This window comes from Telopea speciosissima, chromosome 6 (genome assembly GCF_018873765.1).
Source record: "Telopea speciosissima isolate NSW1024214 ecotype Mountain lineage chromosome 6, Tspe_v1, whole genome shotgun sequence".
Classification (NCBI taxonomy): Eukaryota; Viridiplantae; Streptophyta; class Magnoliopsida; order Proteales; family Proteaceae; genus Telopea; species Telopea speciosissima.
Window position 1 is genome coordinate 31,364,033 of NC_057921.1, and position 71,347 is coordinate 31,435,379.

A 71,347-nucleotide genomic window follows, 5' to 3' on the forward strand; every position below is an offset into this window, starting at 1 on the left:
TTCACGTTGAAAAAATTTTATTTGATTTCAATCTTGCTCTTTAATGAACACATGATATAATTTCACGTTGAAAAAATAAACCACCATCCTTCTCCTAATGGTTTCTCACCACCATCACCCCACCCCCAACATTACCACCACCACTACTGCCATTACCCGTCTATCCTGCCACCACCATCCTTCCCAAAGAAATATATAGAAAATCTATTCTCAAAAATTAAACTACCAAATAGATTTTTTATTTTTTAAATATTTCATAGTGATACAAACAAAAAATGAACAAATTCTATTTGCTGAAATCAATATAAAATTAAAATAAAAATCATACCAAATGGTCCAAATCTGACCTCGATACACGCAAGAAAACATTTTGAAAGGTATCACTCCCAGTCTCCACTCTCCAAGGAAGACATTGAGACACAGATACTCTCTACTTTCATGAAGAAAAAAAGAGGAGGAAAAAGTTAAAATGGTTGAAACAGACAAATATATTTTGACAATGGACTGACCCCCGTCCCAGCCTAAAAATCGGCCGACAACTTAAAATACATCAAATCATCCAATCAACTGTTTGACCAAATATGACAACCAAACATCCTAATCAGAGAAACAGTAACACACCCAAAAAAAAAAAAAAAAAAAAAAAAAAACTTACCCTTCCCTCCAAATTAAGAGGAGGGGAAAAATACCCAGAAGGAAAATTACACTATGTTAATGTTAATACACAGACGACCTCTGAAAGAAACGTAGAGAGATCCTAACAACAGAACCACTAAAAATATATGATCACGTGGTTAAGAAATGCCAGAGCTTCTTCCCTATGGAAACCTCACCAGGATGTTGTTCGGACTCCTCATTTTCATCCTCACCATCTTCTTCCCCATACTCCTCTTCATCCTCCCCTACCCCAGCAGCAGCAGCAGCAGCAGCAGCTTCACTTCCATATCCATCTTCATCAGCATACTCCTCCACAGCAGCTCCTTCTGGTGTGCCATTTACTTCCTCGCTCAGCTCCACATTTCCATCAGACTTCGCCGCACCATTGTTGTCATCATTTTCTTCTGCTCTTTCAAACTGTTTACAAAAACCAGAGAACATCATATCTTTAACACATCTTCACAAACACGAAAATAAATCCATGGAAGGACCTATCCACAAAATCTGAAAAGAAGCCAATAAACTACCATACACATAATCAACCCCAAAACACACACTTTGAGAGACAGAGAGAGAATACCCTAACAATCCTTTCTGATGAGAACTCATGAACTTCCACAACACTTTTTACAGACACCAACTCCAAATGTGCATGTTTTCCATTTTCACCAGCAACTCCCTCTGCAGTGGCAATATTAGCTTCCGGTTTAGAAGCTTCTCCAGTAAACTTGCCATCACCAGCTGCTGCTTGCTGTTCCTTTGTCGGAGCAGGCAACGCCTGCACTGCTGCTGCAGCTCTGACAACAGTAAACCAAATTTATGAATGAGAAGAAAATCCTGGTGAAAACCAAAAGTCAAAATTGCATAGTATCTTCTTAAATATAATCAGGGTAAATGGCATCCAAGGTACCTAACGTTTGTTGAAATTGCAATAAAGGTGCCTAACGTTTCACATATTGTGTTTGGGATACCTAAACCAAGATGACATTAACCAAATTAATAGTTTTTTTTAATTTCTAATTTTACCCTCAATATATCCTATCTATTCTTCTTCCGTAAACCAATAAACGATTCATCTTCCATCTCCGTTCTGCAACTCCTCATCCATCATTCTTTGAACCCCATCTCCCACCCCAACGATTCTTCCCCCAACCTCCCATCTCCCATCTCTACTACTCTTCTTCCCCACCGCCCCCATCTCACACCTCTACTATTTTTCTTCCCCGACCCCCATCTCTCCTATACCGCCCCCACTTCTACTAATCTTCTTCCCCACCGCCCATATTTTGTTAACTTAGCTATCCTTGATTCTGTTTGGATGCATATATTAGTCATTTAATTTATCTCTTACTTTCCTAATGGAGAGTGAACCATTCTTCATGCGAAACAGACATACTACAGCATCAACCCATACCACATAATCATTTGAGTTTGCTCAGATTTGGATAGAAAAAAGAGAAAGAAGTGTGGAGAAAGAGATTCTGTTCAAAACAAGCATAAACAATAATAAACATCCTCTCTTGTATGCAACAATGCCATGTGTTGCTTTTTGACACAGGAAGGATGAAACTTAAATTGTTGTCATGTGGTGGTTCAATAGCTATAAAAATTATATATGAGCTGCCATGTTGTTCTTAGAAACATTTTTAATCCTAAAAATTAGTCAATCAGAAATGTCGGATATGTTTCTATTTTTTGAGATGATGTTCTCATGTACCACAAGATCATACAATCTATGGTACTCATGTCTCTTCAACAGTGGAAAGAGCAGGCATGTTGAGAAGACTTGTATCATGTTCTTTCAAACGGAAATGTTAAAGCGTAACAGAAACTAATGGGAAAACTTACCACCTCAAATAAATGGCTCATAATAGTAAGGGGAGAAGGGAGTGGGGTAGTACAGGAGAGATGGGGGAGGGGCAGTACAAGGGAGTGATGTTGTAAGTAAGAAAAATAGTAGAAGTGGGGGTGGGGGTGGTACAGGAGAGATGGGGTTGGGACGGAACAAGGGAGTTTTTTTTTTTTTTCACTAAGAAATCATTTCTATTAAACTGAGAAAAATAGTAGAAGTGGGAGTGATGGGATGAGGTGGGGAATCAAAATAGTAGAAGTGGAGATGGAGCGACTCCCAGAATCTCAAACAGAGATGAGTGGTGAGGATACCCACTGCAAGTGTCTTTTCCCTTCTCCATCAACACCTCAATCACCTCACGGTGATGGCCAAGAACAGCTTCGTGTTCCCATCTCTGTTCCATAGTTATCAAGGCGGGAAGGCGTCCATGGTGTTTTAGAGGGTAAAAAATCAAGGCAACACAGCAATGGCGGCAAGGCGCCCGCCATGGTGCCAAGGCGTCCAAGGCGACCAAGGAGCCTGGATGCCTTGGCATCGTTATGGCGTCGCCTTGATAACTACGCTCTGTTCTTTAACTTCGCCGTTCATTTGATTTAGTCTGCTTCTCTGTTTCATCTAATTTCTTGCTCCAATCCAATACATAATCACATCAGCATTATTATGCAGTGTCGCAATGTGGAGTGCAGTGGTGTCTTCTCTGTAGTTCTTGCTTCTGTTGGTTGGTTTTCGAGGATTACCCTCACCACTTAGACGTTGTTGGAGTTGGCGGCAATTTGGAGGAGAAACAACAGCCGAAGTCGTCACAGCTGAGATGCTTGAGAAGGAAGCAGGGTGGGGCGTGATGGTGGTGGGTCGGGTTGCAGCAGGGGTTAGGGGCACGTGGGATTGGATTGTTGCAGGGGTGGGGCCGGTGGGGTTGTAGGAGGAGGAAGAGAAGAAGAAGAAGAAGAATTAAAAAAGAGGGACGGTATGTAGGACTGTAGGTCCCGCAAGGTTTTTACATTTTATATTAAAATATAAAAAAATATTTATAAAGGTAAAATTGGAAGTAGAAAAAAAAATTGAGTAACTGATTAATTATAAACTGATTTAGGTATTCCAAACAAAATATATGAAACATTGGGTATCAAATTTTCAATTTGTCAAAACGTTAGGTACCCTAGGTGCCATTTACCCAAAAAAATATAAAAGGTTTACAGTCAACTCTACAGGTGTCTATGAAATGGAAACCCTGGTAAATGAGCAGATGTTCCACTTTCCGAGATCAAGTTCACACCATCTATGGAGGTCGTTTACATGTTACTACTAAGGTAGAAGATGAGGTCTTACCTTTTAGGTCGCCTCAGGTTGTATCGTTTTTCAGCAGGACGTTGCATATCCGACACAACAGTTTGCCGCCTTTTCCTGCCCCTTCCAGCTGTGACACTGTCAGAACGCACCTCGCTGTCATCGGCATCCTGCTCACTCAATGTGGTTCTGGAGGCCTGGGCATGGTTTCGCTTCCTTCCGATACTTGTAACTTCTTTATCTGCAGGACCAGAATCTCCACGGATTTCGTCATTGATACATGATGAGTCTACAGCATTCCCATTTTGTTGCTCATTTTTGTTTTCTTGTGAGTTTTCCCCAAGAATGAACTTTGCATCCTCAACAACTGCTTTCACAGAGCGAGTTCTATGAACTCCAGGTTTGCGTCTCCTGCCAGGTTTGCGTTGACCACCCTTGAACTCTGAATGCTGGGAATCTTCTGCAATTTCTTGTGCCTCACTGTCCATATAACTCGGCTCATTAAAAGACAGACAGGGGGCAGTTTCCTCCTCTCTGATTCTATGCTCTGATTGGATTCTCTCACTTGGTACTGCAAATGATGGTTCTGGCTCATCTTCAACACTAAATAATCCTTTTGATGTTCCTTCTGCAATAACTTCTACAGCACCTAGAGGGTATTTCTCTGCCGAAGTAGGAGCAGCAGTTGGTTCCGTCTTTTTAACTGGGGACAACTTGAATATCTTCGAGGTGCATTGCCGAAGCCAAGACATCCGCCCACCAGAAGAAGGGGAACCTGAACCTGTTGCACCAGGAGTTGATTCAACATTTCTCCTCTCAGAAGCAACCAGATTGCCCCGCAAACTCTCTTTCAAATAATCTTCAGCCAATCTTGGTAGGGGAAGGACCTCTACATTCTCCACTTCAGGAAGGGATTGGAAATCAGACAGCAAATATTCAGTGGTAATATCTTCACAATTCTTGCAGCTCTTGTGTTTCTCCACAAATGCTAAGAAATGATCTCTCTCCTTGGCAAGCTGCTCCCTTTGTTCCTTTAGCTTCCCACTGAGGAGAACAAGGGCATCAATGTCTTTCCCAATTTCAACTTGGTGACCTTCGAGGTGCTTTTTACTTGCAGCAATTTCCTGCAGCTCCTTCTCAATCCTTTGCCTCTCCAGCTTCATTTCTTCCATTTCTCTTTGAGCTACTTCCCTCAAAAAATTAATATTAGTCAATTCTTTCTCTCTCTTATCTTCAAATTCCCTCTCTCTTTCCTTCAGGTCTTTCTCCATTTCTTCCTGCCTACTCTGTAAAACAGCTTCAAGCTCTCTTTTCCGCAGCTCATAATCACGAAGCAGTTGATCATGTTCACTTCGGCCCCTCTCTGAAATTTGTGATTCTTCATGCTTCTTGCTAGCTTCGAATGATTCTCTTTCCAGTGCAAGAGCTTCCTTCTCTCTCTGAATATAATCCTGCATAGCTAGCTTTTCATTGCCCAACCTTTCCTCTTCAGAATGTTTTAGTCTTTCAAACTTCTCCTTCTCCTCAGTGACCTCTTTTAGCCCTTTTGTAACTTCAGCCCTCTTCTCATCCAATACTTCCCACTCTCTCTCAAAATTCTCCCTTTCCTGCTTCAGATCATCGACTTCCTTCATTAGGAGTTCCTTCTGAAGTCTGGCCTTCTCTATCTCCTGTTTAAGTTCTGACTGCAGGCGAAAATGTTCCTCTCTCTCTTCTTCAGTTAATTTGAATTTTTCCCTCTCTTCTTGTAACTTCAGTTGTTGCTCCTCAACCTCAGCCTTTAACTTCTCAAGGTTGTCCTTGAGAGCCTGCAAGTTCTCTATGTCTGCAAGCATTTGCTTCTTCTCCTTCTCTAAGCTCTTCTGTTCAGCTTTGAAAGACTTTTCCTTCTCCTTCAAGGCTTTCCATTTTGATTCAAGGTCTTTTTCTTTCTCTTTATTTTTCTCCAACTTCTTTTCCAACTGCTGCTCCCTTTTTCCAATTTTTTCAGCGGTGTGATTAAGTTCAACTTCCCTCTGCTCCACTTCAACAACCTTGTTTTTCAACTCCTCGTCCAGGGATTTCCTCTTTTCATCCAATTCCAATTCAAACTCCTGCTTTTTGACATCCAATACGGCATTATGCTCATCAATGAGCTTCTGGATCTCCATCTGTAGGAATCCAATAGAAAACTTCAGACACCATAAATAGGATACCAGAATTTTAAGGAAAAAAGAAATGAGACTCTAATTAAAGACTCAGAACATGGTAAAGTCCGTTGAACACAAAATCATTTACAGCTAATAGTTCCAACAAATAATGAAGGACTCACTCTTTCTCTGGCATTGAGTTTTTCTTCAAGTGCTATTAGTTCCTTCTCTTTTGCTTCTAGATTCCTCTTCAAAGCATCAGCTTCCTGTGCACAAGTTAACAAAATGAAATGAATAAAACACAAAACCATTTACAGCAAAAAAAAAAAAAAAGGCAACTACTACGAAAATATGAGAAACTTGCCTCCTCTTTAACAGCAAGATTTGAGATTCTAACATTTATATCTTCCTCTTTCTTTTGCAAAGACAAGTTAGTTATCTCGATCTTTTTCTCTGCCTCTTCGAGCTCCTCCTGCTTTTGCTTTAAAGCTCTGTTATTCTCATTTGCCCTCTCCTCTCTCTGGTTCACGATCCTCCTACCCTCACAAAGCCTCTCTTCACCCTCCTGTAGTTTTCTTTCCCACTCCCGCAGATCTTCCCTTTGTTTAGAGAAAGCAGCCTCATGTGCTTCTCGCCTGAGAAAATGGAACAAGGTTTGCAAGTTAAAAATCAGAAACAACAAATGCAGTAAATAAGAAATTACAATGATTATAAATTAAAAAAAATAAAAAGTACAGCAAAAGAAACAAAATGAAAAAGACTGGTAGGCTGGAGTTTACTCTGCATTCAATGATAGGCGTTCCCTTCTAAGCACACTTTCACGAGCCTCCAGTTCTTGCAACTTCCTCTCCATCTCGGAACTCTTTCGACTTGCCTCAGCTAGCTTGGCATCTGCAGCATGAAGCTTTGCTTCCACCTCCAAAGATTTCTCTTCAATGTTAGCAACTAAAGAGTTGGCCTCAGCCAGCTTTGTATTGGATGTAAACTTGATTTCTGCATATTCAGCACGCATATCGCGCAAGGCCTTCTCAAGCTGCAGCAGTCAAAAACCTCAGCAAATCAGGAAAACACATGACAGGGGAAGGCTGTTGAATAGATACTACAATTACTCAACAGCAATGACAACTTTTCAAGAAACAGAGAATATACTTGCATGTTTAAAGGATAGAAATTTATTATGGAGCCACAGAAGGGGGACAGACTGTTCTGGACCAGCAGCATGGATTCTTTTTCCTTCTCATGAGATTATACATGTAAGACATCGAATACAAATCTCACCATCATATGTTGGGCCATCCACAAGAATGCACTCCCATCCAAATGAAAGCCCACAGTTCAACAGTTAGGATCATCTAACAGACGAATCTCTCTTTTTTTTTTAAACCAATCCAGGAAACAGGAAACAGCAAACAATCAGGTCATCATTTTTTTAACCAATCCAAGCAACAACATACAATATAGAAGACCAGACTTATGAGTTTGGACTACAACTTTCCCCCCTTCCCAACCCCCTCAAAAAAATATAAAATAAGAGAGAATATTTATAATAGATCTCTTTTTGAAAAAACTTTTGGCAGGAGGCATACTGGAAAACGATTAATATTTAAATTTCATAAAACATCGATTTATAAGGTCTAAGACTTTGGAAATTTTAACATTGTGAAGTATTCGCTTGCAGTTCATCCATATCTAGACATGTCTCCAATGGCAGCAAAAAAAAATACAAACATTGTACAAAGTCCTTTTTTTTCCTTTTTAGGTTTTTGATAGATCACATTTTACAAAGTTATTGGCAAAGGGAAGTTGAAGATATCATTACCAATATCTAATCAAATGAAGAACAGTATGTCTAGGTAACTGTATAAAAACAAGTAAAATCTTCTATTACCTCATATGATCAAACAACATGAGAGAGTAATTAAGAAGGCTGTACAAGATCCACTATACTATCCATCTAAGATAAAAATTTCAACACCTAGTGGAAACCAAGACATGAAGGAAAAGCAGAACAACGGCTAGATATCATACATCAGCCACACACTGCTTCTCAACACCCAAGGCCTTCCTTAAATTTTCCTCTCGCTTCTCTACTTCAGATATTGCCATCAAGTGAGCTGCTTGTTCCCTTTTGAGGCTCTCCTGTGCTTCTGCTAATGCTTGCCTGATTTCTTCATACTTTGACGTCCATTCCTTCTTTTCGATCAGAAGCAGCCCCATATTATACTGGTATTCGAAAAGCTGCAAACAAAATCAGTCGGTCAGATAAAAAGAAAACATAAGATTCAGGCTAAGAAACGAAATTTGAATAAATGACTGAATACTATTTGGGAATAAAATTATAGAAACAACAATCCAAGTGAGAGCCGGGTTGATGCAGATTTATCACCAAATTGGGCTTCTTTCCCTAGAAATAAGTCTAGGGTTGGGTTATGGACATGTTGGGCCTTTGATCCCATCGGTTTTCTATGTAATAGGCCACTTTAATGGGCCTAAAATATGGATAATTAGGTTGCATACGGGATTTGATGTTTTAGTCCTATAGTCAGTTCTATTTTCATGCTTTTAGTGTTTCAAATTGAACCGGTCCAAAGCTGGTTTGAACCAGTGGTTCAATTTAAGTGATTTTGGTAGTTTTTTTTAATTGTTTAGTTGGGCTTGGTTAGGACTCTATTTTGAGTTTATTTTAGTTTCCTAGTCAATTTAAGTTACCTAATAGGTTAAGTATTGGGTTACGCCTTCTATGTAATAGACCACTTTAATGGGCCTAAAATATGAATAATTAGGTTGCATATGGGATTTGATGTTTTAGTCCTATACTTAGTTTTATTTTCATGTTTTTAGTGTTTTAAATTGAACCGGTCCAAAGCTGGTTTGAACCAGTGGTTCAATTTAAGTGATTTTGGTAGTTTTTCTGTTAATTGTTTAGTTGGGCTGGGGTAGGACTCTATTTGGAGTCTATTTCAGTTTCCTAGTCAATTTAAGTTACCTAATAGTTTAAGGATTGGGTTAGGCCTTTACTTTTTAGTGTAGGAGTCTAATTTTGAGTCTTTTATATAAGGTCGTAAGGACGCAACGTATTGAACACGAATTTTGACATTAATGAAAATCTTTTTCCTACTCTTCTTCTCCAATGAAGATTTTTGTCTTGTGTTTGATCAAGGCTGGTGGGATTGGTATTTGATCCAATCGACACCTTGCGGTGTGAAGCCCGGGTGGTTCGTTCAAGCTCTCCTTCAAGTTCTTTGAAGATCACCTTCAAGTTCTACTTAAAGATTCAATTTTTATTCAAGATTCAAGATCTACAGTCAAACAAGCTGCTGCCAGAGAGTTTCTGTAACAACAGTAAGTTAGAAGTGATCCTCATCCCCTCCATTATTCTTCTAATCCTCAACAGCCACAGCTCTAGTTTTCCCCCCTTCTGTTTTTAATTTTCCCATAACTTAAAACCTGCAACTATTCTTCTTCCCTTCTAGAAGGTCACATGCAAGGTGATTTTCGCGAGAATTCTGCCCAGTCAAATCTAACCGTTAGAACCTCCTAACATTTTGATCGAATCTTCCTCAAACCCAAAGAGAGACTTGATCCAAATTTCATTACCATCCAGCCAGCCAATTGTCTGAAATTACACTTTTACCCTTCTCCTATCTCTACTAGAAAACCTCCATAACTCCAGATTTAACCATCTGATTTAGCTGCAACTTTCAGCATATGTTCCCTTCCATCCCACCCACACTCAACCTAAATATTAAGCCCATTCAACCACTTGATTTCCTGTTATTATAAACTCTAGATTCCATCATCTTCCACCTTTCAAAACCCTAAACCTAACTTGCTGCCAATTCATCCCAGCATGCATTCCTCCATCAGAACTTAACATAACCTTCACTAATAGACTCCCCTACACCTGCCTAACATAACCAACCCCTCAAACCCTAACCCTAACCCTAATTTTGACCTAAAACCATATTCTGCCCCAATAAGACTGCCTGTTCATAGCAGATCCTGTTGCTTGGCTCCTAGCTGGTATCCTTGCCACCTAGGAATACATTACCAGGGAGAGGGGAGACAAACTTATGAACTGGGACGGAGTTGGGAGTTGGGTTTGGATGAATGTATCATTCAGCAGAATGTTACTCTTCTGGCTAAACAGTTGTAGAGATACCCCAATGAAAAAAAATCAATTTGGCACAAAATCAAGCCACCAAGGACGATAGGATGGTAACAGATTGGATGCCCCAGCAAAATCATTTGAAGCATTCATCCCTTTTTTTGGAGGGGGTTGGAGGTTGAATGGATTCATTATGATGTGGCTAATGGGGAAATAATTAAGTTTGGGAGTATAAGGTGGAAATGAACCTTTATGTGTCAGGTCCAGTGTATTAAAACCCGTCTCTAAAGCAAGAATCACATAATTGCCTCTTGGTGCAGTAGTGTCTGGTCCAGGGATTGCTTGGGTTTTGAATTACAAAAAGGGCATTAGAAAGTGTGAGATTCAGAGTTTTCAAGTAGATTAGCAACTGTTTGCCAGTCGAAGTTCAGGATTTGATTGATAAGGAAATGGACTAACTTTCTAGGCAATCACTGGACATTCAGATCTATCACGATAGGTCATATTATAAATTGGGAAAGAAGGGTTTTGGAGCTTACTCCTAGTTGGAAATGTCGATTAGTCCAAGCCTGGTCCTTTATACTTGTTCAGTTAGCTTTTCTATGTTTGTAATCAATGTTTGTGACAGCTGATGATAATATGTTATTCACCAATTATAAGTTAATATGTTATTTGTTTCAATTATTTTATCAATTCTATCTTTACAAGTTCTATAATCTCACTCATAACCACCACCACCCCCCAAATTTCTATATTTTGACATTTAAAACCCGACATTATTCACAAGATGAATACCTGGAGAACATTCCCTGGGATATTACGCACGCAGTGGCGGACCTTGGCAAGGTGGCAGTCCACTGCTGTGAATCTGCGACTCACTATAGTATCATGACAACCATGGATTTCATGCTTCTTCAATTTTGTATAATTAATTAATTAATGCCAGTTTATTCAAGGTTACTGTTCATCTATCCCAGTTTGGGTGTAAATTAATATTTAGTGTACATCAAATATTAATTAGGTCTTCTCAACCCAGTTTACATCAGATTATTCCAGGGAGAGTCACGCCGATTGTAGTGGTTCGACTATTGTTCAGCATATGGGCACCTTTTGGGATCAAGCTTGTAATTCACAAGCTCACTTTTCTCACATGCTGAAATTCACAGTGACACTCAAAAATAAATAAATAATATAATCTGGATGGCTTTACAAATTATAAGATACTAATTACAATATGCCAGTGATGACAAAAAAGATCAGCTAACGGATATGCAAGAAATCAGGTCCATCTAAAAGATAACTACTGTTATTAATATATAAAAAAATAAATCAAATTGTTCTTCCAAAACCACTTCATATTCTAGGAGCACATAGTGCAGGACGGTATGAACTTGTACGACGCCTTATGGAAAGGAGCTTCTATTCAATACGATATTTTAACAAGTATTGCAACAAAAAATGTAAACTTATGTTGCAAAATACATTCTGTGAAGGCCTATGGTATGAACAATCTATATGTAATTTTCAAATATCAAACCAATGTTTAAAATTTCAATTGAATAGTTGGCATTTGGTGAAATATTTAGGTTTCGATGGACCTCAAAACAAAATCACATGTACAACACAAAGAATACAATATTTTGTCAAAATGATCAAAATGTCATAATTTTGGTCAAAATAACACTCAATTATATAAAATACAAATCTCGAGACAAAATTATTTGAAATTGGCAAAATTGTCGAAATTTGAAAAATGAGTCACAATTACTAAAATGATTCAAATCTGTTCACAAACTTGCAAATCTCTAGAGATTCAAACCTCCCCCAAACTCATCTAAGCTCCCACAACAAAACTGCAAAGAGATATTTGGGATGAAATTTCAAGAAAGAGGCAAGTCCCTAAGACTCATCATCTTGATTCAATTTTTTCACTAGATTTGAGTAATGTTTGAATGTGTACATTAGAAATCCAGCGTGAAAATAAGCTACCACTTTGGGTGTTTTTTTTTTTTAATTACATCTAATCATTCATACATGTGAATTTAAACTTATATAGCATCCCCTGAAGTCTCATTTCAAAATCCTTGGTATTTCCCTTACTTTCCCTCACTTTCCCAAAATTTTATCAAATTTCAACCATTTTGACCATGTCAACTGATTTCTCCCATTTAAACAAAATATTTCTATTTCGATAGGGGTTGAAATGACCTATCCTGTCGAAATCTTACACCTTGGACCAAAGCACCTACATTTTCCATTGTAATGATAGATATAGACATCACATAAACATGTCAATTAAACACTAATAGAATTCCAAGGACTAAGACACCAACCTTAGGGTGAACTTATCTCAACAAATACCTGAGAAATGAAGGATGCCTACTGAAGAGTCAAAAGAACTGTTTACATGATAGAAAGGAAAAACGGAAAAATAGCTTACAGTAGAACTAGAAGAAACTATTAGCATACCAGAAAATTTTATTTATTACAAAAATATATAAAAAAAATAAAAACTCAAATTCTGAACCTCTATGACAACATGATATAAAGAAAGCACACAACATTCAACCTCCTTTTAATGAAAGGAGAGAGAAAGAACTTAAACTTTTACTTGATATCAAAATTACAGCAAATCAGCACTAGATTGATGGCAAACAAGAGATTATTGAAGACAAACAAAACAGCATCATCAATACCACACCCATAGAGCAATAGCTGCCATGTCTCGAGTAGATAAACACCTGAAGTAGAAAGAATGTTATGGGCAGAATGCTAGAAGCAACAAAGAGAATTTGTCAGCATTGTTCAGACCACCTTTGACTTCATGCACTCTTACAAGAATGGCACCCTATCAGTCACAAACTAGTACCCAACCAAGAAATAGAAATCTAAGCCCATCTCAACTTACAAATTTTGACCAAGTAACTCCATCCACTACAGAATTAGAGGAGCAAGTAACCAACCAAGAAAAAGAACACTCAATCCATCTGAAATCTCCAAGTATAGACCAAGTAACTCTATCCACCACACACTAGAGCAGTGACCATCCAACCAAGAGAGAGAGAGAGAGAGAGAGAGAGAGAACACTCAACTCATCTAATCTCTCCAAGTATACACCAAGTAACTCCATCCGCCACAAACTAGAGCAGTGGGCACCCAACCAAGAGAATTTTTCAGCCCATCTAAATTCTCAAATTTAGACCAAGTCCAGTTACTTCCCTACTCCAAAAACGAAAGGTGCTGCCTAGCGAACACACTGATCTATACCTGAACTTATCCCATTACCCTCGCCCTCAGAATTATGTTGAAGTGATTCAAATTAACCAAATTATACTCCTCGAATGCTAATTGTGGCTATTAAAGAGAGTTCTAATCTAAAACATACTAGAATGGATTTTAAAAAAGCTTTCAGTAACGAAATGGGAATAAACCGTACATATACGAAAGAAATACCCAATTTAAGAAAGGCTAATATATTTCTTAGATAATCTAATAAAAATCTAAGATAGCCTAAAATTGCAGGAATACATCAAGAAAAAGGAAAACTAAGTGACAAAAACAAAATTCCAATCAAATAAATAACAGAGAAACAGAACTCTTCCCCAACCTCGTTTTCAAGCTTCGAAACCTTCTCCATAATCGCTTCTTTGTCTTTCCTCTCCAACGATGCCTCATCTAACAACCCAGCTTCTCTAAACCGCCGCCAGACCTCCGTGTCTTCACCAACGGCGACGTTCTCATCCAACGTCTTCCGACCATTGTTACTCAACAACGCAGCAGGAGGCGGTGGCCCGTCCAGAAAAGCAACGGCCTTCCCCTTCGCAGCACTTCCATCTGCTACACCGCCGTTTCTAGGGTTTGTAATTGAACCACCAGTATTCTTGTGCGGCGTGAGAGACCAACCCGACCATGCCTTCTTCTGAGGCGTAAACATCGCAGATTTCTCACCCAAGACAGCCTTCACGAAACCCTCATAAGCAAGAAATCAAACATCAAAGAACTATAAACACAAAAAAAAAACCTAGTTGGAGCAAGTTAACCCTACTCTTGTCACTGATTCTGCTCCTTCTTTGCCCTAATTTCAAATAGAGAAGAACAGAAAATACAGAAACCCTAAGCCGGACGCGAACGGGAACTCAAAATTCCGGCGAGTCAGAGCGGTAAAATCCGAAAGCCTCACAAATTAGAGAAATCTCAGCTTTTCTACGACCGCAGCCTTTCTTTTGCTGCCTTGCGCGGATCACTCGCGTTCTTTAGTTTTATTATCATTTTATCGGTCCAACAACGGCTCTATGTAATAATTGTACATAAATACCCTTGAATAAACGATAAAAGCATAGTCTCGCTATGGGTGTTTGTGTCATTACACTTGGCTTAGCTTTCGGTTTAGAACGTGCAACCTTCAGTTGTCTTTCTTCTTGATGACGAAAGTGACCTTTTTGGCATTGTTGGTGGTATGAGTGAGTGGGGTGGGTTAGTGGGTAGGCTTTGCTGGGCATGGAAAGATTTTAGGGATAGTATTGAGGGTAGTTTAGGAAATAAATTAGATTTTGAGATCGGATTGGAATATTCGATACAGTAATGCCACGGTGTTATTCTGAGACTGCATTATTACTATAAAAACACTTTTGCTTCCCCTTTTTTTGTTTTTTAACACATTTGTTTCGTTACTCGGGAACGGGGCGGCAATCGGGTATTTTTGTGGTTGCGGATAAGACTCGCTGTCCACATGTTTCTCCCACGTTCTTGTGTGGGCCCCACGTTTCCTTTGTCTCCTTCCTATTACGTGGAAGTTGGAACGGACAAACCCTGAAAAACTCATAGCTCCGTTTGGATCGTCTGGGTCTGGATCAGGTTATATATATTTGAAAAAGGATTTTTTTTCATGTCACTATGTCCAATGAAATATAACGCTTTAATATTTACCACATAGTAATACTTTTTGACAATAAATGGGTTAGTCCATGTAACACAAGGTGATAAAAGACTCTAAAGTCAATGGATTTCTTGGAACCGATTATGTAGATCTAAGTCCAAAGGTGGTTTGGAATTTATACACCCAAAGTTGCAGAATTCGGCTTTACTTGTCAAGGTCGCATGAAGGTTATGGAAGGAACCGGACTCTTGGTGAAGTAAACAAATGAAACCAATTTATTTCCCCAAATCAGATTTTCTTAATGTTAGTCTTGGTCATCGTCCATCCTGGGTTTGGCATAGTATCATCCATGGCAAATCAGTTTTGAAAGAGGGCCTTATTTGGGTAATTGGAACAGGGGAGCAAGTTAGAATATGGGATGATAAATGGGTTCCGCATTCCATAACTTTCCAACTCCAGTATAATGTTCTTCCAGATGCCCCCTTACCATGGTTTCTAACCTAATTGATTATGAGAATAGAATTTTAATCAGACCTCCTACCCCCCTCTAGTGTTGCAGCTATTATGAAAATTAAATTGGGCATTGTTCCATAAGGTGACTATCAGGTTTGGGGTGGCAATAAATCTTGTCTATTCACAATGAAGTCAGTATAACACATTCTCTCCAATTAACTTGAAGACAAGGAAGCCAGTAGATCTACCACATCTCGAAATTCCTTAGGATCCAATATCTCCGATCAGACCTAGAAATTTACGATGAAGTCAGTATAACACATTCTCTCCAATTAACTTGAAGACAAGGAAGCCAGTAGATCTACCACATCTCGAAATTCCTTGGGATCCAATATCTCCGATTAGACCTAGAAATTTATTCGGAAGTGTAAAACTATTTTGCATCGGTGAAAGGGTTACATAGACACCATGTTCATATTGATCCTTCGTGTCTAAGATGTGGATCAGAGGTGGAATATATCGATTACATTATTCTTCATTGTCCTTATGCTAGAGTTTTCTGGTTTGGCACCTCTCTTTCTCATAGGATACCTAATGACAACATCTTCCTCATTCACTCCTAGATTCAAAATTGGTGTAAAATTAGCAAGTGTGACAAAAATGGTGTAAGCAAGAGCTTTAGCGTATGTTCAATTCTATGTTGGTTTCTCTGACTTTCTAGGTATTAATTCATCTTCAAAAAATTTATCTAGTCTCCAATGGAAGTGATTAATAGAGCTGAATCATATTACCAAGAATTCCACAGAGCTCAAACCCATATTAGAGAAGATCTGTCCAACTCTTCTCCTCATGCTTCCAACTCCACTATTAACTCCTGGCTTCCTCCTCCTCAGGGCCTTGTGAAGATCAATGTTGATGCTTCTCTTACCAAAGGGTCCTCTTCAGGCAATTTAGGCTACATTATTCGAGATCATTTTGGTAGCATCGTTCAAGCGGTCTCGGAACCAGCTTCTATGTCGTCTATCTTGGTGGGAGAGGTCGAAGCCATTAGAGCTGGGATTCTGGAGGCAATCTCGAAAGGCCTTTTTTGCGGAGCTATCTTCAATCATTGATGACATTCATTTCATCTCTATCCCCCACCCCCCCCCCCCCCCAATTGAGTGTTCTTTCACTTGGCATAACCGACACCCATGCAAGGAGAGGTCTGTCCAGTCAGTGTAAGACAGCTTGGCCTCATTCCACTCCTTGGCTTGTTCACTTATGTGAAACTGAAGCCTTGACTTGTAATCGACCTTTTTCTGAATAAAGGTTTATGTTACCAAAAAAAAAAGGTTAGTCCATATAGCAAAAAGGGCAATTATACTGCTCCTAATTCCCGTTACTTCCATTCTCTATAATCACGAGTCTTGGTGAGTAGCAACTTGTTATAGCTGCAATTCCATTCTAGGATTAAAAATTATCTTAAATTATTTATATTTATTTTTTAATGATATAATTATAAATGAATTTGATAATATGTTGTACCTTAAAAAATTGATAATATGAAAGAGACCAAACATGACCTCAGTCTTTCATGGGTGTGTGGGGTCTAAGTCTAAACTCATACCTATATATTAATATAAAATTTTAGGGTAATTTACATGTACTTCTCCTGAGGTATCACATAATTAGAGTACCACTGGTGAGTTTTGGATATTTACGTATGCCACCCCTACTTTCTAAAATATTTAATAAGTAAACCCACTTTGTTAGTTGTTCCCGTTAGTTGCAAACAGTAAGAATGTTTTAGATATTTTATGACCAATATACCCCTTTCATTGCAACTTGCAATTGAAACCTTCATCCCATTATTACTGAGACCTCACCTTCATCTCCTAGTATCTCAACCCTAGCTGCCAAACCCTTTCTTGTCCGATTTGATGTTATCGACTCGACTAAGCTACCACTCTTGAGGTTTTTTATAACTTTGCTGGGAATGAAAAAAGATTTTGAATCCAAGATAGATGAATGAAGTCTACTTGTTGCGACCATTGACATTCCCGCTCGAGCCTGCTTATTAAAAGACTCACGGCTATCCTAGTTTGTCTAGTGGCTGATACAACTTCTGGCGAAGCCCTTACCCTATTTAATTTAATTTTACTTTCTTTTTATTCTGGTCTATAATAAATCCCAATTTACAGCTATCTAGCTTTTTGGAAAACCTTGATTTACATGTAATTGACATTCGAGAGTTCCAATCAACCTCTTCTAATTTAGATCTAGATGATTCAACTTAAAATCTTGTAGAGCAGATCTGATTCCAATAATTTTTTAAAGTCTCCTATCACGGTTAGGCTCATTTTATCTTTATGGGTTTTCATTGATCTAATGTTGTATAGTTTGAATTTGGATCTAGTTTATGATTCTTGTTGAGTTTATGACCTAACACTCTTCCTTTTTGTTGGAATATTGTTAACCTTTGACTTCAAGGTTGGGCCTATGTCTGATAATGTCTAAATGGGGTTGGATAGATCTCGTTTGGGCATGGTCTAATTATGATTTAGACCTAATTTCTTGGAAGATGCAATCGTTTGCCATTGATCTTTATTTCTGATCCCTTTTGCATTAAAGAGTTCAGTTTAGTTTGGTCTTTGGGTTTCAAATATAAAACGAATTGGGCCTAAGGGTTTATGTTAAATGGGAGAGGGTAACAAAGATGTTGGTCCAGTTTTGTGAAGAATGAGAAAGGAAGAGAAAGGAATGGTGAATGATTCAATTAGGTTTTAGAAGAAGAAGAAGAAGAAGAATAGGTAGTGAAGGGAGATGGCGGCTTACCGGAGATGGGAGAGATGGTGCGGCCATTGATGGTTCTCTGTCATTAGTGTTCTTCAATAGTAGAAATAAGGAAAATAATTGAAGAGGTTTATTTTAGTAGGAAGGGCAATTTGGTCAATATATGATTTTAGTCCCAGAATGGATTAATTATTTTGGAAAACAAAGGTGTCATACATAAATATCCAAAACTTAAGGGTGGTTTTGTAATTACATGATACCTTAGGGGGTACGTGTAAATTACCCAAAACTTTAACAAGTCATGACAAGAAGTTACCCCATGTGGCGACATGGGGGCGCAAAAAGGATAGAGAGGGATGGGGTTTCTCTTGCTTTTGGCATAGTGGGCCCTCAATGGGAGACCTGAACGACAGGTTATTAGCCCAGTGCTAGAGCGTGCCCCTGATAATTGTGTCGTTGTGCCTAGGCTGTGAGGGCTCTCAGCCACATGGATAGTTCAATGTGCTCATCAACGCCTGAATCGGAGATGTGGATCATCCAAGGCACATTAGCGTGGCATACTCCTCCTGTTTGGACCGGAGTTTGAAACCAAACTTCTCCTCTGGAGGGGAGTTGGTTTGGTTCATTTACTTAAAGAGTAAGCGATCAAATTGAAACAAGTAGGTGTACAAGGTAAAGCGTAAAGCAGATGGCTCCTTTTTTTCTAGAGGTACAAACGACTTGTAACAAAAGGCTTTGCTCAAGAATATTGGAAGGTTCTATTCATCTATCGTTTCTCAACGCATTTCTTTAGACAAAGACTCCGTTTTTTCTTCTTTTTGGATGGTAAATAAGATGCACGTACTAACTCATCTTAGTAATGAGAGCGATAGCTCAGCCGTTGCTTCTATAGTCGTAGATTAGCTAGCGCTCAGGACCTTCTTCTTCGCGGAAGGACTTGCTTGCTTTCTTTGCTCCGTAGTTTGCTGCTTTCGAGCCTACATTTGCAGGCTAACTCGTGTAATCAACGAAAAATTCCTTCGCTAAAAGCAAAGAAGAAAGTCCTTCCACCCCTATTTGAGTCCCTCTGTTGCTTGTTCGCTCAGGGAGTTGCTTGTTTAGGTTGAAGCACGTTAGCGCAATAGTTTGATTGCGTATCGCGCTACGCACTCTTTCCAATGCCTAATGTCGCTCTAGCTGATGCGATAGTTCCTGCTTCGAATTGATCCTATTGATTTTGCACCTCCTTAATGCACTAGCCAATTGGAAGTCTTACTAAACGAAAGGAAGGAAAGCTTTGTCGGTGAGGCAGGTTGGTTCTCAGTAGGATCCTACTAAGCGGAAAATCCGTTGCCAAATCCCTCTTATTAACTAACATCGAAAGTCATTCATCTACTTTTCAAGCATCGAAAGAAGACCTAGAGTGGCCGGCCTAGGGAAGAAGCTTGCAGGCAGTAAACAGGATGAGAGCTTCGCTTGTTGATTTGACTGGGTTTTTTCAAAATTTTATTTCAAAGAAAAAAAAACAGAGTTCCGCATCCCTCCGGGGCACAGGGAACAAATAAGCGTAGATAAGAGGGAGAGGGGGGGCTACGAGCCCTCTCCCGTTGTTGTTCCCAGACCATCTACCCCTTTCTTCCTCTTCGCCCGGCCCGATGAGGTCCGAAGGGATTAGAAACTCGAGCAGTTTCTTGAAAACTCTCCTCGAATATGAAACTTTGAGTATTCAAAGATGCTCGCGTTAGATTTATTCGGAGCTATTAGAGCAGGATTCACTTTTTGGGGAATATGAGTCGAAGAAATAACAAGAATATTTCTAGTGGAACACTTTGACTTTTCAAACCAAGCTAAGCTAGTAAGCAAGCAAGGCAAAGCAAACAAAGCAAGAGAGTTGATCGTAGACCACTCTCTCCTGGTGGTCGAGCTGATCTACGAGTACCCTTGATTCGGGAAGGAAGGGGATTCTTTTGGATAGCAAGTAATCACATAATATCCCCAGCTAGAACTTTCATTATCACTCCAACCATGAATGGTTTTTACCTATATCATTTAGAACAGGGTCTTCACTTCCGCTAGTATTTCCAATAGCACCAAGCATGTCCATTGATTTACTTAACCCACATTTGTGTTCTAACTCCTTGTTTAGACAATATAGAATTGAACCACCATTTTTCTATAGAGCCTTCCTGCCCCCCTATTTAATTTTCTACCAAAAAAATAATTTATTAAAGAAAATTACTAGAGCTGTTCATTTTAGGGTTCACTTTGTTGGCAGGGAGTGTGGGTTGGGAAAGTAGTATGCGTGAGTGGGTTACAAAAGTTGAGGGATTGTTAAACAAGACTAGCTAAATTATGAAAAAGTGTCACTTTCCCACACTCGGTATATTTGGTTGGCCATTTTCTTGAGGATATGATAAAATATTATCACACAAAAATACCTCATTATTCTTATCAATTTTCAAAAGTACCATTAATTTTGTTTAAACTTATGAAATATGTCGTCTTCTACTATGAGAGGTGTGAAGGCTTTGCAAGAAGCCAAAGCAACCATGGTTGTGGCTGCGGCTACAATCAATCACGAATGTTGGATTTTTATGTATCCACCAAGCCTAATTTAATATAATAAATTAATTGCATTGATTTAATTGGACATGTACAATAGCTAGACAATTTTGAAAAAACAACCAATGAAAACAAGTTGAGACTTATAGCAAAAAATAAACCATAAGTTAGAAGCCATAAGTCCTTGTAAATGAACGTAGAGTGGTCATGCTCAATTTTTCTACAGAGGCCAATAAGAAGGACAAATATGCCTCTAAGTAAGCTCCTTCAAACCCAAAAACAATCTCATTTGATAGGGGCCTCTAGCAAACAATTTCAAAATTTTAGAGAGGGTTGAATTTATTGCATACAAGATTGCCTTATCACCTGCTTTGCTCAACATACATAATGTTTTTCATGTATCTATGCTAAAGAAGTATGTGTAGGACCCCTCATATATGCTGAGTTATGAACCACTTCACTTGAAGGTGAATCATAATATGAAGAAATTCTAATACATGTCTTAGGTGCTACAAAACTGGACCATTCAATTGGTAAAAGTACTTTGGAGAAATTAGATTCAAGAAAGAATCTTGGGAGCGAGAGGATGAGATACGGTTAAGCTATCTACATTTGTTCAACAATTGAATGAGTTACATATAATTTCGAGGACGAAATTTTTATGAGGGAGATTTTTATGAGGGAGGATGTAATACCCCAACATTTTTGGAAAACCCAAATACGGGGTATCTATGATATAGTACAAAATATTAAATTACAAAATGAAGTGTTGTATGTGATATTTTGTGTGCATGATGCATGTCAAGTGATTTACGATGTTAAAGATCAATTAAATCCATAATTATTGTTTATTGGTTCAAGATGAATAGAAGTTGAATGTCTTTAGTCAGGTCAGCTTATTGTTTTAGTGGTTCAATTTGATTTTGGTCCAGGTTGAAGGGTTTAAATTTGAAGGTTCAAAGGCTTGGCCAAGCTAGCAAAGAGGTGGAATGGTTCAGTCTGAACCAAGTTGATGTTTGATTGAACCAAGTTAAGTTTGGACCCCAAGAAGAAAGGGCAGTCTCCAGCATTGCCAAAATTAAAAAAAATGAAAGGTCAAAATTCTTCCAGGAGATCTGATAGAGTTACAGCCTCCTCAATCTGTTAATCATTAAGATTTTAGATTGGAATCTGCATGGTATTCTGAATGGCCAATCAAAGGCTGCATTGAAAGGTGTTGGTAAAGAACATTCTCTAGATGTGATTTGCATTGCAGAACCGTTAGTGGACCCATGTAAATTCTAATGCATATAAGTCACTTATTAAAGGGCTTATTTTATTGGAAATAAGCCTTGGCTTTGATAAGTAGGTGTTGGGCCTTTGATCCCATGGGTTTTCGTTGTAATGGGCCACTTTAATGGGTCCAAAATATGAAAATATGAAAATATGAAACAGGATTTACTTCATTAGTTTAGTTAGCCATGTACCTTATTAGTTAAGGATGGATTAGGCCTTTCCTTTTTAGTGTTTTAAGTCTGTTTTTGAGTATGGTGAGATGCCATTAGTGAGAGATCCAAATACAGTAACAAACCCGAGTCTGAGAGAGACTACCCTATCTTCTTTTGATGCAGATCATAGCTTGAAGAAGAGAACTAAAATAAAAGTCAGAAAATACTGTTCACGTGAACAGTAACACGAGTTGTTCTCGTGACACTGTTCATGAGAACAGTAATTTGGGTGCATATTCTCCTATTTTAGTTTCTTATTTAGATTAGGTTAGTTAGTTTTTATTTTCTTTGTTTCTAAGTTGGAATTTCTATTTTAGTTACTTAAATTTTATTTAGAAGTTTCTATTTCAATTAGTTTCTATTTTAGTTTCATTGTTTGTAATCCAAGTCTCAGCCTTATAAGAGACTTGCTATTTTATTGTTTCTGTTTTTATAGTTTCCAATTTTAGAATTTGTCAAAGTTAAAACTTTCAAATTTTTGTAACTTGAGGAGCAAGTCATTGCTTCCTATTTATATGTAAGGCTTTTAGAAGCCAAGAAGGACGATTTGAAGTTGAATAAAAAAATTGCTTTAAAGCAAAAGATTCTGTTGTCCAATGGCTGTGACATGAAGGGCTGGGGGCTTGGCTGAGAGAGCCAAAATCCTAGGGCTAAGAGAGCCTGGCTGGTGAGAGCTGAATCTCCTTATCCGCTTCTCTCTTCTTCTCCTATCCTCTACTACTTCTCTTATTTTATTCCCTATTGTTCCCGCTGTTGTGTGACTGCAATCAAGTGCTGCAACCTGCTACTACATCTGTGAAGATCTAGAGAGCATCCTAAAAAAAATTAACTGAATTTGCTGTTGCTGTCCAGAGGCAAAGAAGGCCACTTTCCTCACTTGTGGCTGCATCAGTTCCTTATTCACTACTGCTGATTTGAAGGTCTTGATCTCAGCACTCTTCCTCCCAATCAGAGTGATACTTGGAGAACTGCTTCATGCCCCTAAAGAGCCCACTAAACCTCAGTCTTGAACCCTGCTGTTGTTCCATTCATTGTATTGATCCTGCTGCAATCAATCTCCCGCTGGTTTCCTTGGTTCAAGGTCAACTTTTGCATTATCTTCCCTTCTTCGCTTTCTTTTTTTTTTTAATTTATTGTTATGAAATTTCCTGCAAATCTAAGAATCGATCGAAGTTATGAAACCCGTAATAAATTTGAACTTTTGGAACTTGTGTGATTTCAGATTCCAGTTCTGTGTCCATGGTTGCCTCGATGCTGTGGGCTGCATCTGTTGTGGACATAGATCAATCTCTCGACACACCTATGGAGGATTCCAAGGAATCTCCCCAACTTGCTCTTCTGGAGTCAGAGGACCCTACTGGTATCCCGCACCTAAGCTATTTGTGCCGGATCTGCTTGCTGGACAGCATGCAGAACCTTTCCATTTCCTAAACCCATTGTAAGTACTATTTACTTATATTTTTATAATGTATTGTATTGATCAATTAGAGTTTATAGGGGCAGATTAATAATTTATTTCTGTGGGACCCGCATCCCCAGTGAGGAATCCTATTCCCAGTAATTACCCGCCCTCGGATTACCCCTGATGTCATATGACATCATTTTACATTTAAAAGAGCTAATTAGGTACAAAATTCTAATTAGAATCATTTTAGAGAAGTAATTTAAGAATCAGTTTTTGGCTTAAGTAAACAAACAGCCCTTAGTTAAACCACTATATAAACAAACCTATTACTATTATTCACTATTCCTAAAGAGGCCAAAATCGTTTCCAGCCCTAATCTCATCCCTTCCCATCTTCTTCTTCTCTAATTCTCAGCCTAAACCATGCTCTAACCCCAATTCAGCCATTAAAGCTTGAAATTGGTGGGTTTAATAAATCGGTAAGAGTATTATTCCAATAAATAACTCTTCTATAGAGTTCATTAATACCCGAAATCATTAGTTTACCCCCATCTATCTGAATGATCGGTCTCAACTCGGGAGGAAGAACTGGCAATAGGCACAAAACCATCCATTTAGGTACCCTAAATTGAATCAAATATTGGTTCAGGTGTGGCTGTGACTTGTGAATTACTTGTAGTAACCCAATTCACAGCTGAATTGTCCAATTAATTAAACCCTAGGTTGCTAATTAGGGATAATTGGCCAAACCCCCAAAATAATTGTGGTTTTTGGAATTAACCTGAAATTTATATTGATCCACCTTAGAAATTGTCCAAAAAGTGAAATTGGACCCATGCATGTGAAGATCCATTCAATTGGAACAAAACCCCCATTTCTGCCCTCTGAATCCGATCCAATATTTTTGGACTAAAATGCCCCTCAATGCTTGGGTTTGACCTGAGCTTATTCCTGACCCTAATATGTGACATTTTGTGTTATTTTAGGTCTATTTTAGTCTATCTTTGACTATTTCTATCTAGATTGCTGGAGTTTTACTGCCCTAGACTAGATTGTCATTGCAGGTAAGGGGATTTTGACTTTAATTTCGGCGTGTTTGTGATATTTAATTTCGGTATGTTATGGTTGTCATGTCATGCATCATATTAATAACACTGATCATGCATTTTTGTTAGCTTTAACTTCTTTGCATTAGATGTGCATGATTTTAGGTTGCATTTCCATGTTGCACTTGCATTTAATACTTGATTCTTAGAATTTATTATGATGATGATGTTGTTGGGCAGAATTGTTCTATTATCTATTATGATTCATATGTCATCATGATAAGATGCATATGGTTAGGATTGGCATGAACCCAATGCTACGACCCTTACCAACAGGGGTTGAGGTGTTGGATAACACGTGGTAGGTCCAAAGAGTAAATTCTGGAATGTCATTCACTGTCTCATGTTAGCGTGAACATTTCGTTGTGGGAACAAACAGTAGGGTTAGTCATTAAGGGTCTACTGGGGTCCGATGTGTTCATTCTAGAATTGGTGGGTTTCCACCGTAGTAAAATGGTTTCGCTCAGGTGACCGACATCTGGTTATGTGTTTCTGGGACCGAGGCTATCATTCTCTTACAGTAGCACTTATACCTCATGAGACTTAGTATTGTTGTTAGAAGTATTCTTAGTTCTAGGTCATTCATCATGGACTATTTGCACTTGCTTGTGTGTTTCCCTTGCTGGGCTCAGTGGCGCTCACCCCTGTGGATATCCTTATTTTTCAGATGACTTGGTTACTTCTTGTGGTGGAGTTGTGAAGCTGGAATATGAAGTGCACGATACTTTGTGCGCATGTGATGATTGCGCATCTCTTGATCTTGGCCTGACAGTCCAGGCTATCTCCCCACTCTTTTGTGTTTATAACACTTTTGTATAGTTATATTATGGTTCTTGTCTAGTTTTACCTTGTGGTACTTTTGAGAACTGTATAGTTGTATCACAAGCTTTATCCTTTATATAAATGAAATATCACTTAGACTTCTCTTACTACTGATGTTACTTCTATTATTTAAATTATTTTCGTTGCATCTGATTACTGTATTTGTGAGATATGTTTGTAAATGGAGTATTGCACTTGCGATCCTTGGGATTGGTTGAATGTCAGTGATATTCAGTCACACTTGGCCCTTATTGACCAGGTCGGGGTGTGACATTTAAGTGGTATCAGAGCTATCGTACTCTACTCCTATTTACAATCAAAATTCACAGTACAGAAATGCTTAGACTCATTGATCTGAAGGTGAGTCTAATTAGGTTGAAATAAAAGCTGCAACTAAAAGCTACAAACTAAAAGAAATTTTGATTGTAAAACACAAAGTGATGAGAAATAAAAAATTAAAATTATATATATATATCAACCGAGTTATTTGTACAAAATTTTAGCAACAAGTGCTAATTGGGTTACAACTTTCTTAGACAAATCCTAGAGAGAACTCGAGCCAATGGCACATACTCTAACTCTAAGTCCACATTTGGAAGATTACTTCCCATCTATAAGCACTGAGAAGATGGTTCAACATTCCTCCTCGGCAATGAACTCTGATGCGTCTGTTCTTGGACGGCAGTATCTCATCTCCCCTTCAATAACACTCGTATTGATGAAGTCCTCTCCTTCGTGCCTGTGGGATAGGCCGCAATAGGAGTGCCGCACTAGTCGATGATAGCATGCCTTATTGGGCTGAATCGTGGGGAGCCACCCTAAGCTCTCAAAAAAAAAAAAAAAAAAAAACCTCCTTGTACTTTGATGAAGGCTAAGTCCTGTATACTTACTTGCCGTTCATGCTCGCTTGGCAAATCCATGAAGAAGTCAACAAATTGCTCCTCTGCTAGTGCATTTTGGAACCAAAATTGGTCTAAATCTAGGCCCATTGGGAGGGCACCTCTTTCCCCTACCACCTCGACCTCCTCCATGACCATGGGCTGCAACCATATTTGATCGAATGCGGCAAATACAAAGAGAAAGGGAAGAAAGAAACATATGAAATTTGTGTAAACAAAATGGGAAGTTGGGACAGCAACCTAGTTAAGGTAGGCAATGACTAAGATTCAATAGAGACCTTAGTTGCAAACATACTATTAGGAAAGAATGGAAATCACAAGGCTAAGTAGACTAATAAGGATTAGGCTAATTAAATAACGGGAGAATAGCTATTAGTTAATAAGAGATCTATTTAAAAATTTAGTCATATAAAGCACTTAGAAATTCTTCTTTTATGTATTTCCATGCTATCATTGATAAAATGATTGGAAACCTAATCATTTTCATGTAAAAAAAAGAAAAATATCTAAAAGTTTGATACATCCTAGGAGTACCTTAAGTTCTAAAATGAACAAGAAGTTATCTAAGAAAACTCATTAGGACATTTTATCGAACACTTAGTGTGCACAACCTAGTATATAATTAGAAGAAGAGCTTTTGGATAAAAGAAGATTAGCAAGAGAGAACTTAGAAAAGATGAAAGGAACCCAAATTGTTGAACCAAAACACTAGAATCAAAGTTCCAATTCAAAATAAACTATAATGAAAGTAAATGAAAATAACTTAGATAATATTAAGTATATAATAATAGTATTCTTGGGGTATGGATCACACATCCCCTGAACACCTTTGAGGACACAACCACCAATGATAAGTTATAGTCTTACCAAATTCTTGTTAAAAAAAAAAAAAACTTTAGGTTCTTCTTAAATACTTCAGTCATATGTATAACTATACTTCTTATAAACATCTTAGGTATGTACCACATCAAACTTCCCACTAAGCTTAAATTTACTTGTGTGTTTATCTTATAATTATATTGTCTATATAATTGTAATATAATCTCGAATATGTATATACTAGCTAAATTGCCTAAACCAATATTAAAATCTTCTAGACCAGACCAAAGGTAATCATACTCAATTGTTATCGTCAGGTTCTCCTTGCAAGAAGGATGTCCTCACCCTTTCAGCTTACCCGCTACGCCAATTTCGAGGACGAAATTCTTTTTAAGGAGAGGGGAATGTGAATCCCGCAATAAATTCTGCATTTGTTGTGGACATAGATCAATCTCTCGACACACCTATGGAGGATTCTAGGGAATCTTCTCAACTTGCTCTTTTGGAGTGAGAGGACCCTGCTGGTATCCCGCACCTAAACTATTTGTGTCGGATCTGCTGGCTAGACAGCATGCAGAACCTTTCCATTTTCTAAACCCATTGTAAGTACTATTTACTTATATTTTTATAATGTATTGTATTGATCAATTAGAGTTTATAGGGGCTGATTAGTAATTTACCTCTATGGGACCCGCATCCCCAGTAGGGAATCCTATTCCCAGTAGTTACCCGTCCTCGAATTACCCCTGATGTCATATGACATCATTTTACATTTAAAAGAGCTAATTAGGTACAAAATTCTAATTAAAATCATTTTAAAGAAGTAATTTAAGAATCAGTTTTTGGTTTAAGTAAATAAACAGCCTTTAGGTAAACCACTATATAAACAAACCTATTACTATTATTCACTATTCCTAAAGAGACCAAAATCGTTTCCAACCCTAATCTCATCCCTTCCCATTTTCTTCTCTAATTTTCAGTCTCAACCATGCCCTAACCCCAATTCAACCATTAAAGCTTGGAATTGGTGGGTTTAATTGACCAAATCCCATGATTTAACCCTACATTGAATCAAATATTGGTTCAGGTGTGACTGTGACCTGTGAATTACTTGTAGTAACCAAATTCACAGCTGAATTATCCAATTAACTAAACCTTAAATTGCTAGTTAGGGATAATTGGCCAAACCCCCAAATTAATTGTGATTTTTGGAATTAACTTGAAATTTATATTGACCCACCTTAGAAATTGTCCAAAAAGTGAAATTGGACCCATGCATTTGAAGATCCATGCAATTAGAACAAAACCCCCATTTCTGCCCTCTGAATCCGATCCAATATTTTTGGACCAAAATGCCCCTCAATGCTTGGGTTTGACCTGAGCTTATTTCTGACCCTAATATGTGACATTTTGTGTTATTTTTTATCTGTTTTAACCTGTCTTTGACTATTTCTGTCTGGATTGCTGGAGTTTTACTCCCCTAGACTAGATTGTCATTGTAGGTAAATGGATTTTGACTTTAATTTCGGTTTGTTATGGTTGCCATGTCATGCATCATATTAATAACACTGATCATGTATTTTTGTTAGCTTTAACTTCTTTGCATTAGATGTGCATGATTTTAGGTTGCATTTGCATTTATTACTTGATTCTTGGAATTTATTATGATGATGATGTTGTTGGACAGAATTGTTGTATTATCTATTATGATTCATATGTCATCAAGATAGTATGCATACAGTTAAGATTGGCATGAACTTAGTGCTACGACCCTTACCAACAGGGGGTTGAGGTGTTGGATAACCCGTGGTAGGTCCGAAGGGTAAATTCTAGAATGCCATTCACTGTCCCATGTTAGCGTGAACACTCCGCTGTAGGAACAAATAATAAGGTTAATCATTGGGGGTCTGCTGGGGTCCGATGTGTTCATTCCAGAACTGGCGGGTTTCCACCGTAATAGAATGATTTCGCTCAGGTGATCGACGTCTGGTTATGTGTTTTCGGGACCCAGGCTATTATTCTATTATAGTAGCACTTATACCTCATGAGACTTAGTATTGTTGTTAGAAGCATTCTTAGTTCTAGCATCATGGACTATTTGCACTTGTTTGTGTGATTCCTTTGTTGGGCTCAGTGGTGCTCACCCCTGTGGATATCCTTATTTTTCAGATGACTTGGTTACTTCTGGTGGTGGAGTTGCGGCGCTGGAGTATGAAGTGCACGATACTTTGTGCGCATGTGATGATTGCGCATTTTCTTGATCTTGGCATGACAGTCCAGGCTATTTCCCCACTCTTTTGTGTTTATAATACTTTTATATAGTTTTACCTTATGGTACTTTTGAGAATTGTATAGTTGTATCACAAGCTTTATCCTTTATATAAATGAAATATTACTTAGACTTCTCTTACTACTGATGTTACCTCTATTATTTAAATTGTTTTTGCTGCCTCTGATTACTGTATTTGTGAGATATGTTTGTAAACATAGTACTGCACTTGCGATCCTTGGGGTTGGTTGGATGTCAGTGATATCCAGTCACACTTGACCCTTATTGACCGGGCTGGGGTGTGACAGAAGTATTTACTGTTACTGGACTTGAAGTTTGCGATCCTCTTATGGACTGGTTATCATTTGTGACTGGTCTAAATTAAGTTCCCTAATATCTTTTTTAAACACGTTGGTTTTAGCCCTAGTTGATCCTTGGAGAGTTTAATGCCACCTTATTTTCTATAGAAAAAATAGGCCCGGGATCTTTTATCATTGGATCTACCTTTGAGTTTACTGTCTTTTTTTTTTTATTTTGCATCTCTAATTAGGTTGTCTTCCAGAGGAAACAAACATACTTGGAATAACAACAGGAAAATTGGAAAGTGTTGCTGCAGTCTTGGATAGGAGTTTTTGTATGGAGCATGGTTGGCCTTCTACCATGATGCCTATTGGAGAGTTTTACCAAGGACTGTCTCAGACCATTCCCCATTGATTATCCACTTTGAGTCAGTGCCCAAAGCTCTAAATTGTCCTTTCAAATTGCAGAGGTTTTAAATGGACCATGAAGACTTTCTTTCTATAGTTTAACAATCTTGGAGTGAGTATGTATCTGGATCTCCCTTCTATGTTGTGACACAGAAGTTGAAGAGGCTGGTCAAAAAAATGCTTTTCCTAACATTGATTTGGATGTTAGACATACAAAGATGGCTCTGGATGATGCTTAGGAGATTATTGAGACAGTGAGTCTTAATTATTATTTATTTGATTGGAAAGTTCAAGTTAAGCAAGAGCACCAAAAAGATCTTCTATTGCAGGAAAGGTTATGGGCCGAGAAATCTAGCATTCGAATGTTGAAATATGGAGATTGTAATTCCAAGTTTTTCCACATCTCAACGAAAATTTGTCATTCCAAAAATTCTATCAGAATTGTAAAGAAAGAAGATGGTACTCAGCTTACAGATTCCAGTTAGATTGGGCAGTATATTATAGAGATCTATGAGTCTTTCAACAGGAAGGCCGACACTTCTTCTCAGCCAGGTATTCTATTTTGCATTCCTTCTTCCATTTCTCAGGCTGATAATGTTTTTCTTACTGCCATTCCTTGTAAGGAGGAAATTAAGGCAACGGTTTTTTATTTAGACCCTGAAAGCACCCCAGGACCAGATCGATTCCGAGATGCATTTTATAGAAGATGTTGGAATATTATTGAAGGTGACATCTTTCGACCGATTACTAATTTCTTTTCTTCATTGAAGGCATTATTACCAAGGGTGCAAACAACAATTTTATAACCCTTATCCCTAAAGTTGATGGTGCTATGACTCTTGACAAGTTTCACCCAATCTACTTGGGAAATTTCCTCTACAAGCTTATTTCGAAGATCCTGGCCTCCCGTTTATCATCTTTTCTGCCCATGATTGTATTTGAGGAACAAGGTGATTTTCAGAAAGGTAAAGTTATTTTTTCAAATATCTACATTGTCTTTGATTTGACAAATTCTCTTCATAAGAAAATCTGTGGCGGTGGAATTGGTCTTAAGCTTGATATTCATAAAGCTTATGACACGATGAAGTGAGACTTTATGTTTGACGTAATAAGAAAATTTGTGTTCGGTGACACTCGGATGAAATGGATCTACCAATTATTATCTTCTGCCAGTTTATCCATTTTGTTCAACAGAGGGCCGGTGGGTCCCTTTGGTGTTGAGAGGGGGCTTCGGCAAGGGGATCCTGTTGCTCCTCTTCTATTTATTATTGTGGAAGAAGTTCTATGCCGAGGTTTCTCTGATCTCAAGAACAAAGGGATAATCAAACCTTTGCATGGTCCAAGAAGTGTTTCAATGCCATCCCACCTGTTATTTGTTGATGATGTTTTCTTGTTTATGAATGCTGGAGTCAAATATGTGCAAAATCTAAAGTCATTCCTTGATCAATATAAAAGCTATTTAGGGCAGAAATTAAACTCGAGGAAGAGTAAAATGTTTTTGTGTAATCTATCTTCAACAAGGAAATCAAGGATTCAGGATGTTAGCTGTTTCTCAAATAGTTCTTTTCCAATTAGATACCTGGCGGTTGACATTGTTAAAGGCAAAGTGAAGAAAGATCATAGCTTATCCCTGGTTGACAAAATTAAATCAAGGTTTTCAGGGTGGAAAGACAAGCCCATTTCCATGGCAGTCATTTCCAATATTTCAATTGACAGCTTCTCAATTTATTGGTGGCCTACCTCCTTGATCTCTTTGATGGAGAGGTGGGCAAGGAATTTTATTTGGAGCAGGGATCTAAATCAGCCTAAAAGAGTTATAGTGAAGTGGGATATTATATGCAAGCCAAGAGAGAAACAAGGCCCTTCTATGCAAGCTCTGGTGGTCTATCAAGACTTATAACTCATCCATGGGGAAATATCTCAGAGCAAAATTTACCAATGAGGATGGAACATTGAAAGCCCATTTGCAATCTTCTTCAATTTGATCCAATATTAAAAAAGGTGTGGGAGCATGTCTCAGATCATGAAGCTTGGATTATTGGAGACGGTTCTAAAATAAATTTCTGGCATGACTAGTGGCTCAGAGATACCTCTATATATTGCTGCCCGCTCTGGCTTGGATATGTCTGTATTTAAGAACTTCCAGGCTAAAGTTTCTTACTTCATTTTTTACTTTAATTGGTCCTTTCCCCCAGTATTGCAGCAAACCTTCACAGACGTTATGGCAAGTAATCTCCCATCTGTTCAAGTAGAAGATAAGCGTGTTTGCGACCTGACAAAGTCTGGTATTTTTACAATGAAATCAGCTTGGAATATTTTGCGGCACACTGCAACTAAACCAGCTTGGTTTCCTATAGTTTGGGCTCATTTTCTTCAACCAAGACAATCAACTTTTGGCTGATGTATGTTGCATTCAAAATTACCTACTGATGATCAAATTGCTAATAAGGGAATTCCAAGGGTTTCTAGCCGATGCTTATGCCTTCGAGCTTCGGAAACGTAAAACCATTTATTAGTGGAGTGCTCTTATTCCAGGAAGGTTTGGCAGTATTTTCTTGATTTATTCCAGTTGCCATGGTTGGGTAAAGACTCTATTCATGATATGTTCTTTTGGTCGAAGAATAAATCAGCTTTGGTCCCACTCTCAAGTGTTTGGTTTGCTGGGTTTATCTTGTTGCCAATCCATATATGGTATGAATGAGATGCAAGGTGATACAAAGGCAAAGACAAACTTGTGAAATCTTTAATGAAAGCAATCAAATGAGACATTAAAGATTCCGCTGTGCTGATGCCTTGTAAAATCCGATTTGTGCTTGATCTCTTGATTGATATCTCGCCAAGTAGGTGCTTCTTTTTCAAACTCAAATATTGGGAGCATTATTGAAACTATTTGGAGGAAGCCCACATATGGGCCGGATTAAACTTAACATAGATGGTTACTTGTTGGGTAACCCAGGTCACTCTAGTGCAGCAAGAATTCTTTGTAATTATCTTGGTGAGCCTTAAGGCAGCTTCTCTAGTTATCTAGGAATCAATACAAATTATTGTGCTGAATTCTCAGCTCTCTTTAGGGGAGTGCAACTGGCTAGAAGGATGAATGTTCAGTATCTTTGAATTGAAATCGATTCTACAGATGTTCTCTCTGTGGTGAAATTTCCTATTCCATAGCAGTTTCAACAAAAATGGTTGCATTATGCTAGGTACCTTGGATCTATTACTTAGAAGATCTCCCATTGCTTCAGGGAGACGAATACAGTAGCTGATCTATTGACAAAAAAGAATGCTACATTGTGGCTTTCTCATAGATGGGACAAGTTCCCTACTTTTGTCCGTTAGGAAATCATCTGGAACAAGCATGAGAGGCCATGTTAACACTTTGTACATGGATGATATAGTCTAGTTCGGGCAGTTTGTGTCTCTTTCTATTGCTTTAGGGTTCCTACTAATGGTCATGCCTAAGGTGGGATCCCTAAGGTTTAGTTTTGATAGTCTTTGATTTGTCTTTGTCTCTGCTGATGGCAATGCCGAAGGTGGAGTCTAGAGTCATATTTGTGTGTTTTTTCCTCCCATTACGAGAGTACTTGAACTTGTATTTTGTACATCTTCTATAATTAATATATCTTTTGCTGACCTTTAGCCAAAAAAATCCAAGGTTGCAGTCCTGATGGAGAATTGTACTTACCAAGGAGCTCTTCTGACTCAGAGCAGTCACTTGGGCTAGAAAAGCATCATAACCTAATTTAACCAAAAGACCCATCAATTATTTGAGCACCAAATGCACCATCTTCATTTACAATCTTGATGTCAGTTTAATGGCTGCAAGTATTCCCTATTATAGTTATTAATAATCTCAGCATTTTGAGGGATGCTTGTCACTTAAATTTATGTAATTTCTTACTTTTATTTTGTTTCTGTTTATTTATGAGGGTGACAAGTTTGGCTCTCTTACTATTGCAGGGAAAGATCTAAAGCAGGCATAACTAGACCAAAATTTGAAATTTGATCCAATTAGACAGCACAAACATTTTTGCTCCTGGATTGTTTCAACAAAAAGTGTTGCACCTGGGTGGCAACAAACACTGTCTGCTCTAAGTTGCGGCAAAGAGCCTTCTCAACCTTGGCTTGCAAACTCTCCATCTTCCTTATTTGAGGTATGTTAGAACTGATTTTTTATTTTATTTATTTAAATTTTTTATAAAAATACCTACACTTCATGCAACTTTTCCCTCTCTGAAGTAGGCCCTTGCTTTGCACTTCTATCTTCTGACCGGCAGTGATGATCCCATTGCTTTGATCGAGAAGCTTTTCATGTCTCTGTCTACAAAAAGAATTCTCCTAAATCAAGCTAAGGTTATTGAGAAAAACTAATTGGGTTTGCAAGGTGTGATCAACATGGGTCTTCATAGGTCAGACAATCAGCAATTGGGATCTCCATCCCCCAAAGCAGGCGCAATGCATTCTATGCTTGACCATTTTCTGTTGGCATCATTGAAAAGGCTTATTTTCTGTTAGGATGATGGATAGACTATTGATGGGCATTCCACTACTTGTTACTCTCAAAAGGATTGTGATCCTCTACAGCCGGGCAGCCGAGCGGCCATTGTGCGGAAACACACAGGCAGGGGGCGAAATAACCACCCCACTCACTGCCTAAGCACCTTGCCCGGGTGGAGTCCACGCTCTGCCTGTGTTAGGCCGCACAACGACCGCTTAGCTACCAGGCCATAGAGGATCCAAGTTGCTCTCAAAAACTATACTTTGAGTGATGATGGCTGGAGCAGTACTAGTTTGCAAAACCCATCTCCAGGGTCAAATGTAATGAAAACGGTGTGAGACAATGTATTATTCTGGTTGGTTTTGTAATGTCAACAGAGCTACCATTCTGCATCACAGACCTCTCACTCTCTCTACACACAAAAATGTACTGAGAAAAAAACAAAAAAGAATGAACGATTTGAATGCTAATCAATTAAGCCACAATTGGTAATAACAATCTTTGCATACGGTCGATTAAAGCCTCTCTCTGCAACAACAGCTCTCTTATCTCCAATCAACTTTGCCACCCTGCTTATCAAACAAGTGGAGGGATCATCTTTCAATTTGGGCTTTGAAAAAGAATGTTACAACAAAGAAAAAAAAAATGAATAGAAAAATTTTGTGCGTTATATGTGTTAGATACTTGATCGATATGCCAAAAGCTCTAGAGCTGATGAAACGCATTAAATTAAGCCTTTTGACCTATTCCATAATCTGATAAATCACCTGAAATAAGGAGAGCTTGTGTTCTCTTGCACAGTCTTCACGCTAGCTATTCTCTCCACTACATCCATTCCATCTAAAACTCTTCCAACAACCAGTGAAGAAGCATCAAGTTCTGGAGCATCTCTAGTGGTAATCACAAACTCAGTCCCATTAGGATTAACCCCAACTTCCTCTTGGTCAATCTCTAATTTCCCTTTCCGTGCAATGAGCTTCAATTTTGGAGGTGGTTTTGATGGGTCCCTGACAACAATGCTCACAGAGCCGCTCAAATTCTTGGTCCCCTGACATTCTTCATAAACCTTCTCCCATTCCTTGAGAAGACTATCTGCAGCCAATTCACTCCCAGTATTCTTTGCAAGTTCTACATCTACACCATATGATCTTAACCCTCCATGTTGAATGTAGTTAGGCATGATCTTCACAAACTCCTTTCTCCTGTAACTGATACCTGCAGCTCCACTTACAAGTTTGGAAAACCTTGTGGTGCCAATTGGTACATCAACACCATAAAGCCCAATTACAATCCGTCCCACTGGCTTTCCATCGATGGAAATGTCAAGGAAGGCTCGCTGTGTAGGGGTACTGTTGTTGCAGCCATTATTTTTCAAATTACTTTCTCCTTGATAACCGTTTGAAGTATAATCCTCTGCCCATGCCTTGGATGACCAGAATGGCTCCATGGTCTGAGCCCACAAGAGAAGAAGTGAGGAAGAGCCACTGTGAATTGCAATGTCCCGGCGTGAGAGCCTGCAGCAGGTGTGTTTGGATATGGGAGGAGATGTAGATGTGGGTGTGGGTGTGGTAGTAGAATGATGCATAGAGATGGCTTGTCTCTGTGGATGATGCAGCAGTAACCATGGTGGGGGTCGAAGGATTTGATAAGATGATGATGATTGCAGAATTCGTGGGTTTTGCCACATTTTCAAGTGCTATTTGGGTTCCTCTGCCTCTCACTGCCTCTTCAACTGTTGCGCTCTCGTTAATCTGCTTCTTCCTCCTTGTGTGTGAGAGAGAGAGATTGTGGATAAGAAAGCTCTATAGCCAGTCCACTCACTGAGTCACTGGTGTAGCTTGTCTGACGTGTTAAAATAGAAGCTCAGATTCGAGAATGTGATCTCGAATTTTGTTTTTTTTTTTTTTTTTTTTTTTTTTTTTTGGGAATATTAGTCACTAGGGCTGTAAATGGATCGGATTCGGCTCGGATAGTGCTATATCCGCATTTGCATCCAATTAGCTATCGGACGGATTCGGATAGTGCTAAACGGATACAGACACGGATACGGATCGGATATTTTATCCGTTTATATGTCAATATAGCTTTTCGGATAGCTATAGCCTATCCGTATCCGCATCCGTTTAGCTTTCGGACGGATTCGAATAGTGCTAAATGGATACGGACACGGATACGGAAACGAATTTCGGCTATTCATTTACACCCCTAAATATTACATCCCCGTACTTTGCCCTAATTAAACTCCCCCCCCCCCTCAACTTTCCCTAATTATGCCTCCTCCCCTATAATTTAAAATCAATTACAATTACACCCATGCCGTTAGTGTCCATCTAGAATCTTTTTTCTCATGTTCGCTGCCCGGTACGGTTGTCCGCTTCCTCTCATAGGGGCTGGAAATGACTACTTAACCTCACTCGGGCAGTGTGTTCGACCAGGGGGTTAGGTTGTCATTTCCACCCCCTATGAAAGGAACCGGACAATTGTACTGGACAAGGAACCTGAGAGGATAATGATCCGTCCATCTATTAAATCGTGACGAAGCAAAGTAGGTTTTTTTAAATCCCCAAACAATCCCTGGGTCCATGTGACATTACCCTTTTACAACCCCTTTCCTACAACTCCGCCCCCCACCCTGCTCCTTCAACCACTTATTTTGGCATTGAATCAAACTTTTTGTGAACTCACGACCAAGACGAACTTAAAGAACTAGAATTTCAAGCCGAGATGCCGAGATAGGCTGAGTAGTATGCATATGTTAGGGTTTCATATCGATTGATTTTTCATTATTTCAACCTTGAACTGAGTTTGGCTAGAATTAGGGAATAAGAGTTTGATTCAACTCTGGGTTTTAAATTCTATATCTTTGTAAGTTTCGGAATCATGCGTATGAGATCTATATTCTAATTGATATCTTTGTAAGAGTCCTCCAACAATAGGGAATAATTCAAAACTTGACTGACCCCAACAAAGCTCAGGGCTGGTTGCGACAACAACCAATTAAGTCTTATCTCCACCCGGCTATGCAGAACATCTACAATGCTCTTGTGTCCCTCCTTCTAAATGATCAAGTGAATGTCTCCTTTGCATACTCACTAGCTATCCTTGCAGAAAACTCCCCCCCCCCCCCCGGCCTCTTTCTTCTGGGATATTCCAGCCTGATGTTGCAGTATACATCTAACCGCTTCTCAATTTCCATTCTTAGATAAATTCTTCTTTCCTTATAAATGCATACCCCTATTTTTCCTGCAAAGATAACCCAAACAAGATTTCATTAGAGTACATTCTATTTTACCCCAACTCAGGGGTGACTCATCCAAATACAAAACCTGAACCTGAGGTACTGATATTTAAGCTCAAATTTATGTTGTTTATCCTGCAATCAAAGCAATGGCGGCCAACCGATAATGAAGTTAGAATTTCTGAGACAACTTGGCCATCAAAGGATGACCCTGATAAAGCTGGGGCTACCCCAGAGAATGCAGGGCTTTATAATGGTACTTTGTTACATAAGATAGAGGAGAAGCAAGATCAGCTCTGATTGACCTTTATTTTTTTTGCACTCTTTAATGAGGATCTTAAACCTAGGTAAACTTAGAGAGGAACTATGGATTGTACTATACGATTAGTACTCCAGTTTACAACATTGGTTTACAGGGTTATCTTTCGGAGAGGACTATAGCTTCAGCTTCTAATATTAAGGTAAGAAGCAGAGTATTATGTAGAAAAGCTCCTTGTTTGTCAAGAATTGGCAGTTGGGGTTGATTCTTATTTTGAATTGGAGAAGACCTGCAAGACATTGGGATCAGCATAATAAAATTTTCCTCTGTTAATGTTATGGAGACGGGTCGGGCAGGGGTTGAAAAGAGAGGGGTAGGGTGGAGGGAATTGTAGAGGGGGTGGCTGGAGTTGCAAACGGGATTACTCACAGTAGAGAGAAAGGTGGGGGTTGAGAGGAGGCGGCGGGGCAAAGGTGGGGGGAGACGCCAGAAAGAAGCTGTAAGAGCTGGTAGCACCGGATGGGGCTGACTGAGGGAAGGGGAAGGGGAAGGGGAAGGGGAAGGGTACAGGGGTTATATTTTTAATGAAAATAGAAATTAGATTTAAAAAGAAAATTTTCTCTCACCCCCCTATACTTGCCCTACATTTACTCAAATTCATTTACTCGAAGTTTGTGTTCCTTACACTCCCCGAAACTTTTCTCTTTCTCACCCACTAATATTTCCTAATCCATAAATTCTAACTCATTTAAAAGTAAATTTGCTGACATATTCAGGGGAAATTGGTCTCAAGACAAAAAACATTAAGACTAAGGACTTCATCTATTCCATTTTACAAGTTCCTACCAATGTATTGATTATGTTGATAATCCTATCTTTAAACTTGAATCCCAAAACAAAAAGATTCTTCCGCAGCTCCTATTCTCTTTACTCCAAAGTAGAAATAGATGCAAAATATCAAAAAAGGCAGTAACTTTAGGCTAAAAAAATACACAATGAATTTTGTGGTCTTCTGGTGATAATAATTCAAAGAAATAATGTGTACAAAGGATTGTTGAGTGCTGCCATTTTTGGAAACTCTGGTTCACCTGTGTGATCTGGCTTGCTTATAACAGTCTTTGCCATTGTGGTCTTTCGCCCTCCATAGTGATGAATCAATGTCACAGAATTTCCCAACTTTCATTTTAGTAGTAGCCCACACCTCTCAAGTCTTCCATCTGTGTTGGCTGCCTATCATCTCCATCTTTATCGAGAAATACAAGACGACCTACAAATGATGCACCAAGAAAATCCATTAGAACTCAAGCAAACTACAACTCCTTTATTTATTTCTATCTTTTATCTATGCTTCACTAAACTTAGAAGTAAACTACTTTCACCATACCACTCCATCCATCTAATCAAAACTGCAAAGGCTCCCTTAATAGAATCCAAAACAACAGTTTGTTAAGGCTCATCTCAATAATTTTGATTTGCAAGAAGCTGGCAGAAGAACATTCATAAATCTGATCAGGATTCCGAGCTGAGGGTGATGGAGTTTGGTGGACTTCATGGTACCCTAGAGGTAAAATTAATTAACTGTACAAGACCATAGACCCTTACAAATACAGCAACAACAACAACAATAAACTCAACCTTATCCCAACTTAACGGGGTCAGCTACATGGATCCAAACAAACAAAGTAGGTAAAGCTGAGGTCTAAAAAAGATTGAATAGATGGAAAAAGAGGGTTGGGAAATGAGATGAGAAGTGAAAAATTAGACAATGACAAACTAACGATGGGAAATAAAAGAAAAGTGAAAGATAAAAAAGTGACAAATAAAGTAAGAGGAAAGAGGCACAGCCCAGAAAGTCAGGAGAATCTCAGCTAGATAGGGTCTACTACATGATCCTTGCCCTCCAATAGGCTCTATCCGAGGTCATACATGGTATAAGACCTAGACTATGCATGTCCTTCCTCACAACTTCTCCTATGGTCATTTTAGGCCTGCCCCTCACTCTTTTAGCTCCTTACAATTAATTTCTTAATAAAGTCTTCTTATGTAGCTATTGTTTCCATTGCAGCAGCCATTAAGCATTAGTTTCAAGGTAATGGTAGCTTTCAACTATTTTGTACTATTTCCACTTCCAACAAATACATAAAACATATCCAAAGTTTTAGAATAAAATATTCTAAGATTCAGAGGAAAGTTCTAAGATTATTACATTTTACTTTTTTTCAAAACCTTGTCTGATTTCGAAACTATTAGTCTACCACATTCATAGAAGGAAATAAATAAATATAGGAGAATTTTCCTTCACCACATGGGAAGGTTCAGCCACCATTCTAGGGCCCTAAAACATCCCCTCCCCCTATTCACAAATGGTCGAACATAACCCCCCCCCAACCGTTGTGTGATACACTCTCCCACCCATCCGAAAGCCGCGGTGAAGGGATTCCCTTCACTGTGGCTTAAGGAACTCGGTCCATAAAAATATATAAAATAATACAGTGAATGCCAGTAATATGGTTCAAATTAAGGGAACAACAAGAAAACTAAGACTGCTACAAATACAGAAGATAGGTCCCTGCTAAATTAGTTAGTTACAGTTGTTATCGAGAGTATGAGACTCTCGGTATTAGCGCCTGGTGCTAATACCAAGAGGAGAAAGGAAAGGGGGCAATTTGGTACTGTATTTGTCTATTTAGTTTTATGGGTATGTTACTGTTATACCCTTTTATGATGTTTATTTAATGAAGTTTGAGGGAAGAGACAGATTTAATTCTTCTCTCTCAAAGTTACACCATCGTCTCTCCCGTTTTCACTTCTTCTTCCTCTTCTTTTTCTTCTGTTATTTACATGGCATCAGAGCTATAGGCACTGTTATAGCTCTCTGTGATTATTTTCTTCTCTTCTATCAAGGCATCTATCAACATTGAAGTGGTGATTTCAGATTAGAGTTCTTGCAGCTTCTTATTTCTTTCGTTTGAAGGGGTGCAACACCCTATGCTGTGTTTCGGGACTGTTTAGAGACTAGTTCGTGATCTAAATTAAGAACTAGGTCTGTCTTTATGTTTTTTGGTGATTTATGGAGTGAAGGTTGCGCTGGAATTGGAGGAGCATCTATCAGCAGCACCCTGTCAGGGTTTTGAGATCGATTTTTCCCAGGGAGAATAATCAATTTTTTGGTGGAGCTTTTGGAATCTGTTTTTGTGTTTGCTGGATTTTTTGGACCTTGCTAGAATTGTTGGAAGGTACTGCAGAAGTTATTTTTCTGTTTTTGATTCACCTTTTGAGATCGATTTTTTTTTCTCCCAAGAGATTCATCAATTTTTCGGTTTGGTTTTTTGGAACCAATTCTTGAGATTCTAACAATATTTGGAGCTTGCTGGATTTTTCGGCAATCATTGAAGGGCAAAATTTTTCACCTTTTCTTTTGTGCAATCTCACTCCATCCTTTGGCTGTTAATTATGGGTGATAACTCGAAGATTGATGACTGAAGTTTTCTCTTCCTCCACAATCGTATTACTGAAAAGAAATTGGAGGGGATCACCAACTTTCAACAATGGAAAAAAAATTTTAAGTTGGTTTTGACCGGACGTGATCAGCAGGATCACCTATTTAAGAATAAACGTGATGATGACCCGTTATGGGAACATGGGATACTATTGATGCTAGAATCTTGGGACAGATGCTGAATACTATGGAAAATAAAATTGTCGATTTGGTGACATAGTTGTCAAGGCATCGCCTAGTTGGCGTCTAGGCGTCCAAGCGCCTTGGTCGACTTGGGTGCCTTGGTCCCCTAGGCGGGCGCTTTGGACGCCTTGGCTGCCTACTTTGTGTCGCTTTTATTTTGACCCCTCTCCAACGCCTAGGGTTGCCTAGACGCCGTGAGCCCGTGACAACTATGTTTGGTGACCCACATTGATACTATTAAGGAGTTGTGGGGGTATCTTAACGTTTTGTACACTGGACAAAACAACCTTTCCCGTATTTATGACTTGTCTAAGGAGTTCTACAAGGTTGATCGAAAGGGCCGTCCTTTGACCCAATACTTTGCTGATTTTTAAGAGGATGTATGAGGAGCTTAATTCCCTACTTCCTATAACTTCTAATGTGGAACAAATGCGAAGTCAACGGAAGCCACTTGCTGTTATGGGATTTTTAGGAGGACTTGGGAAGGAGTTTGATTCGGTCCGTTCCCAAATTCTTTGTGGCGACAAGGTAGCCACATTGTCTGAAACATTTTCCAGGGTTCTACGTGTTTCTCGTGAGAATACTACTGCTGCTGATACATAAGCTTTGGCCTCTTTTCCACCCAACCGTGGGCTCAATAGTGGGGCTGGTAATGGTGGTAGTGGCAATAGTGGTGGTGGTCGTAGACGTGGGGCTGGTTCTAGTAAACCACCTACTTTGGGTACTCAGGGTGCTTCTGATAGTTCGAGTTCGGTGAAGACTTGTCACTATTGTGGTCACCCAGGACATATCCAACGCTTTTGTTGGAAACTTCATGGCAAACCATCTCAGCAACAGTTTGCCAATTTTGCAACTACTACTGAGTTTGTTGTTTCTACATGTCCACAGCTTGAGGGTAAGACCATGAAGATGTCTGATGAGGAATATGCTCGATTTGCCCAATTCCAGATTTCTTAGTCAACCCAACCTTCAACCACCACCTTTGTTCAGACAGGTAATGCCACTGCATGTCTTTCGACTGCTACCTCTCGTCCTTGGATCATTGATTCAGGGGCTTTGGATCATTGATTCAGGGGCTTTGGATCATATGACTAGAGTCTCAGGTATATTTTCCTCCTTCCATACATCCTCATCTAGTATTACTTTAGTTGATGGTTCTTTAGCTAAAGAGACTAGTTTTGACACTGTTCATGTTACAGCTTCTTTGTCTTTTCTTCAGTTTTGTATTTACCTGACTTTCCTTTTAATCCTGTTGGCAGAATCATGGGTTAGAAAGAGAGAATGAGAGAAAATAATGTGTTGTTTTCATTGATAGATAAGCCCCTTTATTTATAATAGAGGGGAAATTACAAAGAGACTAAACTAGGCGATGTGGGACTAAAACCCACATAGCCCACCTACACTTAATAACATAAGAAGAATAAAACTATCCCAAAAAGACCAGAATACCCCCACGGTATTCTGGATTACATACTCCAACACTCCCCCTCAAGCTGGATTATACAAATAAGCAAAGAAAGAAGATCCAGCTTGAACTAAAGAAAAAAAGAAAAAAAGAAAAAAAATAACTCCTAATAATGCTAACACTCCCCCTCAAGTTGGCGCATACAAGGTACTAATGCCCAACTTGAACAAAAAAAGGAAAAAAACGAAGTTGTAGCAGAATCCAGCTTGACAGATGAATGCAGCTCCCAAATAAACCTTCAAAAACTTGAAAAAAATAGGTCTTCAAAATCTGGGCAGACTTGAGCAGCAAACTTTCACCAATCTTTAACAGTTGTCCAATGATGAATCTCTGACTGATAATCTTAAAGATAATCAACTAGGGCAGTAGCCAGATGAATCAAGCAACAGAAAAGATCAAGCAGCGGAAAAAATCAACCCAATTCTATCTCCCCCTTATGGCAAACTCAACCCAATAACAAAGTAGATACCCATTAGCAATGGTGAAAACTTTGACCTTCTATGTTTTGCACCAAGTGTTCCTGCAAGTTCTGCTTCTACAATGTCTGCAGGTTTACTGTACATAATCCCCCCCCCCTCACGTGTAGTACACGTGGACATAACAGAGATGATGTAAGAGATAAGGCAAAAACATAATATTCCAGAATTTTCCAAGAGGTGCAAAGGATAATGGAAAAGGAAGAAATGGCAAATTAGAGACTACCATCCAACTTCCAATGGGGTTATGGGTATATGCCAAAGGTATGTTTTGGGAGGTGGTGAAGTGAAAAGAGCAATGGGATAATGAGCCATGGACAAAAACAATGCAACACAATAATCTTCAACCTTTTTCAATCAATCAAACTAATTCCAAAACACCAATCTCCAATGATTAGATCTGAATTATAAAAAAACAGGTCTGATTTTTAGAAGGAGAAGGCACCATTCTTCAAAAACTTGATCGATCTTCACACAAGGAAGAATCAGTGTGCAAAATTCCAAACTATAAACTCCCACATGCTAAATAGAATTGACGAATACATCTGGACAGAATTGATGTAATAAGCTTCAACAAAAACTTGGATCAGATCTGAATTAGTAAATAATGCTAGGATCAAGCTCCAAAAATAAGCTGGATATGAAGCAATAGAAGAGCTTCACACAACTGAATAGGTTCGTAGTTGCAACCAATAACCTTGGAACACACTGTTGTAATCCCAAATAAGCTGATCTCCAAGGTAGTAGATTCAAGTCTTCGACAATGAAAGAAATTCGATCTCCAATAGAAGGATACTAAGTCTCAATAACAGGGCAGCAGTAGTCCACATAAAGGCAGCAGTAACATGTCAACCAGTCATGCTTACAGAAGCCAATCAATAGAACCAGCAAGCTAGGTAGTAAAGCTCAATAGAACCAGCAAATATAAGATAATCACTCAGTAGATCCAATAGGTAGTTGAAGCAGCCAGCCACATAAGAACAAGGAAAAGAGATTGATAATTGGAAAAATCGAGCCATAAGAATGAACCTAAATTTTTTCCAAAAATAACTGATGAATGATGCTAAAATATGGGTTGAATACTCCTCTGATATGTATAAGACTCTCCTCAAAATATGAGCTTGATAGGAAAACCCTAACCCTAAAATCGATTGTTGTCAGGGTTTTAGAAAACCCTGAAATTGAGATCGATTTAGGGAAAGGGGGCTGTAATTGCTGATGTAGACATGTAATAAATGCTGACCAAGGCTGCTAGAATGGAACCTCCAAGGTGAACAATCAATCTCCAATAAAAGTGAGACCTGATCTTCAAAGGGGAGAGACTCCAAAAAATCGCAGAAGTAGAGCACGGCAGCATTACAGCACCACCAGCATAAAGGACCTTCTTCAAGCCTTGAACTGATGAAGGAGAGTTCTCTTTTAATGTTAGAACCACCTCCAAAGCACTTGAACAGCAGCAAACATCCCTAGCCCAAATCGATTTTTATTAGGGTTTTGGAAAACCCTAAAAAGAAGAGATCGATTGGGGTAGGGGTCTTCAAAAAACTTGGATAGGTGCAATATTAAGGTCGATTGGTCCTTGAAGTGGGAGTAATCAGCCCTCCAAAAATTAGCAAAAACTGAAACCTAAAAGTCTAGGTTTTTGGTAGGTAACCAAATTAGCAGGTTAAGGAATTTTTGCTGTAGAAACAAATCCAGCCATCAGAAAGGGTCCAAACTTAGGTCGAGTAGGGCTTGTAGTAATAGGGAATCACCCCCAAAAGATCAGCTGCATCTCAAAAAGGAAACACCAAAATCAATTGGAGTCAGGGTTTTGAAAAACCCTGATAAGTTGAGATCGATTAGGGTATGGTGGCTGGAATTAATTAAAGCTTGGAGAAAAAGGAAATAAGGAATGAGGATAATGGAATAGGATAGAAAGGGGCTGGAGAAGGGTGCATAGGGAGCTCCAATGGTGGAAGGTCAGCCTTCAATAGTAATAGGAAGTCGATCTCCAAAAAATTCTGGAAAACCCCAAATCGCAAAGATGATTCCAGCAGTATTTTACTATAAAAAAGTAGATAGAATGGAGGAGAGCAGCAACTAAATCATTGGTCAGGGATTTTACCTCATTAGTGCTGCCCCCTTACAAGGAGAAGAAGAAGAAAACCAGAGAAAGAGAAGCCGAGAGAGAGAGAGAGAGAGAAGAACGAGAGGTCGATTGGAGAGATGGAGTAGGGTTTTTCCTCTTTTTCTAACCGAGATCAGACCAGCTTTGATACCATGTTGGCAGAATCGTGGTGGGTTAGAAAGAGAGAATGAGAGAAAATAATGTGTTGTTTTCATTTATAGGTAAGCCCCTCTATTTATAATAGAGGGGAAATTACAAAGAGACTAAACTAGGCGATGTGGGACTAAAACCCACATAGCCCACTTACACTTAATAACATAAGAACAATAAAACTACCCCAAAAAGACCAGAATACCCCCACGGTATTCTGGATTACATATTCCAGCCAATCCCTTATTTGTTAATCGGTTTACCAAAACCTATAACTGTTCTATAACTTTTTTCTCAAACTTGTGTGTTTCAGGATCTTACTACGAAGAAGATGATTGGTAGTGGGCGTGAGTCGGAGGGGCTTTATATATTTGAGGACACTTCATCTATTACGTGTTCCAGTGTGGCGTCAACCCACCAAATTCATTGTCGTTTGGGTCATCCTTCTTTGGAGAGTTTGAAGCTACTCAATCCGCTGTTTCGATCACTTTCTAGTTTGAATTGTGAGTCCTGTCAATTTGGGAAACTTCACAATGTGAGTTACCCATCGAGAGTCAATAAACGGTCTAACCAACCTTTTTCTTTAGTTCATTCACATGTATAGGGTCCTTGTCCTGTCATGTCCAAGTTGGGTTTTCATTATTTTGTTACCCTTTGTTGATGACTATTCCAGGGTCACCTGGCTTTATTTAATGAAAAGTCGTTCAAAATTATTTTCCATCTTTTGTGCATTTGTGAATAAAGTAAATAATCAATTTCAGACTCCTTTGCGTATTCTTCGTAGTGACAATGCTAAGGAGTATTTTGCTGCCCCTTTTGCTGATTTTATGGTGCAACGTGGTATTATTCATCAGTCCTCTTGTGCTGACACCCCACAACAAAATGGTGTAGCCGAGAGGAAGAATAGACATTTAATTGAAGTCACTCGATCTCTTTTATTTGAGATGAAAGTGGCTAAACCTTTTGGGCAGATTTTGTTTTAACTGCGTGTTACCTCATTAATCGCATGTCATCTTTTATTTTCATGGTGGTACTCCCTTTTCTTTGTTATTTCCTTCTATGCCATTGTTTGTTTTACCACCACGGGAGTTTGACAATGTTTTCTTTATTTGTGATCATCGTCCCGATGTTTCAAAGTTGGATCCCAAAGCTCTTAAGTGTATGTTTGTTGGTTATTCCTGAACTCAAAAGGGTTATCGTTGTTATTCTTTTGAGTTGCAAAAATACTTTGTTATAGCTGATGTTTCCTTCTTTGAATCCACCCCATATGATGGTTCTTCTTTTACTGTGTCTGAGTTGGATGATGATCTTCCCGTCTCTGTTGTTCAGTCTATTGTTAACCATTTTCCGCAGGTTACCTCATCACTGGCACCTCCTCCTATAGTATTCAACATCAGTATGGTTTCAAAGGAGTACCTGTTACAGAATCAATTGGCAAAGCCTAACTTTCTGTCCTATGCTAGATTGTCTTCCACCTTCCATTCATATTTGAATACTACTGAGAATCATCCTATTCCTCAGTCTGTTGCAGAGGCATTATCTTATCCTGGTTGGAGGGCTGCTATGAATGAGGAATTGTTGGCACTGGAAGAAAATCAGATTTGGGATCTTGTTCCCTTACCCTCAGGTAAATCTACCATTGGTTGTCGTTGGGTGTATGTGATGAAAGTGAACCATAATGGGTCCTTGGCTCGTTTGAAGGCCTGTCTTGTGAAAAATGGCTATGCCCAGGTATATGGTGTAGATTACCTCGATACTTTTTCTCCTGTGGCGAAGCTTACTTTTGTCCGTATTTTGATTTCCCTTGCTACTACTTCTCATTGGCTGTTGTACCAATTAGATGTTAAGAATGCTTCTTACATGGAGATCTTAATGAGGAGGTTTATATGGAGCAACCTCTTGGGTTTGTTGCTCAGGGGGAGTCTGGTCTAGTATGCAAGCTGAAGAAGTCATTATATGGTTTGAAATAGTCTCTTCGGGCTTGGTTCGGCAGGTTTACTGAGGTTGCGTTAGAGTTTGGGCTGACACAATGTGCTAGTGATCATTCTGTGTTTTTCCACCGGTCTGGTGCAGGGAAAATATTCCTTGTGGTTTATTTAGATTATATAGTTATTACAAGAAAGGATGTTTCTGGCAAAGTTTGAAGGTACATTTGCAGCAAAAGATTTAGACCAAGGATCTGGGCAAATTGAAGTATTTCTTGGGTGTTGAAGTAGCTCAATCGAAGAAAGGAGTTTGGCTTTCACATCAAAAATATGTTCTTGACCTTCTTACAGAGACAGAGATGTTGGGTTTTAACCCTCTGGATACTCCCATGGATCCTAATTTGAAACTTATTGCTGATGATGGTGAAGTCTTGTCTAATCCTGAGAAGTATCGGAGGTTAGTTGGGAAATTTAACTATCTGACAGTGACTCGGCATAATATTGCCTTTCCTGTGAGTGTAGTGAGTCAGTTTTTATCTGCTCCTTGGACATCTCATTGGGAGGTTGTTATGCATATCTTGCATTACCTCAAAAAGGCTCATGGACGTGGTCTTCTCTATAGTGATCATGGGCATGGGCAGATAGAGGGTTTTTTGGATGCTGATTAGGCAGGATCTACAGTTGACAGAAGGTCTACTACAGATCATTGTGTGTTTGTTGGAGGGAACTTGGTGTCTTGGAAGAGTAAGAAACAGACAGTAGTTGCTTGTTCCAGTGCAGAGTCAGAGTATAAGGCTATGACACATGCTACATGTGAATTAATGTGGGTAAAACAGTTATTGGCTTAGCTTGGCTTTGTTGTTGATTCTCCGATGCAACTATGGTGTGACAATCAAGTTGTTGTCCAAATAACTTCAAATCCAATGTTTCATGAAAGAACGACACATTGAGGTTGACTGTCATTTTGTTCGAGATAAGCTTCAAGGGCTGATTTCTCCTTGTCATGTTCGTACAGGAGAGAAACTTGCAGATGTGTTTACCAAGTCTTTGGAGAGCGCAAGAGTGGATTGTACTTGTAACAAGTTGGGCATGATTTAACATCTATGCTCCAGCTTGAGGGGGACTGTTATCGAGAGTATGAGACTCTCGGTATTAGCGCTTGGCACTAATAGGCGCTAATACCGAGAGGAGAAAGGAAAGGGGGCAATTTGGTCCTATATTTTTATTTAGCTTTAGGGGTATTTTACTGTTATACCCTTTTATGATGTTTAGTTAATGAAGTTTGAGGGAAGAGACAAAATTAATTCTTCTCTCCAAAAGCTACACCATTGTCTCTCCCTCGTTTTCCCTTCTTCTTCTTCCTCCTCCTCTTTTTTTTCTTCTGTTATTTACAAAGTCCATGTTAGTCATCAAGCCTAGGCCACACGCACCTTTTCTTATTACTACTTCCCAAGTCACCTTTGACATGGGCATGAAGATTGAAGCACTTTCAATCTATCCTGATGTGAGACAGCCAAGACCTTCGAAATGGATGCAGAATGGTCATCTAGGTAGCTAAGTAATGTAGAAGGGGTTCAACTAAGAACCAATCTACAGTAGGATTGATGACAGGTTGCAGCAGAACATCAGAATAGCAATAAACCAGAAATAGTAACTTAGGAGGTAGAGAGCAAACAGTCCAACAGAAGGATACAAAAATTAGGTCGAGTGGAGGTGATGCTGACAGGTCCTTTGCTCCAAATTACAGCCAATTCTGATGGCTGAATTTTGAGTTATGAAGAGGACTTGAAAGTTGAAATTAGACACCAGCCTTCAAAATAGAAGGTTAATAGAGAAACCAATCTGGCCAGCAGTTGGGGAAACCAAACCAGAGTCGATTGATGAGCAGGTTGTACTCTCCAGATGCTTCGAATATGGCTCCAATAGGTTCAGTAGCTGAAGAGATCTGAAGCCTTGAAGTTGCAGCAGAATCAGCAGAGAAACAGAGCCGCAAGGTGCAACAGTGTTTCGCTTGATTGTGTAAACAGCAGCAGCGACACTTGGTGTTGATTGTGGAATCAATTCAGGTCTTCAAGGACTCTCCAGCAGCAATAGTTGCAGACACAAGAGACAGCAGCAAGCACACTCAATTGGGAACAGAGGAATAATAAAGAAGAGAAAATAGAAAAAGAGGGAAGGATAAGGAGATTTGGCTCTCACCAGCCAGGCTCTCTCAGTCCTAGGGTTTTGGCTCTCTCAGCCAGGCTTCCCAGCCCTTCAAGTCACTCGCATGGATAAGGGAAAACTGGCTCAAAGCAATAATAATCAACTTCATTAAATCATGAGGTGCCTCCATGGGCAGGTCACAATATATAAATAGACTCAAGGGGATGAGTAAAAAACAGAAAGAAATAAAATAACACTTTCTTATATGGCTAAGACTTGCTTTACAAGTAATGGGACCAAAATGGACAATAACTAGAATAAAAACTCTAACTCAGCTAAGCAACTAAAATAGAAACTCTAATTTAAAAACAAATAACTAACAAAATAGAAACTAGGTCTATGCTAAAATAGAAACTAAACTACTCCTAAATCCCCACGCATAAAACACCATGCAATCTGATCTTGGGCCCCACAGAATCTTCTAATAATATTCTCACAAAACCAAAATAAGGGGCTGTGACACTGTTCACGTGAACAGTGTTTTGACCTCTTTTTCTTCATGTTTTGTTCTACATCACTAAGCCACCCCTTTGAATTCAGCACCACAGCACAACCATGTAACAACTATAGCTAGAAAGGACTTCAAAGGCTTTAGTTATGACTTATGACAACAATTTAGTACATTCATTTTCAGCGAATAAGCCTTCACCCCAAAGAATCTGCAAAAAGAGCTTTAGAGCATACAAAATTTTAACATGCAAAATAGCAAAGTCGATAACTAGCAATTTCATAACAAGCCAGATATTCAATTAATACTTAAGTCACAACTCATTCAACATGGGGAAACGAAAGAGTTGAAGTTGAAGAGACTCAAGGATATACCATCTCTACGAATTGCAACCTCTCTAAGACGCCTAACGAGACCAGTTATTGGATCACTAAAGATTTTGGTCTCCAAATTCCCCTCCACATATAAGATAGACCTGCAAGATTAAGGAAGTAAGTTGAGATGTGGTCCGTCTGCCTCAAAAGCCAAAAATCAAACAGTCTAAATCATGAGCAGTAAAAGGGAATTGGAAGGAGCTGTGCTACTCTAACAAAGCCAAGATATGGAATTGTACTTCATACTCATTAGCCAAAGTCAAGGAAATGTGCAATATACCAGGAATAGAATCATTGTCAAGCTGAACAATGTAAGCAAAGTACCAAATATAGGAAGCCTTATCTTGATCACTGATAAAGCCCCTAACAGTCATCCTCGTCAAATAGCCAGATCGACGTGAAATTAGATCGCTTCTTATTGAAGCATATTAATTAAGGGAAGGCATAAGTTTAATTTTTTTTTTTGGGGGGTGGGGGTTTAAAGGCATAAGTTTAATCATTCACATAAAATTCATACTCTACAGGCAAGATTAACCGTATGCATGAGGATTGAGATTGATGAGAAGCTGTAGCAGAGAACCTAACTCAAATAATCTTAATGGAACTCATCCTATTTCCCACCTCAGAATCACTACATTCATATTTAAACTTATTTGATTGTTTTGGTTATAGTTTAAATGAGGCAAGGGAAAAGAACTTTAAAAAAAACCACAGCAACATAGCAAAAATAAAAAGAGATAGGAACCAAGTTGAACCACAAATAAGATGCAAAGTTCGAGAAACAGCTTATATACTGTGCTAGTGAATAGCAGCCATTGTTATCTCCAGTCTACGAGGAGGAGTTTGAGTCAACTGACTTCCAAACATTAATTTGAGATAAAATTCAGTCAGTGTGAAATAAGTACAGAATAGCGTTGTTGAGTCTTAACTGTGACATGGGTTTAAAAAGTTAACAAAATATAGACTGGAAATCCCAAAGAAGATTCACAAATTCATCACAAAGTAGTTGGGATAAGGCTTCGCGAAGTTGTGCATGGTTTGCACTGATATGGAAAGGCGATTCTCCACAATATGGTGAAACTCATACTCCACCGAAACAATTGACGTCACAAACTACAAGAAGCCTTGCCACATAGTCTTAGCTACAGTGACAATTTTGAATCCTAAAATGTTCTGCATGAGCTTACATGAAGCATAAAAACTTTAACAAAATGGGTAATCGAAAAACAAAATAAGACCCACAAGACTGTATTACCGCATAAAATTGGCATTCAATTTGTTTTATACAATGTCAGGCAAATCCATTTGCATCTTTGGCATGGAACCTTCGTTAAAACAAAAGAAACATAGTCTACATTTATAACCGCAATAAGAGCAAGACCGAAGAGGCGTTTCATTTGCTCTTTCCTCGCGTGCTTAATGCTTTAATTTACCTGTCAGGGTAAATCATGCAGCAGAGAAAGCCATAATCCTATCATATAGGTTTCAAACCAAACATTACAGAACTCCATCACCAACGTTCAACAGAATGAACACAGCAAGCAAGCATATCAAAGAACACAAACGATGCTTCAAAGTTCTCACCCGGGTTTGACTTGCTTCAGGGCAAGCATCCCTAATCTCTCTGGGTACACTGCAACTCTGTGCCATTGAACAGCGCACCGGTTAGCATACTCTCTAGGCTCTTCGTTATCAAACGGCCTCCGGTTGTTTCGAATTCCACCAGTCCCGAGCGAAAACAGAGTCACAGGCCGACCGCTCCTCAACCGCTTCTGAATTGGATTCTGCCCAACCTGCCCAATCAATATCGCCTGGGGAACAAGAAAAGATATCACTCGTCAATAAGGAAAACAGAAATTACAATTTTAACTTGACAAGGGAGAAAAACCCTAACAGTTCTGATGAATGCACCTTGTAGACACCAACATCCAGGCCGTTCTCTAGTGGCCTTTGAAAGAATCGCTTTTGCTGCTGATTTGAATTCGTCGGAGAAGATGAGGTTGATGACAAAGCTGAGCTCCCATCCAGACCAATACTGGAATCGTCATCATCAAAATCTTCGTTGGAGTTGATATTTGTACAGAATTTCATGGAGCTCGGGTAGGGTCTTTTGGTGGAGATAAGAGAAAAAGACAATCTTCTTGATAAAGAACCCATGGAGGACGCCATTGACGATGTCTTTGCTATGCTCCGTTTCTGCTATCTTGGAAGTCTTAAACCCTTAAAGGAGGCTGGCACAAAATCAAAACCCTTCAAAATGTTTTCGAAAAGAACATCGACTCGCTCCATGTCCAATACTGGAATCGGTCCGAGCCAACTGAGATAATTGAAGAAAATGACTTGAAATCGGGTCGAACCTATTTTGATTCGGGAGCAAACGATTTAGGATTAACAAGAATCAGGATCTGTCTCCATCAATTCTGATCCAAATCCAAAGATTCACGGATCCGATTCCAATTCTTCGAACGATGTCTATCTGATACTATTGCAAGTCACGTGCACAATTTTATTTTTTTTTAAGAAGAGAATTTTATTGATAAATAGGTCATCAAGAACACAAGGCTCCCAGTTTACAAAAATCTTGGAGCCAAGGAGTGAAACATGGCCAATCTATCTTACATACCAAAGACAATGCTCTTTCGGGCTGGTTCTCTTAGAGAATGCACAACCAAATTAGAATCCCCATAAATGAAACTAAAAGAGTGAAAGAAGATGTCAAGTTTCTTATATCCTGAAAAAGAGGACAAATATGGAATGAAGGGGGCTTGTGAGGAGAAGTAATAAAATTGATAAACTTTGACTTATCAAACTTAGCTTGAATGTGAGTTAGGCCTCCTATTGTTGCTCTAACAAGTGAAGATCGTAATGCAAGCACTTCACCTTCAAGTACATTAGAGAATGTCATTAGTTCTGCGAATGCGCATAAAAGATCTCCAACATAATTTGTCATAATAACTCCTAACCCCCAGCTAAGGCTTCCAATGGAATGGTTGCATCACAATTGACTTTAACAAAGCCAACTTGAGGAAGACACTAGACTCGCTGCAAGTTGGAAGGTGAAAGTGGATTTTGGAGATCCATCATCCTACTAGAGTGAAGTGCCTAGAATTCTTCAAATGTGATTTGCACTCTAGTGAATACTTCCACAAGGGACCAATCTTTCTTATTAAAAAGGTGATCATTCATTACAATCCATATACCAATTGTTGTTGTTGGAATCTGAATCATCATGTTGGGAGGAGACTTGTCCACCAAGAACAAAGAATTGAGCAAGGGAGAGGGTCGAAGTGGACTCCGAAGGGGACTCTTCGATGCTTAAGTCAAAAATTCGAGCAACAGTACAAAGAGCTGGGAAACTGAAAGAGCACGAGCTCAAGAGAGTATTGTGTGTGTTTTACCTTGTACCATACCATCTTATTTATAGGATGACGGTGGAGAAGTTCGAATCCCAGTATAAGACGAAAAAGGAAAGTCGTCCTTATGGAGAGTCCCTAATTTTTCTGCGGCGACCGCAAAGCAATAAAGAGTTTGAGTCCCAAAGGGTTACAACAACTTTAACCTAATCTGCCTCTTTGACTTGGTATTCTGCCACGTGCTGATCATTTATTGGTGGGTTGATACGCATATTAGTTGCCCCTACTCATTTTGGTCCAAATGGATCCGATGGAGTAAAAAGTCAATCCGTCTGTCTCATTTTCTCTCTTCTGGATAGGGTAACTCAGCCTTCAAAGGTTTCACCTTGATTGCTAGTCGTGTCACATCAACTAGTGCAACTCAGCCACAGGGTATTCTCCTCACCTGATGTTGCTCGGCCCTGGCTGCCTCATCTTGGCTAGTGTAGCGCAATTTTTGGAGGTTTCACCTTAGCTGAAATGTCAGGGTGACGAAGTAAGATTTTGGATTCCACCTCGATTTGTTCATCTCAGCTTGAAATGTCGGGGTCATAACCTGAGATTTTGGATTCCACCTCGGTCCATTAAGCTCGGGTTTAAATGTTGATGCTATTACTTGAGGTTTTGGTTGTTGTCTTAATCCGTTCAGCTCAACTTAAAATACCGATCCAATGACGTGAGGTTTTGGTAGCCACCTCGGTCCATTTAGCTTGACTTGAAATGTCAACGTTTTGACTTGAGGTTTTGGAATCCACCTCGATCTGTGTTAGCTTAGGTTGAAATGTCAAGCTTCGATCTGAGGCTTTGGCGACCACATTGATTCATCTTGGTCAGCCATCCTCTAATCCAGAACAATCCGAGTTAATATGCTTGAGGTGTCCTGTTCTGTGATATTTGTCAAGACCTCTCTTCAGCTCTAACAATAGTTTTTAACTTTTTGAAAATGTTTTTTGACAGGCTTTTTCCCAATTTCTTCAGCTTCCTCTGAAAGTTTCAAAGAGATGTTCCAAGATGGTGCCACGTGTTGTTGTCTCAGGGACTGAAATGTCTCCTTGGGAATTGAGAGGTCGCAAGATCTTGGATCACCTATGAAGGAGGATTTGAGCCGCTCAAGCTTTTATATAAGTAGAGGCAAATCCTCAGTTTTTCATTATTCTTGCAACTTAGAGTTTTTTTAGAGAGCTCGGTCAAAAGAGGTCATCTTCAAGTCTTCTTGAGTGTCTTTCCTTGGTCAAGGTAGTTCGGCTTCTCAGGTTTTCACTTCAGTTGCACCAGTAAGTAAATGTTTTTTCTTCTCTTTTCATTATGTATTATAATAGTTAAGCTATTAGCGAGTTTTCTTCCTCCATGAGCCCAGGTCGTCCCTGAGGCTTTGGCCCTTTCTCTTTTAAGGGCTCTAGTTCCTCTTCTTCTCAGAGTACCAGTAGCTTTAGGGCTTCTACTTCTCCCCAAGCTGAAGTAGATGCTTTGGTGCCGACCTTTCTAAAGAACTAAGTTGAAGTTGCGGCTAAATTTGATCACGCCTTAAAAGTAGGGGACCTTAGTGAAGCTTGTACCCTGGTCTTTGTTGACCTAACCACCATTAGGGAAAGGTACCATGTCTCAACTTCAGTTCAACTTAGGTTGTCGATTTCAGCCGAGAGGGCCAGCTTTAAGAACATCAAGGAGGAGTGTCTTTGTGAGGATACTCTCCGATCTGGCCTTCGGTACCCTATTAGTCCCTTCGTAGTTTACCTTTCGCGACATTAGAAAATTGTCATTGTCCAACTAATACCCATTTATTAGAGGTGTGTGCTCAAGTTCATCATCTTCTTCTCTAGGTTAGACAAACCCAGTTTTGTCAATCTTTTCATCCATTGATTTGTCCTTAAAGCTCATCCTACCGAGCATGGCGGGTATTATTTTATCCATTGGCCTAAGGTGAGATCATAACTCAAATGCTAATCTCCTTCTACTTTTAGAATAATAAGTTCTTCTTTGCTAAAGACGAGGAGAAATTCCCTTTTAGTACTATCAGGTCTGTGTTGGGTAACATATTTGGCAACATGAAACCTTCCCTTAATGACAAGGACTTGTTCTCTTTTCGGATGGTCAACACTAGAGAGCCAATGCGGGCGAAGGAGCTAGAGGTCGAGGCCGTCCTGGTCCAGCATGGGCTCAACCCTGATGAGCTTTGGTAATCTGCATGAACTTATCCTTTGTTTATATTTTCTTGTGCTGACATCTTCCTTGTTTTTTGCAGTGAATCTAGATCCCAATGACTTCTTGACCGTCTTGGGTAAACCAAATAAGAGAATGAAGAAGGTTGCTACCACGCTTGCGAATGAGTAGAGGAAGAAGAACAAAGCCAAGTTGGTGACTATCCAAACCCTTTTTTTTTTTTAGGGCATTGATGTTGGGGTGCCTCCCACAGACGAACCAACTTGTAGCCAAACAACCTCTCATGACAAGCTTCTTTTCACTCCCTCTTAGAGTGTTAAGGTTAACGACACAACCTTGTGTGAGGCTAGGGTTGTGAGGGAGGCCCTATACATAGGTCAATTGGAGAAGGATCATGAGGTCATTGCCCCGTTGAGCAGCAAGGCGCTCATGTCGCAGGCATCGACAACCATGGTTGGGTTGTTAATTTCCTGTGCTTGCCATTTTTTATTGGTTTAATTAGCTTAGTTGATCTTCCTCTTCTAAAATTCTATTTCTGTGCAAGCCATGATCTACTCGGCTGAAGTATTTGCTCGATTGGATTGTGCCATTGGCCTCCACGAGGAGGCTGAGGCGGCAAAACAGCTTGAAGAAAAGAGTCATGAAGCTATGACCAAGATTGATTGACTGAAGGCTAGAGATAATGAGCTTAAGGAGGCTAGAAGGACCACGATGAAGAGTACAAAAGAGGCTGAGGAGAAGATGAAGGCCACCGAGTAAAAGAAGGCTGCTATAGTTGCCTAAACGGTGACCAAGTGCAAGGCCTCCTCACCTTCAAAGTGAATGTGGTGGAGGTGTCAAGATGTCCTTCGTGATGAGAGCCAAGTACTGCCTAGATTTCTTCCTCAAGCGCCACCCATACTTCAACTTTGAGAAGTTGGCGGTTCCCTCTTAGACGACAAAGGGGACAAGGAGATGTAGATTGAGGCCGAAGAGACACTGGCTGAGGATGAGGTGAACTAGTCCATAAGCTTGAAGAGGAGCATCTAGACTGGGGTGAAGAGCACATGCGGACTTCTTATTCTTGAGACTAGTCCACCAGTTCCTCCTCTTCTTGTCAAGTTTCTCTTCTTAGTCATACGTGTTGAGCTTCTACCAAAAGTGTCATCCTTCTCTTTTTGTTTTTTGACTTTTATTTATTTATTTATTTTTGATGTAATGGCCTCAGAGCTCTCCTTTTTGTAATCCCTTTTAACTTAATGAAATGACCACATTTTGTTGACGAGGTGTCTTTGAATTTTTTGCTAAGTACTTTGTTTTGCTCGCAGTCTTCAACCTTTAAGTTTTACCTCGGCTTCGGTAGCTCTGAGGTTTATGACTTGTCTTTATTAAGCTAAAGTTCTACCTCGACTGAATCAGTTTAGAGGCTTATACAATAGCTTTTCTTGTGTGCGGATTCCCACCTCGATCATTCAGCTTGGCTTGAAATGTTTGTCCCATGACCTGAGGTTTTGGGTGCTTCCTCGGCTAACTTAGCTTGGAGGTTTATACCTTAACTTCCTTGAGCTTAAGTTTTACCTCGACTAAGTTAGCTTGGGGGGGGGTTCTTCCTTAGCTTAATGATAAGAGGATGCTACTTTTATTTGGAAAGGCAACTCTTGACATCAATTTGCTGAAAAGAATTTTCAGCTTTATTGAATTGAAATTGAAAACTTTTACCCCCAAAAAAAAAATTTGAAATTGAAGAAGAACTAAGTAGCAGCTTTTTGAATGTAAGGTTTCATATCGGCTAAACTGCTCAAAAGTTTTGTACATTATTGATAGTACTTCTGAGGTTCTCTAAGTTCCAAACTCGTCGTATCTCCTTACCCCCAGAGTTTTCAAATGGTATGTCCCTGGTTGGACCATTTTAGTAACTCAATAGGATCCCTCCCAGTTCGGTGCTAGCTTCCCCGAGTTTCCTAAATTTGACACCTCGGACCTTCTAGTACGAGATCTCTAGGTTAAAATATATCTCATTGACTCTTGCATTGTAGTACCGAGCAATTTTTTGGTGATATGCCGCCATCCTGACCTAAGATTTTTCTCTAACCTCATCCAATAGATGTAGGTTGGCTCTAAGACTATCATTGTTTTCCTGCTCATCGTAGCTTTCCTCCTAATTTCGACTAGGACCACTACTTTGATTCCATATGTAAGCATAAAGCCATAAAAGGGATTTTTTCAGTAGTTGTTCGGCTCGTTGTCCTGTATTACCACAAGATGCTTGGAAGCTCATCTACCCATAACCCCTTTGCCTCATCCAACCTCTTCTTGATTCCTTGTAGCAATGTTCAGTTTGTTACCTCTGTCTGGACGTTTGCCTATGGGTAGCCCACAAAGGTCATTTTATGATCAATCTGTAGCTAGTCACAAAAGCTCTTGAACCTTGGATCGTCGAACTGCTTTCCATTGTCAGTGATGATGACTCGAGGTATTCCAAGGCAAAAGGCGGTCGAGGTTCTGAACCTTGGTTCTATCGAATGCTCAACTTCTACCCATCGTGTTTGCATTTGTTTTTTTTTTTTTATATTTTTTTATGGAGATCATTATATTTTCTAAAATATATCCATTTTCAGTCAGATTTTCTTTAAATAGTTAATATGTGAGGGTGGAAATACAATATGTTGTAGATCTAACATAGATCTACAACATTGGTTCAATGAACTTTGTTTTCTAGTGAATTTTCCACAAAAAATCCACCTAAACGCTTTTTTTTTTTTTTATAATTTTATTTTTACTAAAAATTAAATTAGAAATATAAATTTAATATGGAGATAGGATTATGGTATGTTGTAGTTCTAATAAAGATCTACAACACTGATTTGATGAACTTTGGTTTTTGGTGGATTTTTTCACACTAAAAAATCCATTAAAAAATAATTTTTATGGTTTATTCTTTAATTTTTTTTTTAAATTTTAATTAAAAAATATACAGGATATGATGTTGGGATACTGTCATATTGTGTTAGATGAGAATCTGATCTGCAACTTTTATTTTAGGACTTTAGTGTTTTAATTAGTTTTTGACAAATAAAAATGCATAAAATTCTTTATGGAACATAAAATTTTAATTTTTTAAATAATTTATAAAATACAAAAAAATAAAAATAAATTGCAAAAAATATGGAAGTGAATCAGGGCTGCAACAGGGTTGGGTTGGGTCGGGCTTTTTAAAACCCTAGCCTAACCCTGAATCCCTTTAGCTCGGCCCAAACCCGCCCTGACCCTGACTCAGGGCCAAAAAACGTGACCCTGACCCTGAAGGGCCAAGCCCAGCCCAAGCCCGCCCTGATTGACCCTGATTGGGCCGGGCTTGGCCTATTGACCCTAACCCTGACCCTGACCCTGACCCTGAATAAAAAATTCTGATTCACAGACCACGTTCCCCATCTTAGAGAATATTTCAATTCAAAAGCCATAGATTAAACTTGTACAAAATATCATAATAAACAATTTTCTAATCTATTAAACTGTCACAACTCACAAGCAACACAAGAGCTGAAAAGAGAAGATATACAAGGGGGTTTCAGCTATACCTTCTTGTATTAGCAACCGTGAAGTCAGAGAACCAAGCCTGTTAGAGTAGTAGCAGCAGATTTACACTGCAAAAAAATAAATAAATAAAGAGATTTTTATATGAAAGTCGAACATGGCTTTACCAAAAAAAAAAAAAAATAGAACTGGGAGAAGAAACGAAACTTTTGATTCACAGACCACATTCCCCATCTTAGAGAACCAGACATAAATTAAATGCAAAATATAATGAAATGAAAGAGATTCTTACAGGAATGTAATTGCTGCAAGAGAAAGTTGGCGAGGGAGGGATCCTTAAGCAAACTGTCGCTGCAATCGAATGGAAATGGAGAAGAAGAGGAGGAACCGAGTCGTGCTGCAACCGAACGGAGATGGAGAAGAAGAGGATGAACCGATTCGTCGTTGCTGCAACCAGAGATGGAGATGGAGAAGAAGGAGAAGAATAAGAAGACAATTGGGGTTTGGGGGAAGGCTGCGGCTGTGCTAGGGTTCGAATAAAATGGGAAATTGGGAAAAGAAGCAGTTAGAGAATGAGCTACGTTTTAAGTTTTAACTTTTAAAACTTTACTTGCTTAAGCCCAAAAAATAAAAATAAAAAAGATTTCAGTTGCTTTGGGATTTTTAAATAAATTAGGGAAATTTACACATACCACCCTGAGGTTTGACGAAAGGATATTTTCACCTCCCAGGTTTGGAAAATTCTGCGTACCCCCCTGAGGTTTGCAAACGGTAATAAATAAGTCCATTCCGTCAGTTCATGACTAACACTGTTAAAAAGTAGTCATGAATTGAAGGAATTGCCCTTCTAAGAAGAACCTTTAAAAAAAAAAAGGTGAATGGACAAAATTACCCTTACAAAGTAAAAAAAAACCCTGCAACTCAGCTTCCCCAATTCGATTGGGGAAGATGAGTTGCAGGTTTCAAAACCATAAGGGTTTTTCTTTTGTTTCTCCTCAGTCCCGGATCCAACAGTCTTGTTGTAGTGTTCGATTGTTTACTCTTCCTCCTCGGTCCCGAATCCACCGGTCTTAGGTTTTACTGAAAAGCTTCTTCTCTCTGAGAAAAACAAATAAAGACCAGGTGGTAATTGGCAAGATTAGCTTTTTTTTTTTAGGTTTGTTGCGTGTGGGAACCTCCGATGCTTGGTTCGCCCACGGATGAGCCTACAAAGACCAAGTGATGAGCACAAGAGAGCCGGTGTGGCTCCGGCCTAGGACTCTCCGATACTCAAGTTAGATCACCAGTGCAACAGCGTAACAGCTAGTCAAAGTCAGATGAGCAATAGAGCTCCATACCTTAGTATTTATAGAGGGAGATGAGGCGGTTGGAGGAGTCCTAATATGGTAAGAGTCCTTGTTTGGTAAGGCTCTTCTCGCGGAGCGGAGTGGAGTGGAGAGTTTCTTTCGGGGTCGGACTCTTATTAAAGTAAGAGTCCTCATGGGAGTGTGATTCGGTATCGTGATGAGATCGTGACTCGATTCTTATCCTGTGATTCTTGGGTGGTGCTGACGTGGCGTCGTGATCTCCGGTGGGGCGTTATGGTAACCTTCGTGGAGAGCTTGGTCTTGGAGCTCGGCCTCGGCTTGTATGACCTGAGGGTCATCATTAGCTGTGTGAGCTGGGCCGCGCTATGGTGCTCCAATCACGGCCGACCTGCGTAGGCTCGGACCATGGGGTCGGCGGGCTTGCAACTCAGCCGTGATTGGGGATCTTTGGGTAAGTATTGATCTGCCGTGCCGTGCGGCTAGAGATCAACTGAAGGGCTCGGCCTACTAGGTCAGCCTCGTCGGACCCGTACGAGTTCGGCTTAGCGTACGATTGACTTGGATGTGTCTGACGAGCTCGGCCAAGCAGTAAGGTTTATCGAAGATCGGGTCAGCCCGATCTTTCGCTGAGCTCGGTTCGGTTCTTGGAATGACCTCGGCTCAGCCATGTGGCAGCTTCTGATTGATGGGGTGTTTTATGCCTTATCAAGGTTTTATTGAAAAACCTCTCTGAACGAAATAGTTTGCTCTTAGTTTTTTGAGAAATCGATAGCTGTTGGATATTCATCAGTGAAGGAAAAAAGAGAAAGTAGAGCTTCTCTCAGCAAAAACCTCTCCCTCTGCAACCTTAAGATTTATCTTTGTTTCTTATTATTACAACATAAAAAAAATAAATCAAAATGTTTCGGTTCCTCAAGTTAATTCGTTCGTCTCTGTCTATGTGCGTGTGTAACGATAAAAGAATCAAAGATAGGAATTACGCGAGGAAGAAACCCTAATCATATTCGAGGGTTGTATCTAGTGAGGGTCAGTGAAGAGTTCAAGGGAGCAAAAGAACGGTTTGGATACGCGGAATCTTCTTTACAGGTCAACGATGCACGTTTTTCTGTTCAATCCATCGACTCTTATAAACCAAATTCCAATTGGAACTCATGAATTCATCACCATCTTCTTCGGAGAGATGATGAGGGAACCAATGATCACGTTGTCTGTCCCCTTTCTCCTCTTCTTCTCCATCTTGATCTCTTTTATCTCACCATTAATAGCCCAACAACAACAACAAGAATAGAAGCTCTCTTCCTTCTCTATCGCCAACTCGCCTTGGTCACCATCCATGAATCAAACCCTTGTATCCACTAACTCAACCTTTGCTGCTGGATTCCGACCATTACCCACCTCTCCAGACCTCTACATCTTCGCAATTTGGTTTCTAAAAGGTGTTGATAAAACCATTATCTGGTCACTTAATGCCGGCACTAGCACTTCACCAGTAAACCAATCTTGTTCTCTCCGGCAAAGGGAAGCTTTAGTGGATGAATAAAAAACGTTGTCATGTGTTTTAATTGAAGAAAGAGACGGTGATTTCAATACAGAGGTGGCGAGAAGGAGAAGAGCTTTGCATCAATATTTTCAGAAACAGAAACTGGCGCCTCAACCTCCCTGCTAGTTCTCCACCAGTTCGTCAAATCCAAATCCCCATCAGTCTTCACTTCGTCATTATTTTTGTGCTCTGATTCAGACCCCTTCAACTTAAGTGTTTCAAGCTCTTTGCCAGGCTTGAAGTGTTCCATTAGAAGCCATGGATGGAGCAATCGATGGGGATACGGTAACTCATCTTTCCCAATTGATTTGGGGAAGATGAGTTACAGTTTTTTTTTTCCTTGAAGGGGCTTTTTTGTCAGTTCACCTTTTGATTTTAACAGTGTTAGTCATAAACTAACAGAATGGGTTTATTTGTTACCGTTTGCAAACCTCAAGGGGTACGCCAAATTTTCCAAACCTGGGGGGTGAAAATATCCTTTCGTCAAACCTCAGGGTGGTATATGTAAATTTTCCAATAAATTATTATTAACTTTGAGTTTTAGACTGGTTTTAAAAAAAAAAAAGAGTTTTGGACCGGTCCGGTCATTTTAAAATTTTACATTTAAATCTGGACAATTGAACCAGGTTTTGACTCGGTCAAGACGAGTCACCCAAGTTGATTAAAAAATTATAAAATCTAATCAAGTATCATGGACTCATGGACATTCGTCAGTTGTCAATCTTAGAAAATGACCAGACCTGGTGTTGGGCAGTTTAATTTTCCCTTGAATCGGTGATTTTGTTCTAATCCAAAAAAAAAAAAGTTACTGAGTTAGGTCATTTATGATTAGTTCTCTCTTACTCTTGATCTTTGCTTCTGTGACATACTCATTTGCTATGTCTTGTGACATACTAACATCAGTAAGTAGTAACATCTATGTCTTACTTTCCTCGATTTCCCCTAATGCTATGGAGGTTGATGCCTTGATGGGTGTAGACTATAGAGTATACATGCATAGTACTATAGTAAAGCACTAGAGGTCTAGAGCTAAACCAAATATGATTCTGAATCAACCTAAGTCGCAATTTTATTAATTCAATTCTTTATTGACATGGTTTGATTTTAGTATTTTACTGTAGATAACCTCTGATTCTTCACCGGCGACATTGTTGTCTAGGCATCGCCTTGTAGATCAAGGTTCTCGACTTCTCACCTTTCCTATGTGTTTTCTTGTTTGTTTGTTTTTATTTTATTTTTTTTAAATATAGTAGAAAAATCATGTCTTGTTTGACATGACTCATCTTTCAAGAGAAAAAAAAAAAACCTAGTGAGTTAGCCTTGTAAAACTTGGTTAAGATGAGTCACATTATTTTATTTTTTAATGTTATAAATATGATTATATTTATAACATTATATGACTTGAACAATTTATGACCCTCTTTGTCGTTGGCTCGTTGTTGTTGGTCGTTTACCGAGTTCATCATGACTCATGTAAAATACCAAGTCTTATTTGACTCGGACAATTTATGATCCAATCTCGTCATTTTTTACCCTGATCTAGTCTATGAAAGTACAAAGTATAGACTACAGAGCCTACAAAGTACCAACTTTGCACTTCTACAGTCTACATGATTCTTGACAAGGTTCTCCAAAATTTTGACACGACTTGGGTGACTCGCCGCAAGTCAAAACCCGATTTGCCAACTATGCTTTACATTTTAAAGTTTAAATAATTACTATTTTTTTAAAGGTTTATGTCCATTTGATGAAGTGCAGCCGTACAGATTTTTTGTGTGTGAGATTCATGAGATCATCCACTATTCCACTTTCCATTCTTTAATTGGAAAAAACAAAAAAAATCTTGAAACAAAAAAGGGAAACAAAATACAAAGGCTAGATAGCCCTAATTGCAGCCTTGCGGGAAGGTTTTTGGACAAAATATTTTACATCATGTTGGAATAATTGTCTCCATCTAAGAATTAATTATTTTGGTTTTTGTTTTGCATTGTGAAACTTGGTTCAAGTATTTAATATAAATATAATATATATTTATATTTTATATGATATTTAACATATCATATTATCATATATATAATATATATAATTATATAAATATGATATATATGATATATATATCATATATAATTATATAAATATGATATATATTTAATATATATAATATATAATTAATATATTTAATATATCATATTACCCTGATTAATATATTTAATATATCATATTGTCATATATTATATATGATATATATATATGATATATAATTATATAAAATGTACTATATATTTAATTTATGAACCCTACTTGTTATTTGTTACATTAATATTTAATAATTTCTTATATAATAGAATATCATATTATCATTATACATAATCAAGGTCAAAATCAGGGTCTAGATCAGGGGTCATCATTAGGGCCAAGATCAGGGTCAAAATCAGGGCCAAAAAATCAGGGCCAAAATTAGGGTCGGGCCGACCCCGAGGCCTTAACCCGGACCCGACCCGACCCTGACTCAGGGCCAGGCATTTTTTACCCTAACCCGCCCTCAGGGCTAGAAATCTTTAGCCCAGGCCCTGTTCGGGCTCAGGGCGGGTTCGGGCCAACAAGGCCAAACTTGCACCCTTAGCTGCAAGTATTCCCTGTTATAGTTATTAATAATCTCAGCATTTTGAGGGATGCTTGTCACTTAAATTTATGTTGGAATATCCCTGTTTCCCCTTCCTGAGCCCTCTGTTGGAATGGTAGTGAGGACATAGCCCACCTTTTCTTTGCTTGCCCCTTCTCCTCTACCATCTGGAAAAAAGCTCTTACTTCTATTTGGCCCAGAAGTAGGAGACCCTTGGACTTTGATTGGGAATGGCCCTGGTTGAACAAAGCTTTTTCAGGAGATTCTGTCTATGACACTATTGGCAAACTGGTCTTTTGTGATGCTATTTATCATATTTGGACGGAGTGGAACCTTAGGACATGGACTTCCAACTCTCAATCTTTTGATCTAATTTGGAAAGCCATCTCCTTTGACGTTTCTTCTAAGATCAGATGCAGCCGTCTTGATCGGGTTTTGGATTCCCCAAGTAACAGGCATATTGTTGTCTCCTGGGGTCTAGATTTGTCTATTTTGCAATCCCCCTCCTCTGCGTAGGCTGGGTGGGTTGTTATTTCTCCTCCCCCCCCCCCCCCCGGATAAGGTAATTTAGTTATTCATAAAAATAAAAAAAAATGTAATTTCTTACTTTTATTTTGTTTCTGTTTATTTATGAGGGTGACAAGTTTGGCTCTCTTACTATTGCAGGGAAGGATCTAAAGCAGGCATAACTAGACCAAAATTTGAAATTGATCCAATTAGACAGCACAAACATTTTTGCTCCTGGATTGTTTCAACAAGAAGTGTTGCACCTGGGTGGCAACGAACACTGTCTGCTCTAAGTTGCAGCAAAGAGCCTTCTCAACCTTGGCTTGCAGACTCTCCATTTTCCTTATTTGAGGTATGTTAGAACTGATTTTTTTTTCTTTATTTAATTTTTGTAAAAATACCTGCATTTCATGCAACTTTTCCCTCTCTGAAGTAGGCCCTTGCTTGGCACTTCTAACTTCTGACCGACAGTGATGATCCCACTGCTTTGATTGAGAAGCTTTTTATGTTTCTGTCTACGAAAAGAATTCTCATGAATCAAGCTAAGGTTATTGAGAAAAGCTAATTGGGTTTGCAGGGTGTGATCAACATGGGTTTTCATAGATCAGACAATCAGCAATTGGGATTCCCATCCCCCAAAGCAAGCACAGTGCATTCTATGGTTGACCATTTTCTGTTGGCATCATTGAAAAGGCTTATTTTCTGTTAGGATGATGGATAGACTATTGATGGGCATTCCACTACTTGTTACTCTCAAAAGGATTGTGATCCTCTACGGTCGAGCAGCCGAGCGGCCATTGTGCAGCCACACACAGGCAGGGGGCGAAATAACCACCTCACTCACTGCCTAACCACCCTGCCCGGGTGGAGTCCACGCCCTGCCTGTGTTAGGCCGCACAACGACTGCTTAGCTGCCAGGCCATAGAGGATCCAAATTGCTCTAAAAAATTATACTTTGAGTAATTATGGCTGGAGCAGTACTGGTTTGCAAAACCCATCTCCAGGGTCAAATGTAATGAAAACGGTGTGAGACAATGTATTATTCTGGTTGGTTTTGTAATGTCAACAGAGCTACCATTCTGCATCACAGACTCTCTCTCTCTCTCTCTCTCTCTCTCTCTCTCTCTCTCTATACACACACAAAAATGTACTGAGAAAAAAACAAAAAAAATGAATGATTTGAATGCTAATCAATTAAGGCACAATTGGTAATAACAATCTTTGCATACGGTCAATTAAAGCCTCTCTCTGCAACAACAACCCTCTTATCTCCAATCAACTTTGCCACCCTGCTTATCAAACAAGTGGAGAGATCATCTTTCAATTTGGGCTTTGAAAAAGAATGTTACAACAAAGATAAGAAAATGAATAGAAAATTTTTGTGCGCTATGTGTGTGTTAGATACTTGATCGATACGCCAAAAACTCTAGAGCTGATGGAAAGCGTTAAATCAAGCCCTTTAACCTATTCCATAGTATGATAAATCACCTGAAATAAGGAGAGCCTGTGTTCTCTTGCACAGTCTTCACGTTAGCTATTCTCTCCCCTACATCCATTCCATCTAAAACTCTGCCAACAACCAGTGAAGAAGCATCAAGTTCTGGAGCATCTCTAGTGGTAATCACAAACTCAGTCCCATAAGGATTAACCCCAACTTCCTCTTGGTCAATCTCTAATTTCCCTTTCCGTGCAATGAGCTTCAATTTTGGAGGTGGTTTTGATGGGTCCCTGACAACAATGCTCACAGAGTTGCTCAGATTCTTGGTCCCCTGACATTCTTCATAAACCTTCTCCCATTCCTTGAGCAGACTATCTGCAGCCAATTCACTCCCAGTATTTTTTGCAAGTTCCACATCTACACCATATCATCTTAACCCTCCATGTTGAATCTAGTTAGGCATGATCTTCACAAACTCCTTTCTCCTGTAACTGATACCTGCAGCTCCACTTACAAGTTTGGAAAACCTTGTGGTGCCAATTGGTACATCAGCACCATAAAGCCCAATGACAATCCGTCCTAATGGCTTTCCATCGAAGGAAATGTCAAGGAAGGCTCGCTGTGTAGGGGTACTATTGTTGCAGCCATTGTTTTTCAAATTACTTGCTCCTTGATAATCGTTTGAAGTATCACCCTCTGCCCATGCCTTGGATGACCAAAATGGCCCAATGGTTTGAGCCCACAAGAGAAGAAGTGAGGAAGAGCCACTGCGAATTGCAATGTCCCGGTGTGAGAGCCTGCATGTGTGTTTGGATATGGGAGGAGATGTAGAAGTGGGTGTGGTAGTAGATGTAAGGGTATTTATGTAATATCCCTTCATATGTTCTAATATAATCCTACTTGTATTAATGCCCAGGTTGTGAGGGGTAATCTAGTAATTAGCCCATCTGACCTAAACCCTAGTTTTCCTATAAATACTAGTTGGAGGCAGCAGTCTGGGTATTCCAAACTAGATACCCAAGGTGTAATGCTTTAAGCAACCTTGTGCTTAAACCCTAAACCCTAACAATCTTAAAGATTAGGTATTTTCTCTCGTTTAACTTTGGAGATCGGATTACAATTCGGAGATCGGTTTGTTTTATATTGGCGTTTATCATTCACGGCAAGGTGATTTCTGTGATCGGCTTAGGATTTCGGATCTCTTTCTCTGACTTTATTTTGTGCATTGTTGTTCACGGCTAGGCGTTCTTTATTGCTGTGATTGAAGAAAACGAAAGTACGTCTGCAGAACTTGTCAGGAGTTTGTCAAGAGCTTTAGGTTGGGCTACGGTTTTTGCATCTTCTCAAAAGAAAGCTTTTGAGTGCTTTGATTTATATTGAAAAAAAAAAATAAAAATCAGAAGGACGTTTGCATCCTTTTGTCAGAGAACCATTAATCAAAGAAGGTGGGTTGATTGGAAAAAAAAAGAAGGGAAAACCAAGCAAGCATGTTGGATTCGGTTTTGTAGAACCTTTAACCAAAGGTTATTTTCTTTTGGTGGTTTGATTACAAACGGTCAAAGCTTTGAATTCTCCTTTGTCTTGTCAAATCAAAGAAAGTGGCATTGATTGATTGTCTATTAAAAAAAAAAAATAAAAAAATAGAAAAGACAAAAGAAGAAGCTTGGCAAAAACAAATTTTATTTTTTTTTTGTTCGGTCACTACTTGGGGTTGCGACCAGTGCCAATCGTCACCGAACAACAGCCAACGACCCACGTCAGTCAGAACTAGCGTGCACACTACGATTATCGACGCCGCTGCACCGCCACCATCCTTTCCTCCGTCGTCTAAATCCAGGGTTCTCCATCTCAGGTGTAACTGTTCCTTGAGCATTTATTTTTTATTTGAATTTTTGCTTGGGCATATAAATAACTCACACAAATATGGAGAAACACGCTGTTCCAATTGAGATGATCAAATTGGAAACTTTAGTGGCTCTGAGTTCAGTTATTGGAAAAGGAGGACTCAGTTTAGACTGAAGTACCTCAATATTTTCTACACTGTGGTAAATACTTTTTCTGATTGTACGGACCTAACTAAAGCCCAATGGATAAGTGATGAAGATTTTTGCAAAGGCTACCTATTGAACTGCTTATCAGATAGACTGGCAGAGACCTATAGTAAATATGGCGATTGTTTGTTTTAAAACCCTAAAAGATTTGGCCGTTGGGGTTTTTTTTTTACCGGCCATTGAAGCCTGGGTTATGGTCACCGGAGTGGGGTGCTCGCTCGTCGGCATTTTCATTGGCCATAGGTCCCTGGCTTGGCCACCGCGGGCGACGGCAGTGGGTGGTTTTAAATAAATAAATCCTACAAAACCTGCGTTTTGCATTCTGTTTGCGATTTGGGAAAGAAGATAGGGAATATTCCCATCTGATTCCTCCCCATTTAGTTATTAAAAAAAAAAAAATTTCAAAAGTCAAAAGTCAAAAAGGAAAAAGTAATCTAAGGGGTCAGGGCGACCCGGTAACCCGATTGGGTGACCCGATTTTTTTACTTGACCCGACCCGGGTGGGCTGTTGATCGGCCAACGGCTGACCATTGACCAGCAGTCTGACCCGTTTATGGTGGTTTATCTGGTTCGGATCTGGTCCATGGTTTGACCGGTTCGTCCGGTTCGATTTTGGTTCACCCAGGCATAATTTAAACAAAAATGTAGAAACAGAACTAAGTTTTGTTTTGTTTTTGTTTTATAAACAAAAATATAAATAAGAGAAACATAAATTGATTTGGTTTGATTTTTACTTATTCTGTTTTATAAACAGAATCTATAATAAAAAAAAAAGAAATAGAAATAAAAACAGTATTTTGGTTTGTTTTTGTTTTATAAACAGAAATAAAAATATGTTTGGTTTTGTTTTGTTTTCTGGTCTTATAAACAGAATTTAATAACAAAGTTTAAGTTCAATTTTGTTTATACTTTGTGCTGTTTTGATCTGTCACGATAGGGAACACATAACTTTCAACACTTAGAAATTTTTTTGATGTGTTTTCAATTTTCACATGGTGAGATTTTGTAATTGCCATGGTGATAGTAAATTATTTATTTGTTGGATCTAGTAATGGCATAAGGAAACACCTTGTATAGATATTAATTGTTTCATACTCTTATGTTCTATATTACAGTACAAATCTTTGATGGTATACATTGTAACAAAATGACATATGTGATGTATATCTCGTGACTGTTTGGTATTGTCACCATGAGGCAATGCTTGTATATTGTGGTGTTCCAATAAGAACACGTTTATGTGTTTGATTTGTGCCTCGTTATGTTTCAAGTTGACACGATAGGGAAGTTTTATGCATGGTAACACTTAGTTTTATTTCAGTTGTATTTGTTACATGCCTAAAGAGGACTTTTGAATGAAATAAAATGGGCCCATTCGGTTTTTGGTGGTTTCTTATTATTATAAAATCCATTAAATTTGAAAATGTGTAATATGGATATAAGCATGTATTATCATCGTTTTATGCTATGTTTATCATATTGTCATATTAACTGGTCGAACCGGTGAGATGATAGAATTATGTACTCCGAGCTGATTATATGGTTCGACCAGTGAGACAATATAATTATGAACCTTGTTCAAATTTTGGCTCAATTTTATTTGGTTTGGTTCAATTTAGGCTATGAAATATTCATAGAATTTTTTTTTTATTCTATTTACAGAAGTAATTTCTGGTTGAGATATTTCGTGAAAACGTTTCAGATAAATATTTTTGCTTCAGAATACTATTCATGTTCAATAGAAGCACTTCTGTTTTGGTTGTTTTCTAAATTAATTGAAGGCCATTTAAAAGCCATTTTT

The 71,347-nt window shown here is 39.0% G+C and overlaps 4 protein-coding genes and 2 pseudogenes across 5 annotated transcripts; 2 read left to right on the plus strand and 4 right to left on the minus strand.

Annotated features, from left to right (window-relative positions):
- Positions 1-473: 473 nt before the first annotated feature.
- Positions 474-14,259, minus strand: LOC122664665 (nuclear matrix constituent protein 1-like). Its single transcript, XM_043860595.1, has 8 exons — positions 13,641-14,259; positions 7,954-8,163; positions 6,705-6,958; positions 6,290-6,560; positions 6,108-6,191; positions 3,839-5,946; positions 1,238-1,454; positions 474-1,074 (listed from the first exon to the last, which is right to left on the minus strand). Exons 1-8 carry the CDS (start codon positions 13,965-13,967, stop codon positions 787-789), a joined length of 3,759 nt encoding a protein of 1,252 aa, XP_043716530.1. The 5' UTR covers positions 13,968-14,259; the 3' UTR covers positions 474-786.
- A 6,349-nt stretch (positions 14,260-20,608) lies between these two features.
- On the plus strand, positions 20,609-32,088 carry LOC122665616. Its single transcript, XM_043861770.1, has 4 exons — positions 20,609-20,696; positions 23,385-23,522; positions 30,959-31,274; positions 31,383-32,088. The coding sequence occupies exons 1-4, from the start codon at positions 20,609-20,611 to the stop codon at positions 32,086-32,088; spliced, it is 1,248 nt and encodes a 415-aa protein (XP_043717705.1).
- A 3,051-nt stretch (positions 32,089-35,139) lies between these two features.
- LOC122664666 (peptidyl-prolyl cis-trans isomerase CYP26-2, chloroplastic-like) lies at positions 35,140-36,424 on the minus strand. Of its 2 annotated transcripts, XM_043860597.1 has the most exons (3): positions 36,268-36,424; positions 35,451-36,225; positions 35,140-35,252 (listed from the first exon to the last, which is right to left on the minus strand). In XM_043860597.1, the coding sequence occupies exons 1-3, from the start codon at positions 36,368-36,370 to the stop codon at positions 35,150-35,152; spliced, it is 981 nt and encodes a 326-aa protein (XP_043716532.1). In that variant the 5' UTR covers positions 36,371-36,424; the 3' UTR covers positions 35,140-35,149. The 2 variants fall into 2 exon arrangements, with proteins under 2 accessions (XP_043716532.1, XP_043716531.1); XM_043860596.1 differs by having other exon boundaries at positions 35,451-36,424.
- Positions 36,425-37,563: 1,139 nt separating this feature from the next.
- LOC122665617 lies at positions 37,564-38,445 on the plus strand (annotated as a pseudogene).
- Positions 38,446-38,983: 538 nt separating this feature from the next.
- LOC122663742 (single-stranded DNA-binding protein, mitochondrial) lies at positions 38,984-53,287 on the minus strand. The gene is made up of 4 exons (XM_043859381.1): positions 52,927-53,287; positions 52,600-52,826; positions 51,016-51,116; positions 38,984-39,447 (listed from the first exon to the last, which is right to left on the minus strand). The coding sequence occupies exons 1-4, from the start codon at positions 53,182-53,184 to the stop codon at positions 39,365-39,367; spliced, it is 669 nt and encodes a 222-aa protein (XP_043715316.1). The 5' UTR covers positions 53,185-53,287; the 3' UTR covers positions 38,984-39,364.
- A 13,953-nt stretch (positions 53,288-67,240) lies between these two features.
- On the minus strand, positions 67,241-68,341 carry LOC122664843 (annotated as a pseudogene).
- Between the last annotated feature and the right edge of the window lie 3,006 nt (positions 68,342-71,347).

Coding starts and splice junctions, on each gene's coding strand:
- LOC122664666 (XM_043860596.1), bottom strand. CDS start 36,370: ATGTGGCAAAACCCACGAATTCTGCAATCATCATCATCTTATCAAATC. Junction 35,253..35,450: donor ACAAGCTCTCCTTATTTCAG/GTGATTTATCAG, acceptor TTTGATAAGCAG/GGTGGCAAAGTTGATTGGAG.
- LOC122664665 (XM_043860595.1), bottom strand. CDS start 13,967: ATGTTTACGCCTCAGAAGAAGGCATGGTCGGGTTGGTCTCTCACGCCG. Junction 8,164..13,640: donor TTTCGAAGCTTGAAAACGAG/GTTGGGGAAGAG, acceptor TTTTGTTTGCAG/CTTTTCGAATACCAGTATAA. Junction 1,455..3,838: donor AACCTGAGGCGACCTAAAAG/GTAAGACCTCAT, acceptor TACTGTTGTCAG/AGCTGCAGCAGCAGTGCAGG.
- LOC122665616 (XM_043861770.1), top strand. CDS start 20,609: ATGTCGTCTTCTACTATGAGAGGTGTGAAGGCTTTGCAAGAAGCCAAA. Junction 20,697..23,384: donor GGCTACAATCAATCACGAAT/GTTGGATTTTTA, acceptor GTGTGATTTCAG/ATTCCAGTTCTGTGTCCATG. Junction 31,275..31,382: donor AAAGCTTATGACACGATGAA/GTGAGACTTTAT, acceptor TTTGTTCAACAG/AGGGCCGGTGGGTCCCTTTG.
- LOC122663742 (XM_043859381.1), bottom strand. CDS start 53,184: ATGGCGTCCTCCATGGGTTCTTTATCAAGAAGATTGTCTTTTTCTCTT. Junction 51,117..52,599: donor CTGAAGCAAGTCAAACCCGG/GTGAGAACTTTG, acceptor TTAATCTTGCAG/GTCTATCTTATATGTGGAGG. Junction 39,448..51,015: donor GGTTGCAATTCGTAGAGATG/GTATATCCTTGA, acceptor CATCATTTGTAG/GTCGTCTTGTATTTCTCGAT.